Genomic DNA, 62,121 nt, shown 5'->3' with positions numbered 1-62,121 from the left:
ACTGCCTCCCCTACCCTGTAACTCCCAGTCCCCACTCCACCTCAAGAATCTAGCAGCCCCATGCCACCCAAGGGAGAGCCCTCTGTATCCCCAGCTATGATTGGCTCCAGGGAGGACCTGAGTCATCCCGGGGCTGGAGGTCAAGCTGGAGGATGGGGGTGGGAGGCCTTGGCGAGGCCTTGGGGGACGGCTTGTTCCTGCCAGAGAGCTAGTCACGGGAGTTTCCAAAGCTGCGAGGCCATCAAAGCAGGAAAACACCGGACACCTTGGACATGGGCTGGACCCACCACCCCCACCCCTCTAGAGTCACCCCCCCCATCCCAGAGTCCCCGTCCCGCGCAGCTGCTGTAGGGGTATTTATAGCCTGAGCGTGAGGGAGCAAGGACACGCGCTTTATTTCGGAAGCGATAATTCCAGTTCCAGGTGGACGAACCCGGGAGAACCCAGTGTCCCTTCACCCACTCCACTCTCCCCGCCAGGGCGCTCGGGACAGCCCCTGCTGCCACCCAGCCCACCTAGAAATGGCCCCTTCTTAGGCCTCGGTGTGTGGGCTAGAGGCGTGGGGCTATTCTTTCAGATCCCTCCCTCCAGTTTTCAGACCTCGGGCTGCACACCACCAACCCTCCACGTCCACGGGCCCGCTCTCCGACCCGACGGGTGTTTAAAACTTCAATGCCTTTCGGGGAGGAGAGAGCACGGTGCGGCGCTGACCTCTAGTGATCCAGGCAGGTAATGCAGAGCGACGGTCGTGCCTGAACCGAGGGTCCCAGGCCAGGCAGGGGCGGACCACCTGAATTCCCATCCCCTCTTTGCCCTCCCTATCCTGTTCCGCCGGGGTGGGAAGGAAGCCCCGAAACTGGCTTCTCGGCGCCTTTTTGCTCCATCGCTGGGGCGCGAGGATTGCGCCTGGCAACCCAGGCGTCTGAGGGTAGCTGCCTTCCCACCGGACTAGGAACCCAAGGAGGTGGGAGACAGAGTCTTGTCTCTCACTCCGCACACCGTGTCCACACTCCCGCCACCATAGGCACAGGGCCAAGCATGCAGTTGATGTCTCTTCCACCGATCTGTTCGTCAAATATTTGTGGCGCACCTGCCAGGCCAGAGATAAGAGGACACGACCCTGCCCTCCCGGGGCTCCCAGGCCAGTCCTGGCGCCTGACGGTGTACCTTGCAAGGCAGCGTGAACTGTGTCGGGACTGCAGGAAACACTGGGCCGTGAAAGCGCAGAGAAGACCAAACCCATCCGGGGCGGGGATGGGGGTCGGGCAAGTCCGTGGAGGAGGCGAGGATCTGAAAGACAAGTAGAAGTCAGCTCGGCAAAGAAGCCGAGAAAGGCATTTCAGGCAAGGGGTCAGCGCTGGCACCGCACAGCGTTAGAACTGGCGCCGTGGACCTGGGAACGAATGGCGGATAGCTGCGGGACGGGAGAGTGGGGCGAGGCCCCGCCCCCTCGGGGCGCTAGGGCTGTGATTGGCCAATAGAGATGTGTTGGCTAGCTGGCGCCTTGATTGGCCAGTCCCAAGGGAGGGGGCTGAGCCTCCCTTCCTCCTCCCCCCGCCCCCCCCCCCCGGCAGGTGCAGAGTCCCCTGGGAGCAGGGCTGGGGTCTCAGCTGGTCCCTCCTAGGGCTTCTCCAGGCTGCGATACTTCTTGCGCAGCACGGACACCGAGTCCTTGAAGAGCACTGGGTCCAGACGGAGGCGAGAGGACACCAAGGGCATGCGGCCGAACCCTGCCGCCAGCTGGTTGATGCAGTCGCGGACTGGGGGCTGCGGCTCCAGCCTGGGCCCCCGGCCCTCAGGCGCCTCAGAGAGAGAGGAGAAAGGCGTTGGAGGGTTCTCTGTCCTTGCGACACTCCTCTGTCCCCGCGGCAAAAAGGATTGGAGTAGACGGTGAGAGGGAATCCTCCCTCTCTTCCCCACCCAGTGCCCTCCCAGTGCCGATCTGTCTCCCTGGATCCTCACCAGTGGAGGTCTGGCCTCCTGGTTCTGCTTCCTATACGGCACCTTGATAGGGGGCAGCTTGGTGACAGTCGCTACTAGGAAGTTCATCAGGACGTCCACACAGGTGGGTGCTTCATCTGCCAGGGTCCTCAGAGCCTTGGGCAGGGAGTGAGTGAAGAGTGTGTGGTAATACCTGGGAGAGGGAAGAGGACAGGGAGAGGCTGCAGCCGAGTTCACCCCCCCCCCCAGGCCCCCTTCTCTTCCCTCTCCCTTTCAGCCCAATCCCTAAGCTTTCGAAAGCCCTGCCCCCCTCTCTGAGCCCTGGCCACCCCAGAGAGCTCCCGCTCCAAGTACAAACTGCCCTCCACTGTTCCATGCTCGGTGGCTTATCTGCAGCCAATGGTGTACTCCCTGCCCCTCTCTCACAGCTCCTTGGGGCCCCCACCCCTGGGCTCTGAGGTCTGAACTCAGACAGAGCCACATTGAGGGGAGGATCAGCTGGTTCCAAGGCCATCAAACATGGCAGTCCCAAGACCAGTTTCAGGAAGGCTGTGGGTTCACCAGGCTGCTGCTGCTCCACGTGAGCCTTGCTTCTCACAGCCCACCCTGCAGACATTAGGGGCATTCTTCACTCTACTGAGAATTTCCTGCAGAGCTCCTAGGTAAATCTACAAGAGGTTCCAGGTTACACACATTTGGTTTAAACATGTTTAAGGAACTCCTCTAAAGAGGCCCTCCAGAATTCAATCCCTGTCCCAAAACCAGGGCGCATCAGGCAGCTTCTAGAAGGCCTGGAACAGTCCCCAGTCCATCACACACACATTTATAAAGCATCAGTTCCATTCTCTTGTCACTCCCTGCCCCACCAAACCCAGACCCTGTCCATACCCTCTGCATGGCTCTACTTAACACCAGCTACCATTTGTTGACCATCTGTGTGCCAAGGACTTCTTTTGGTTTTCTCATTTGATTATCACACCAGCCGTGTGAGGTGAATACATTTTACAGAAGAGGAAACTGAACCTCAAGAGAGATGAAGAGACTTGTCCATCACACAACTGGGAAGTGGCACATCTGGGCCTTGACCCCAGATCTCTGGGCTCTAGGCTGATTGCCGTGTTCACTCCCATGCCACCCTGCTCCTGGGTCAAAGAGGGGGACTCTGGCCCTCTGATCCCAGTGCCAGGGCCATCATCTGTACCTATGGTAGAAGGCAGCCGAGGTGAGAACCATGGAGAATTCGTTGGCCCTCTCAGCAGTGTAGCCCCAGCCACCTCGGGCTTCATCCCAGAAGTGGCTCCACGTCAGAAAGCCCACCATCCGCTCCGGAAAGCTCTGCCACACCACAAAAGCAAAGTCCACCTGGGGAGATATTTAAGTGAGCTGTGAGGAAGGACTTCCCAACCAGCCAGGAACATCCAGAGATATGGAGACAAGGCCAGTCTGGCCAAGGGGACTCAGGGGAGAAGAGATGGGAGCATGAAAATTTCCAGGGGATTCTTAGGGGGACTTTGCTAACTGGGAGCTAGAAACAATGCTTTTTCAGTTGGGAGCTGAAAATAATGTTTTCAAAAGAGTCTGTGGAAAGCTCCTATTAGATTTCTAAGGAAGAGGCTGATTGGCTCGCTGGAATGTTTTCAAAAGCAGGAGGCTGGACCTCTTGGCCTCTGGTCCTCCCAGCTGTGGGAGTTTAAGGGGCTGCCAGGGCCCTCAGCTCTGTCCCTATCCATACTGGGCTCCTCCCAGGCCCCGTCCTCACCTCACTTGTGGAAAGACTGCTGTGGGCATCAAGGCTGAGGATGGCGTCGCTGCTGATGGCACTGTACGGGAAGAAGCGGTCACTGACCTGCAATGGGAGGGAGGTGAGGGCAGCTCAGCTGTGGGAACCCTCCCCAGGCTCCCACAGTGAATATCTAAGTATCTGTTAAGCAGGAGCCCTTGCAGCCATGGTGTAGAAGGACGGGCGGAGAAAACAGCAAGGCTGCCCAGAACTTGGACCTGAGGGACTCATTTGACCTCTCTGGACTTCAGTTGCTCCTTTGGAATGGGGCAGTTGGTGTCTAGAGGCCCTTCCAGTTTTGACACCTCAGGATTCCTCTGTTGTCACATGAGATGCTCACCTCAACCCTGGCAGGGGTTGTCAAACATCCTTCGTTTGAAAGAAACAGGTCCAGAGAGATGAAGGGACTTGCCCAGAACCATACAGCAAGCAGATGGCTCACACCATCCCAGGTTCCCAGAAGCCACCCTCCTCTGGCCCAGTTTGCTGCCGTTTGTCCATATTTCCTCTAGATCCCAGGTTTCTCTTCCATCCCTCATCCGAGACATCCAACCTACTCCCTCTCCCTTCTAGCATCACAGAAAACCCCAGTTCTCTGGAAGCACAATTCACCAAGGCCAGGGATGAAAGAGAATCATCTCTGTTAGGCCTGCAGCCGGAACCCACTGTCTGATTTCTTCAGGCCCAACTTGAAGTCCAGCTTTGGCTCAGGCTCACCTAAAGCACCCTGTGTGTGCCCTCCCCAGTTCCCAGCATTCAGGGGCCGAGCAGCCCCCCACACACCCGGTCCCCATCCCTCACCTTCCTGTGCCCCTCACTGACTGTCAAGGGCACTGTTGTCTCCGGCCACCTGGGTGGGGGCGGCTTCTCGCTGCTCCAGAGAACCAAGATCTAGGAGGAAAGGGGTGTGTTCCTGAAGGCTGGGGCAGAAAACGGGGGTCCCAGGAGTGATCTTTCTCAAGGTGGAAGAGGTATGGGAGATGCTGTCTATGTGATTTTGGGAGGAGAGTTTAGTTGAAGTTGAGCTCCTTTCATTGCTGCCTTGTTTTTGCCTCTGGGCTTCTGGAAGGCAGGAATTCCTGTGACATGAAGGTAGCTACCTGTGGCATTAGAAAGCAAGAGAGCCAGTTGTGGTAGCCCCAAGCCTGGGCCCTGACTCTGTGCCCCATCCCCATCTTCTCTCAAAGGTTCTCATTCTCTTCCTCCTGCTCCTTTATCAGTCCCAGCCCAGCTCAAATGTCCGTCTCTGGAGCTGCTCTATCTGTGCCCTGGCTGATCTAACTGCTTGCTCTTATTCTCAAGCATCTATCTGGCTTCTCTGGAAGTGAGATTTAACAGTCTGCATGCTAGGAAATGCTAACTGAATCCGGGTCTGGGGCAGAATCCTTTCCTGCTTTTTCTCTGCATCCTCAGCATCTAGTCCAGGGCCTGGCGCTCACAAAAATGACTGCTGGATTAATAAATGAATGAATGCCTGTATATTTACTTCTCCAGCCTCCTCAAGAGGGAGGGAGGGATGGGGGTGGAGGAAAGGAACAGGAACCTTGGGGCTTAAAGAAGAAGTCAGCAATGACACTTGAAAATCCTTCCCGTGCCTTCCCCCAAAATGTGTGGTTATCCTTGGGGCCTAGATGTCTTGGAAGGCCCTACTCTGTCCCTTGCCCCCACCCTGGATCTCGGGACCCCAGCTGGCAAGGGGGCAGACCTGGGCACAGTGCTGGGAGCCGGCCACCGCCTGGATGAGCTTCAGTGGGGGCTTGCCTGGGGCCCCCACCCAGATCAGGGCGCTGAACCTGCCCACAGGGCGAGAGCCTAGGGGAATGAGACACAGACTATTAGGGTGGGAGGGGACAGAACCCCCTGGAGGTTCTGACCTGAGCTGGGGACTTGGGAGCCAGGAGAGATGTTGGGGATTTGGGGAGGGGCTAGGTGGAGCTCTCTGGTTGAGGCTGCGGCAGACTTGGGGGGAGTTGACTAGGAGAATTCAGGTTGTCCCATCCCCAGGGCATACCCTGTTGTATGTGGTAGAAGGGGAAATCCGAGAGGCTTGTGGAAAAAGTAGGCAGGGCCAAGAGTGCCCCTGGGGGACTATTCCACTGTAGCGAGGGGTGAGCAGATACTCCCAAGATCCGGTCCTGAATAATCTATGAAATGAGAGAGGGCTGTGCAGAGGGAGTGGCCAGTGGGCCGTGGGCAGGCTCTGAGGCTGTGAGGACGTGGTGTAGCCCCCCCCCCCCTTCAGGCTCTGAGGAGGGCAGCAGCTGCATCACCAGATCACTGGGGACAGAAGGATTCAGATGCAGAAGTCCAGAGGAGGGGGCACTCGGTGATGGTGTCCAGAGGTGGCAGATGGTGGCAACCTGCTGCCTCCTTTTCCTTCCTCACTCATGGCAACATCACTAACAGGTCATGACATTCTTTCCAGACCCAGAATCTCTCCCAACATAGTGCCCCAGGCAGCCACTACCCATCAACTAGAATTGAGACATGCTTTGAAATCTATTTGCCACAGCTGTCCCTCTACAGATGGGGAAACCGAGGTCAATATTGGAGAAGGAACTTCTCCAAGAGCTCAGAGCCAAGTCTCAGATTCAACCCAGGAGCATCTTCAAGGGGGAAGCCCAAACACGGGGGCAGAGGAGGTAAGTGGAGAGGGGTGGGGATGAGGCAGGAGCCAAGCGCCAGGGCCCCCATCAGGTGAGTCCCCCTCACCTCCAGAGTGGTGTGGATGACCTTCTCCACTGAGGAGAAGTAGGCATCCCATAGAAACTGGGTCTGCTGGCGCAGGGCGAGGACCCGCGTGAGGGGCATCTCCTGGAGGGCAGCCAAGACCTGGGGCAGAGAGGGAGAAAAGGAGAGGGCATGGGGCCGTATCAGGCCCCGACTGACCCTGGGGTGGGGACAGCCTAGGTTGGAGGTCTGGGAACCAGAAACCCTCTCCCACAGTTCTCCAGGTGGCTCAGCAGCAGCCACCATTGGCCAAGTCCCAACTAATTTAGCAATCTAGAGTTCAAGGGTCACACAGAGCTGAGTATAAATGCCACTTAGTAACCGTGTGACTGTGGACAAGGTACTTAACCTCTGTGAGTCTGTTTCCTCATCTGTAAAGTGGGGATAATAATAGTACCTGCCTCAGAGGGTGGTTGTGAGAATTAAATTAGATGATACATATTAATTGCTTAGCACAGTGTAGAGGCTTTAGGCATATGGTAGCTATTGTTATGAACTCCCCACAACACTCTCGCTTCTCAGGGGATTCAAGGCTCACATATATGTTTTTCAGAGCAGGCAAAATGAGTTTCATCAGATGGAAAAGTCACTGTGCATTTTGCTTTCCCACCCCAAGCTCCAAGAGCGCACTCAGATTTTGGATTTTTTGTGGCCTTCCCTTAAATTGGATATTTAAGCAGTCATGGACCACTAAGACTGGGTCCATGGAGATCATCAGGTCTAACTTATCCCATTGTACAGATGGGGAAACTGAGGCTGGGAGAGGCTCGGGACTTGCTCTCAGAACCCCCTGGAGTCTCTGCCTCCGTCTGATCCTATAGGAGCTCCAGAGGCTTGGGGCTGGGGGCAAAATCATCAGTATACACAGATGGGGGATAGGAATGAGGACTGAGGCCAGCCTGGTGGCCGGGATCCCGGGGTCCTCCCATGTCCTGGGTTCAGTCCCACCCCATGGGCAGGGCCCTGAGCTACCTGAAGTGGGAGCCTCTCGTCAGCTATAATGGCTGCCTTGGTCCAATCGATGACCTCAGAGAAGGGCAGCTCCCAGTGAGGGCTGAGAAGCACAGGGATGCAGCCAGCCTGGGGGGTAGGGGGGTCAGTGGGGAACCCAGTCCCACCCTGCGCATACTCACCCCCCTCCCAGTTCCAAGTCAGCAGCTGCTGCTCTTGGGGGCAAGCAGCAAAGAGGAGAGGAAAGTGGGTTTTTTAGGGGGACGGTTGTTCTGCAGAAGGTGCAATGAATGTGGCCTCAGGCACACTTGAGTCTCAGAGTAAAGGAGGGAGCAGCTTACTGCCCCTGCCCACTGGCCGGGGCCCAGAGTACCCTGCCAGCTCAGGACTGTGGGGGGACAGGGACAGGGGGTGCCCAAGTTGGGGTTGTACCTGCAGGGCTTGGAGGAAGTGCAGGGCATCAGGATGGCGGCCAGGGATGAGGCAGAAGGTGGCATTGGGTAGCGTTGCCCCAGGGTGGGTCCTAAGAAGGCACAGGAGGAGGTCCTGCATATATGAGGCCTGAGACAGCTGCCCCTCTCCCCACCTGGCTCCCTTGATGGCCCCCCAGCCCCCCACACCAACACTCCCAAATTCACAATGTGCAAACCCACCATCGGTGGGTGTTCTTATAAGTTAACAAACACTCATGCACTCACACACCACTCACTCACACACTAACACAAACACAAGCCTCACCCAGGGTTGGGCGAGGAGGCAGGAGCCTGGGTTCCAGCTCTGCCTCTGCCCTTGGTGGCTTACACACCTCCCTTCCCTTCTCTGGACCTCGGTTTCCTCATTTGCAAAATGGGAGGTGGCAGGACCTGCTGTTTCCAAGGCCTTCTCTGACTTGGTCTTGCACATGTTTGCCTTCCCATGGCTCTGCCTCACGCAGACTCTCGGGCAGCCCTCACCTGCATGGCCTCCATGCCCTGCCCTCCTCCCATCCCCAGAGCCCAGGCCCATGAAAGGCTCCTCTGTCATGAGGTGGGCTGGGCCCCCAGCCTGGAACCACACAGGAAGCTGCTGCCCGAGGCCCCCTTGCCCAGAGGACAGGCCTTCTCTGTTCCTCCCACCTCCTCCCCCCAGCCCGAGGGCCATATTCAGGCTATGTGTGCCCGTGGAGGGAGGGGCAGGAGCCACAGCCACCTCCCTGGGACTGCCCACCAGGGAAGCAGCGCCCATGGGGGCAGGACTCCGGGCTCACAGGCCTGCTCAGAGTGGGACTGATGAATAGGACCCAGAGGGTCCCAGGACCCTCCTCAGCTACAACCTATCTGGTTCTGAGTCTGAACCTTCAAGAAGCAGTCCTGCTTCTGGAGTACTTAGCCTCTGGACCAACCCCCATTGAACAGATGAGGAGGGGGTTGAGATTAGTCTCAAAAAGACCCAAGGACTGGCTCAGGGTCTCAGAAAGGGTTGGGGCAGAGCTGGGTTATTTGAACTACCCTAGAGCTGCTGCTTCGGGGTCTCCCAGAGGATCCCTGCCTTCTTTCTCCAATGCTCAAGTGTCCACCAGGTGTCTCCTGTAAGAAGCCACAAGTTAAACAACAGGACACACTCCACCTCATTAAAAGCCACAGCACCAGCAAGCTACAGCCCTCTCCCCCTCCCCCAAAAAAGCCCTAAGAGATGGGAAGCCCCTAAGTTTAAGGCTTCAGAGAACCCAGAGCAAAGAGCGTGCTGAATAAACTGCACCCCTCAGTCGTCATTAACCTCCACCTCCTCTGTGTCTTTGCATATCCATCTTCCTCAGCCTGGAGCCCCCCTCCCTGCCTTGCAATTCCTCCTACTCAGTCTTACTGTTTGAGCTCAAACATCACCTCCTCTGGGAAGCCCTCTTTGATCTCTCCAGAGAAGGCTCCCTCCTCTCTGCTCCCACAGCCAGTGTATGCACTGTAGTAGTAAAGAGCCAAGCTAACCTCTATTGAGCACGTGCTTTCTTCCAGGCACTGTTCTAAGTGCTTTATATGCATTAACTCACTTCATTCTCACAGCAACCCTATGAGACATGCGCTCTTAGTATCCCATTTTATAGATGAGGAAACTGAGGCCTAAAGAAGTCACACAGCTCTGAAGTAGAGGAGCCAGGCAGGCAGCTTGCACAGCCTCTCTCTGCTTAACTATGTGGGTCATAACCAGTGACTTGTCTGTCTCTGCTACGAGATGGAGCTACTTGAGGGCAGGGGCTGTGCCTCCCTCCTCTCCGTATCCCCAGGGCTTAGCAGAGCATCTGGCAGAGAATGGACGCTTAATGGGTGCTTAATGAATGCTCAGTGTGCAATAAAGGATAGACCCAGGACCAATGGATCAAATGTCTGAAAGGTTAGTTTCAGCACAAATTCTAGTAATGGAGCTGGCTGGGAGTAGCCAGTGAGTGGCATTGGGAGGTGGTGAGTTCCCCATCAGTAGAAGTAACTAAGGTAACTAAGGTGTTTGCCAGGGGGCCTCAGTGCCCAACGCTGGAGTTAACGTGGCTCCACTCATGGCCCCAGGGCTCAACTGGGGCCTGGCCACAGTCAGGGCTACATTGTGACTTCCATCTGCCCTAGGCACTTTGGTCTCTGCGCCCCCTCTGCCATAAAAAAAATTATATGCGATAACTGTGTTGGTATAAAAATGAATATATTAATATTAGATATTAAAACATTTTCTTCTCCTTAAAAGTTGTTTTTCTTCTGATTTTCAAAGAAACAAAAATATTTTCATGGACCCCTAAAAATATGGGTCCTGGGCACTGTGCCTTCTGTGCCCCTTGGAGACGGGCCAGGGGCCTTTAAAACATGCAGTGAATTTATGTAAAAAAACAAAAAAAACCCAAAAAACAGGGAAGAGCATATATACATGTTTGTACCCACACAATACCTCAGAAAAGAGAAACTAGAAACAGTATTTTGGCTCCAGGAAGGAAAACTGGGTGGCCAGAGACGGGAGGGAGGGCGTTTTTACTGTATACGCTTTTGTGCCTTTGGAATTTTGTACCATGTGAATGAATTCCCTATTCATAAAAATAAATAAATAACAATTTAAATGGGTGGAGGCTTATTCCAGAGCAGCAGGAGACTGTTCAACAAAGGTGGAAAAACACGGGCTTTGGAGCCAGAAGTGCAGGGTTTAATTCCAAGTCCGCTGCTGCCGATCAGAAACGTGAGGGAGGCCATGGTGAATCAAGGAGCTTGTCACCAAGGGCCCTTGACACCCCTCCCCCTCTCTGAGCCTCAGTTTCCTGTTCTCTGAAATGGGGATAATAATGCCTCCCTTGAAGTGTGCTTGAGAGGGTAGCCATGACTTATGGAGAGGGGCTGCCACAGCACATGGCCCAGGGCAAGCTCTCCCCAAATGTTGGCTCCCTCCTCTTCCCCCTCCCACCAGCAGAGTGAATGTGGGACAGTGGCGGGGATTCTGAATCGCCTCTTTCTCTAGCCAGCACTTGTTTATTCAGGCCACCTTCAAGGGGCTGGCCCTGTGGCTGTAGGCTTTCCTCTCTCGCTCTGTCCCTATACTGTCTGGCTGGCTCAGGCCGCTGTCTGGCACTTCAGGGTAACTGAGGCTCAAGCTACCCTAGAGATGACAAGCCCTTTTGCTTGCAGGTGGGCTGAGGCCAAAGACAGAACTTCTTGAAGTTCAGAGGACAGTTAGAGGCTGCCAGGCCTCACACCTTGGAAACAGACTTATCAAAGAGGCTCTCAGAGGGTGACCCACGCTGATTAGAAAACCTTGGCCAGGGCTGGCCCCATGGCTTAGCGGTTAAGTGTGCACACTCCACTACTGGCGGCCCAGGTTCAGATCCTGGGCGCGCACCGACACACTGCTTCTCCAGCCATGCTGAGGCCGCGTCCCACATACAGCAACTAGAAGGATGTGCAACTATGACATACGACTATCTACTGGGGCTTTGGGGAAAAAAAAAAGGAGGAGCATTGGCAATAGATGTTAGCTCAGAGCCAGTCTTCCTCAGCAAAAAGAGGAGGATTAGCATGGATGTTAGCTCAGAGCTGATCTTCCTCACAAAAAAAAAAAAACAAAAAACAAACAAACAAAAAAACCTTGGCCAGTTCTGGCCAATTCTGGATCAATCAGTAAACATTTAGTGAGCACCTGCCTACTGTGTGCAGTTCCCTAACTTTCAGTTTCTCAAAGAAATTCAGGCTGAAACAGCTTTTAGATTGACCAGTAACCAGTTGCATTTAGGAGTAACTGAAGTCAGCTGAAGGAAGAACTTCTTGTAAGCAGGAAGAGCTAAGTGCCTGCTCGGAAAAGTGGGGTGGGACAGACAGCCTTGTCACGAAAGGTGAGCTCTGTCTGAGCTCTGAGCTTCAGGTGCCTGGGGCGATCCCCGACTTTACTGGTTACTGCCGAGGATGTCCACTAGGGTGGGTCCTGGCAGAAGGGCCGTGAGGGCAGACGGGGGCAATTCTGTTCTTTCCCCTGGCTTCGAGGCTCCCTGGAGGCCATGTGCCTTCAGGAGGCAGAGGGATTCCATTCTCACAAGAGCCCTTTGGCTGAGAGAAGCCCCAGAAGCCCCAAGCAGAGGCAAAAATGGAGCTTGGCCACATGAAGAATTCCTGGGAGGGAAGTGGAGCTCGGAATGGCCTGTGTTGTTCTAGCAGAGGGAGGGAGCAGGGAAGGATTCTAGAACGACAGGTTCCGACTCAGGTCTGCCTCTGGAGATAGGGAGGGAACTCTCTGCTGCAGGGGCCCTGGACAACCTCAAAAGGCTTTCTTTCTTGCTTTCCCAGCCAGCCTTTGGATCCTGCTGGCCTCCTCGGGGTGCAGAGGGATTAGGGTGCTAAGAGGTTAACTACTTTATCACCTGAGTTGTGTCACTGCAACTAGCCCAGGTGGAGAGAAGTTTCTGAATGAGCTCTCCACGTCCCATAGGCCCCCATGCCCCTTATATGTATTCATGCACTCTCACTGGCAGGAAGTTCTTCTGTACGTCTGATCTAATTCATGTTTGCTGTAACCAAAGGCTGTTTCCTTGAAAATTAATCCCCAAAATTAGACATAGGAGCAGCTTCCATCTGTGACCAGTTACTAATCTCCATGGCTCTGAGGCATTTGACGGGGTTGATCATAAACTCTTGCTTAAAACACAGAATTCTAATTCTGAAGGCTACCAAGACAGGCAATTCTGGATTAAAATACTGGCTGTGCTGTTTCTGGCTGGGTGGCCTCAGACAAGTTACTTAACCTCTCTGAGCTTCAGCATCTGGTACACAAACACTTAAATGATAGCAATTAGTATATTTTATTATAATCATTATTTATAAAAGTACTTAGCACAGAGTAAGCACTATAGAAGTATATATTAAATAAAATATTAGGGAAGGAGGGATTGGAACAAGAGAAAAAGAGTAAGTAGGAGTGAGACATGTTTTATGTTTTTAAAAATCCCCAAGGGAGAACTGCAAAACTTGCCTTGGACACCCGTTGTGGCAAATCACCATCTTGGTGCTAGTGTTCTCTGTTCTCTGCTGTCTAACCTGACTCCCTCCTGCTGCAGCTGAGGCCTAAATTTACCAGGACTAGCTGGTTCTCCCATCTCAATCCTGCCCTCCACTGGGCCTCTGGGCTTGCTCCCATCACAGACCCCTCCCATCCAGCCCCCAAGGGGAAAAGTCCACTTACAGCTTGGGTCCATGGTTCTGCTCACAGCGCCCATCCCAGGGGCAGGCAGAGAAGTTGGTGCCTGCCGTGTGCCACCCACCCCTCTCCTCTGCCAGGGCTAGCTGGGCCACCCTGGGTTGGGGGCTGTGCTGCTGCAGCTGGCCAGGCGGCCCACCTCGCAGTGGGTGGGCTTCAGGGAGAAGCGGGAGGGCCACGTCAAAGCCGTGACGGAAGGTGTCCACTGTGGGGCTGGCCTTGGCCACCATCGCCTGTCCCAGCTGGAAGGTCCTGGGGCAGGGGGCTGGGTGGAGACTGAGGACCAGATGGTTCCTGCCCCCATTCCATTGCGGGGGCACCGGGCTGCACTCTCCAGCTGGGGTGTCGGGGCTGAGGAGGAGGAGGAGGCAGGCCTCGGCAGGGCTGGATGTGTGGTAGCGGGAGCCCTCAATGGAAGCCAGGATCCTGCGGCGAGTCTCCGAGATCAGTCCAGCTGCCGGGTACACGAATACCTTGAGGCCGCCACCCTTGCACTTCGAGGTGTCAAAGCAAGCTCCCCAGTCGCAGCTGCCACCACGGGGGGCTTGAGGAGGTTGAGGGACATCTTCCAGGAGCTCCCTAGGCTGGGAGAAACTCTGCAGGAACTCTGCATCCAGCCAGTGGGGCCAGCCTTGGGGGGTCCCTGCCCAAGGTCTAGAGGGCACTGCCAGGCGGAGAAGGGGGAAGAATCCCAGGAGGATGAGGAGCCAAGAGGCCGACAGTGCCAGCCAGAGGGACTTTCTTCTCCATGACTGCATGTGGCCACCCACAGCCAGGGCTGGCGGAAGCAGGAGGAACAGGGGCCTGAGGATGGGCCGCTGGAGCTGGAATCACCCTTCTAGTTCAGCGCCCTCATTGTACAGATGGGAAGACTGAGGCTCAGGGAGAGCAGGCTGTCGGCGTAGGGTCAACAGTAAGTCACCGGCCGGCCAGGCACCAGGAGGCCAGGTAGGACCCAGCTTTCTAGCTTTGCCTTCCTGCTGTCAGGACTCTGCTTCCTCGGCCTTTGGACAACCAAGCCAGCCTTTGCCCTCCCAGCAGGGCCCCCTGCTCCTGGATACTGCTCAGGCTGTTGCAACCCCTGTCCAGACTGCAAGGCTGTGTCCTTCTGCCCTCCTGGCTGCACCCCCTGACCTTGGCCTCAGCGGAGAGGAGGCCCGTCTGCCAGGCCATGGGGGACCCGTCAGGGCTCCCACAGGAGGCGGCTTGGCCAGAGTGCAAGGCTGGATGGAACCAGGGATGGCCTCCCCAATCCTCCCCCTGCCTGAGCAGCCCCTGAACAGCCCTGGCCGTCCCTGTGCCCAGAGGCGGGCACTCCTGGGCTGCGGGCCCTGCGGCTGGAGCTAAAATTAGACCCTGCGCCCCATGTGGGCTATCAGGGTCAGCTGAGGTCAAGGCCTGGGTGCAGCCAGTGCCCCTGCCTTAGGGACCGGGAGGGCTGTGGGTGCTGGTCCTCTCCCACTCTGTTGCTGTCCCCAGCTCAGGCAGCTCTGTCCCTCCTCCCCCAACTAGCAACTGGTCCTGCACCATCTGATTGGAGCTATTACGGTACACAGGCCAGGGACCCTGGGCCAAACCTCTGTCCCATGGCCCCCAAGCCCTGCTGGTTTCTTCTCCCGGTCCCCCTCGGGGCAGCAGTCTGACCAATCTGACCAATCTAGATCTCTTTCCTAGTGGCGGCCTGGCTCCTCCCCTGCCAGCCCTGATTTGCTCCTGGCTGGGAGGCAGGGTCTCCACTTAACCCCTTCCAACCCAGATTCCTCAATTGCTAATAATAATAACCAGCAGGGTCCACAGCTCACCGTTTGCCTTGAGCTGTCATAGCCTCTGTCTCTGAATGATCACATCAACCTTCCAAGGCCGAGGTTTATCACTGTTATTTTCTACAGATGAGAAAAGTGAAGGTCTGAGAGGGAGTGGTATCTTTCTAAGGCGACTCAGCTAAGAAGTGGCAGTGTGGGGATTTGGACCCTGAGCTCCTGACCCTAAGCCATAGAGTTTCACACTGGTCACCCCAGCTGGGTCTGAGTGTGGGGAGTCTGCAGATCAACAGATGAGGTAAGTGAGGTGTTTAGCGGCTGAGGCGGGGGGAGGCAGGGTATCGGGTAAATTGTTCCCCACTATTCCCAGGATTGGTCCCTCCTCCTTCAGCACCCCTTACCCGCGATCTCATCCAGCTCCAGCCTTTTCAGGACCCCTCCTGGCATCTTTCACTCAGGTGCATAGGTCTGCCATTGCCTGGAGTTCTGTAGGGAAGATCTTGATGCTTATTCCAGCCCATATGGGAAGTTCTTCCTGAGGTTGAACTTGATTTTTCATCAGTCCACACCACTTTGAGGGTTTCCCCTGCTCCGTGCCTTGGTCTGTGCTCTGTGAGGGGAGTGGGAATGGGTGACGTTGCCCATTTAGGAAGCGCCGAAGTGATGGGGGAGACGCAGACGTGGCTGCCAGGAGACCCAATCTAATGAGGGAGGCCACAGGGAACCAGGCAGACCTGGAATGGATGCTCCTTCTACCCCTTACTAGCTGGATGATGTTGGGCCTCTGTCCCCTCATCGCTAGACTGGGGATAATGATATCCATCATGAGATGGTTGCCAGGTTAAATCCAGGCCCATCTCATGGGGGTCTTCAACAAGTGGCAGCCTCCTTTCTTTGCTGGCCTTCCCCTGATCTCAGGGGGCCGCTACTCTGACGAGGGGGCCACCATGGGAATGTTATGCCCTTGGTGGGCAGCCAGTCCAGGGGTGGGGCACAGTTCATTCACTCAATAATGTCCTCAAAATGGCCAACAAAGAGGGAATCTGGCCTCTTCACACGACAGGGTCAGTCTCTCCCTGCACGCATCAGGTTCTCCCCTGCGAAGGGAGGACTTTGCACATGCTGTTCGCTGCTCCTGCCGTTCACCTTCCTCTGCTAACCCTTCCTCATCCTGCAGGAATCAACCGAAGGCTCCCTCCCTACAGGCAGTTTCCCTGACTCTCCTCAGGCTGGGTTAGGGCCCTCTTCTAGGGTCTCATGCCATTTCTTCATCCCTCTATCCCTGTACTCATTCATTCATTCATCCAACAAGCACTTGTAGAGTACTAAATGTGGACCAGGTTTTGTGCTAGGCATGGGGATAAACACTGAATAGCACTAACAGCTGGCGTTCGTATTACACTTGCTGTGTGCCACACTCAGCTCTAAGTGCTAGTGTATTTGCTCATTTAATCCTCTCCTCTGGGGACTTGGAGGAAGATATTATTATTGTCCCCATTTTATAGATGGGGAAACAGAGGCCAAGGGAGCTTAAGTAACTTGCCTAAATTCCCATACCTTAGCCAGGATTTGGACCCCAGCAGTCCATTCCTTTAACCGCTGCACCATTCTACCTCCTGAGGGAGACAGACACGGCCTCACCGAGTTCACTGTCCTGGAGAGAGACCATTAATCAGGCAATGACAGAATGAGGGAAGGGGGACTGCCTACCCCAGGGGCCAGAGAAGGCATCTGAGGCAGTGGCACCTCCCCTGAGACCTGAAGGACAACAATATGTTTTTTAGAAAAATCACTGTGGCTTGCTCGGTGGGAACAGACAGAAAATGGCAGGAGTGGAGGCAGGGACAGCTTTTTTTAGGGGTCTGTCACCCCACAAGTCATGCATTTGCTCATTCCACAACTATTTAATGAGCCCTTACTGGGGGCCAGGCAGGTTCCAAGGGCAGTGGACAGGCGGACAAAATCTTGTCTTCCCAGAGCTTACATTCCAGGGAGGGGAAATCAGCAATAAACAAACCAAATAAATAAAAGATCTCGTATGTTATTTGGCAATAAATGCTGCGGAGAAGGGGAGGGGCTGCAATGTGAAACCGGAGGATCAGGGCAGGCTGCACTGAAAGCTGACATTTGAGGTCAGGGAATGAGTGGGGTGTTTTTCTAGGGGAAGTTCATTCCAGGTGGGGAAGCAGTGCCTGCCACGTGCCAGGCATGATCTGACCTTGTTTTCACAGCACCCTCGGACTGCAGGGGCCAGGCTGACGTTGGGGCAGAGACAGAAGCAGGGAGCCCTTTGGGGTCAGGTGAGCCATGATGATGGCTTGGACTGGGGTGGCAGGAGTGAAGGGGGTGAGAAGTAGTTGAATTCTGAATATATTCTGAGCCAGGGCACAACGACAGACGTGCTGATAGACTGGATGTGAGGTTTGGCCTGAGCCACAGGTGGGATGGAGTTGCCATCATCCAAGATGGGGAAGACTGAGGGGGGAGCCGACTTGGAGGCTAGGAATCATGGCTCATTCATCCTTCCCACCCACAGCACTAGTATAATAAATGTCCAACAAATGCTTGTCGAATGAGTGAATGGATGGATGGATGGACAAAGTTGGGAGGACTAGGAGGCCAAGGCCAGCTGGTGAGGGGCTTGAGGGGGACACCTGATCCTGCCCCAGCTCCCCCACCCCCAGCCCTGGGCACTCTGGCTGGCTCATGCCCATGCCCACACTTGTGTACATACACAAGCCCTCTCCTACCTTCATCCCTGCAGGCGAGGCTCTCAGGGCAGCTGGGGCCTGGGCTTGTCTGGACTGCGAGTCACACGGTTGCCGTGGGGCTTGGATAGAGGAGGAGAAGGCAGGGCGTCCTGGCAGGCAGGACTGAGCTGGGCTCACCCTAAAAATACAGCTCTGGGGTCTGCCAAGGGCTTTGGGGCCTCCATCGGGCTCTTCAGGGCTCATCAAAGCCCCCAGGAGTTCCTGTCCTATACCTGGTCTCTGATCAGTGGGATAGAAGGCAACACTTTGGGGAGAGGAAAGTGGGACAGGGCAGGAAGGAGAGGACAGCAGTGAGGGGGAGGAGGGGAGGAGGAGGGGAGGGCCTGAGCTCTGGTTCAGTGTGGGGAGGCTTCTGAGAGGAGGCAGTAGACGGGTTTCTGCAGGGCAGGGATGACGCAGACCTTCATGTGGATTTGAGGATGAGGAGGTGCTCTGGGTGGCATCCTGGAGCTCTGAGCACTGCAGTGTTTGTTTCATGGCCCTGGTGGTATCATGCTGTCTGGAGGCTGCCTGAGCATGGGGTTGCTTCCTGCCTGAGGTGCCAGGTGTCATATTGGCCAAGGTGCCCAGGCAGAAAATGGAACTAAGATCACTGCATTTGATCTGAAGTGTTCCCTCTTTGCACCCTGATTCTGTCTTCCTCCCACCCTTCCTTCTCTAGGTTGGGCCTGAAATCTCCAGAAGGAATATATCTAGTCTTCCAAGAAGAAGGGGCCTGGAGCACTATATAGTGCTGTGGTTGAGAGCACAGCTCAGGTGCTCTTAACAAGCTGTGTGTTCCTGGGCAAGTTGCCCCACCTCTGTGTGCCTTTTTTTCCTCATCTGTAAAATGCTGATAATAGCTCCTTCCTCAAAGGCTTCCTGGGAAGAAAATTAAATGAGATAATGAACGTACAACATTCAGCCCACCATGCCTGGCACAGAGCAGGCACCTAACAAAAGGTAGACTCTGTCCCTCCTCAAACCCAGGGGGCGGTGAGATGACTTGCCCAGGGGGCACCGAGCGGTCCGTCTGGGGTAGATCAGGACCAGGACTTGGTTTCTCCCTCCGGCACCCATGTTTTGCCTGCTGCACCTCCATCTCTGTTCAGGAGGAAGGAAGATGCTTGGAGCTCCAGGAGACGATCACCGTGGAAACCCATCTGCTGCTTCTTGTCTGCTGCTGTTTGTTCCCCAGCTCTGAGCTGCCTGGGTGTCTCACGCAGAACTAACAAGTGCAGGGGGCTGGAGGCTGTGGCAGCCTCTGGGGTCTCAGCTCTCACTTGGTTGAGCACAGATAACCCCAACCAGTGGTGAATCCCCAAGGGACCCCACGACATGAATCCAGCTGCAGCTAAAGTGAGTTTGACCCGCTTGGCTCCACCAGGATGCAGAGCAGTTCCTGCCCATAATGGATAACCCACACCTAGACCCCACCTGGGGGAGTGCCAGGGGAGCAGCCCAGGGGACCCGGAGATGGGAGTTGGGGAGAGCAGGTCTGGCCTCTTCTCGTCCCCCCAGCACTGCTGCGTGACCTTGGACAAGTCACATCCTTTTTTCTGGGCCTTCAATTTCTCATCAGCAGCCTAACATAGTAGCAGGATAAGGCTTTCCAGAGCAAAAAGATCTGGAATTCTTACTTAGAAGTAATTCTGACACAAGTTGGTAGGTCAACCCTTCTTTTTCGCATCCTATCAACACTTGACTTGGTTAAGGAAATACAAAACTTGGAAGTGAGACAATGAGGAGACTGTGTGACCTTCATCGGTCCACTGAGCATCATCTAACAAGCCCCCAGGGGTCATTTGACTCCCCATGTGTTTGGGCCTAGACATTTTGTGTCTGAGAACTAAGGTGCTAGTTTGTAGAAAACAGATAAGATACAAATGATTTGTGTATGACAGTGATACAAATCATTTCTGACCATTAGAGATCACCCCAAAGGTTATAGCTTGTGCACTGTAGGGCATCTGCAGTTTGGAATCTGACCAGCAATCTTATTCCAGCATTCTCTGTGCTTCATTGACGATCATCAATGAGTCCTCTGAACCAGCTTTGTCATCCTGAGAGTTTCCTCATGGATGAGTGAAATACAACTTTGACACACGCTCACTATGCATTTGTATGATAATTTTTTTAATGAATTATTATTTTTTTAATTTTTATTTATTTATTTTTTTTCCCCCAAAGCCCCAGTAGATAGTTGTATGTCATAGCTGCACATCCTTCTAGTTGCTGTATGTGGGATGTGGCCTCAGCATGGCCGGAGAAGCGGTGCGTCGGTGCGCGCCCAGGATCCGAACCCGGGCTGCCAGCAGCAGAGCGTGCGCACTTAACCGCTAAGCCCCGGGGCCGGCCCCGAGAATTTTTTTTAACATTTAGAACATTGTGATCTGATAGCTCACTGAACCTCATTTTCCTCTTCTGTAAAATGGGGAATTTGAGGGAGGGGCTGACACATGTGTGACCATGTGACAGGCACTGTTGAGCTCTTCAGATCCATGACTTCATTTAAGCCTCACAGCAAAACTGCCAGGGCTGGCGGCTATCCTCCACATTGTACAGGTGAGGTTAGTGAGGTTCAGAGAGGTGAAGTGATTGCCCCAAGGCTACACAGGTAGTGAGAAACAGCGTGGATTTGAACCACTGCATCGCAGGGGGCTGATTCCTGCTTCACAGGTATACTGCAGGGCTCCTTGAGTGAGATGACACAGGGAAGGTGCTTGGTAAGCTGGACAGGTGTGCACACATGTGAATAATTACAGTCAGCCCAAGGCTGCATTCCAACCAGCCACACCTAGACATGTCCCCAGGTCTGGGTTCCCCTCCCCTGGGAGGTGGGTCTCTGCTTCCTGTAGGGTGGGTTTCTGTTACCTGGAGAAAGCCAGAGGAGGACTGAGATGAGCAGTCATCGCTGGGCCAGCCTCTCGCACACAGGACACCGTCCCTGCCTGAAACTGCAGGCTGAGCTTTCAGCCCTGGCTGCTCCTTTGGGGCCTGTATTCCTGGGACAGGGGTCTGGGGAACAGCAGGACTGGACAGGCCAAGAATGCCTGGTCTTGAAGTCATTCTGTTCCATCCTCCTGAGTGTTTGCCCTGATTTAGACCCTCTCTGAAGGCTCCAGAAGCCATGCCCAGCCTCCCCCAAGTTCCTAACCCCTCCCAGAGCAGCCCACACCCAGACACCTCCACCTCAGCCCTGGGTGCCAAGGGGTTAATCAGTGGAGGCAGTTTGGCAAATGTTTACCTAGCAGGCAGGCTGCTTCAAACCTCAGGTAATTAACAGCCTGCTTTCCAAAGCCAAGGCAGGAAGATTTATTTCTCCTCTCCTCCCTCCCCAGGGATGCCGCTTGGCAGAGTAAACACAGCTTTGTGTTGGCTCTTTGAGGAGATGCCTAGCGGAGGGGGTGGGGAGTGGTGCTGGGGGCAGGGTTCAGGCCTAGGGGAAGCAGGCCCAGAGGTGGGCTCCAAGGAGATGCAAGGGGCTCAGTCCCATTTCACTGGGACCCTCTCGACCCTGGTGCTTCTCCATGTGGCCCCTGTGACATGGCATGCCCCCTCCTCTTGGATCTGTGAGTATAACAACTGTCTTTTCAATGGCAAACATCTCCTGATCTGCTGGCCTTGCCATACCTAAATAATAATAAAACCTATATTTTAAAACAAACTCCCTCAGTGGCTTCTATCACAAAGAATAAAATCCAGGCTTCTTTCCGTGCCTTAGAAGGCCCTCCGTGGTCTGGTCCTGCCTGCCCTCCATGACCTCGTCTCCTGCCCCCTCCCTGGCTCACAGTACTCCAGCCCCACTGCCTTCTTTCTACTCCTTAGACCCAGCAAAGCCATTTCTACCTTAGGACTTGTCCTCTGGCTGTTCCCTCTGCCTAGAACGTTCTCCCAGAGCTCAGCATGGGTGGCTCCTTATCGACATCCCAGGCTCAGTTTACATGTCACCTTCTCAGGCGTTCTCTGAACACCCACCTTCAAGGAATAATAATAGCTAGCACTTCTTGGTTGTTTTCCATTTGCCAGGCACCATTTTATTCACTACCCATGTATTCACTCTTAGAATCCTCCCAACAACCCTATAAGGTAGGTTATTATTATTTCCATTTTGCAAGTGAGGAAACTGAGGCTCAGAGAGGTAAAGTGACATGACCAAAGTCTTACAGCTAACAGGCGGGGGAGCTGGGACTCAAACCCAGCAGCCCATTTCCAGAGTCCACACTCTGAACCACTGCGCCTTATTTCCTGGTGCAGAGTAAGTTCATAATAACTATCAGCTATTATTATTATTATTCCTCTTGACAGAGGCTGAATTTCACCCACCCATTTTCTTTAATTGAATTCGAACTCCTTTAGGCAAGTCACTCACTGTCCGGTTTGCCACAGTCCCTCCTGCTCCCTATTGTCTTACACCAATTTACCTGACTTGCTTGGACCCTGAAGGCATTCGTGTTTGCAACCCCTGCTCTGGGTGCCTCTTACCCATTCACTCATTCTTTTTACCAACACCCACTGTGCCACGCGCTGTACTAGGCTCACAGAGACAAATAAGATGGCAACCTTGCCCTCAAGGAGCCCATGGCTGTGTGGGGAGGCAGATCTGCACACAGGTCCCTTCACTGCATTGTTATGTGTGCTGTCACAGGGATGTCAGTGAGAGTTAGGGAAGCACCAAAGAGCACAGGGGGATTCAGCCAGGAAGGACTTCCCAGAGAAAGTGACATCTCTGCTGGGCTTAAAAACTGGACAGGAAGCAGATGGGAAAGATGCCCCACAAGCAAATGAACACAGCACCAACAAATGCACGGAGGTGGCTGGGTACATGCATGTCTAGGGAGCAGCCGGTCACTTTGCATGAGAAGGAGGAGTGAATCTGACTGGCTGAAGGAAGTTGATCCAGATCTTGAAGGGCTTCTGGGCTTCTGGTAAGGACTGCACCCTTTGTCATGGAGGCCGAAAGCAGTCCTAGAAGGATTTTAAGCAGGGACTGACACGGTATCGTTGGTAAGGGTTCCACCCCCTCCCCACCTGCATTTTCCCAAATGCTGAGAACTTGGTACCCGCCAGGCCAGCTCATGTTCTGCAGGCTGGCAAGCCTTTACCAGGCATATGAGGAGCTTGATGATAACAAGGCTGGGGGCCAGGAACTCAGGCCTTCCTCAGCCTCTGGGTGTCCCTGAACTGGCCTAGCCTCCAAGAATCATTTTTGATGGGAGATTCTGGGAAGCAGGATGTAGCTAAGGCCAAGTAAACTCCTGAAGGCATGGAAGGAGCCAGAAAGTAGGAAAGGTAATGCCCTCACCAGTTTTCCCCTCCAGGTAGGGGTGGGCAGGCTGCCCGGTCCCTCCCTTTGCAGGAAGCCCCCTCAGACTGGCCTCCTTCTTCTGGGTTCCATGGTCCCTCCTCATCTCAGCTGGGGCTCCGGCAACTGCCTTGGGGGATATCTCCCCAGCTGTCAACTGTAGGCCTGACAGAGGGGGAATGTTGGAGCAGCCTCAGAGACCCCAGTTCCTCCCCTTTCTCTCCAGCCAGGCATCAAGGTATGGTAGCAGAACAGGGAGATCTGCATTTCCATCCTGGCTTTGCCAGTCATTAACTATAAGACCTCAGGTAAGTCACCTGGGCTCTGTGAACCTGTTTCCTGACGTGCAAACTGGGAATGGCACTACTGACAACTTGGAATTATTGTGCCAACCGAACAAGATGGAGTATGCGAAGAACTTGGCACAAACACGATTCTCACCAGTGCTGGCTGCTGGCCGCCGGAGTTCATCAGGTGGAGGGTGGCAGCGATGGAGTGAAGGTGGACGTTGGATGGACCATGATGGATTCAACACATGTTTCGGCAGAGGAGACAGCAGTTGCAAAGGCATGGAGGGTGACAGGGCGTGGCAGGATTGGAGAATGTTATGTTCCCAAGCTCCAGCTATGCCTGGAGCAAGGGGTGGCTGAGAATGAGGAGATTGGAGATGAGACAGGAAAGATCAGCTAGGGTCAGGATGGGAAGGGCCTAGAGCGGGGCTAAAGGGCTTGGGCTCCACCTGCGGGCTCCTTGTCCTGTGGCGTGGCAGTTAGGACTGTGGACTGTGATCCGTGTGGACCTGGACGCAAATTCCAGTTCTGTCACTTGGTTTGGTGGCCTTGAGCAAGTCATTTAACCTTCTGTCTTAGCTTGAGTTCACCCAAAAGCAGACTCTGGGACTTGGGGGCTGGCATTCTGCTTGGGAGGTGATTTCAAGAAGCAGAAGTGAGGGCGTGGGGAAAGCATTAATGTGCGAGTTCCTGCTGCGAGCAGCTGGGTTTAGTTCCCCTGGGGACTCTTTGAGAGACAGTATGAAATGCACTTCAAAATCAACCTATCTGAGGATGGGGAGGCATCAAGTCTCTTGATGGAAGAAGGTTGCCCTTGGGGTGGGTAACACCCTCCCCCTCCTTCCTGGTTCATAGATGCCTAAGAAAGCCCTTGGGCAAGGAAGCAGAAAGAAGCAAGACCTTGAGTGGAGGGGCTCTCAGCTTGCTGGAAACCACCACACTGGCAAGGGAGCTCGTAGAAGGGATTGGCGATGTGAGGCAGGTAGCAACACCATCTACTATTACGTCTCGAAGACTGCTTGCTTCTCTGAAAAATAGAAAGAATATGACATACTTTCCAGGAGGACTAAATGAAGAATTTGCAAGTGCCTAACGACATGTCTGACACATAGTAGATAATCAAGAAATGGTGGGTATGGTTGGGCTCATGCCAGCTCCTCAGAGAAGCCTTCCCTAACCATCCTATTGAGAGAAGCTCACTCCTTTTATTCTCCGCCAAAGCATCCTGTCTATTTCCTCCAGAGCATTTAACATAGTATGGAATCTTCTCGGTTATATGTTTGCTTATCATCTGTCTCCCCTGACTAGAACGAAAGCACCATGTGGACAGGGAATTAATCTCTCTATTCACTGCTTGAGCTCCAGCACTGAGCACAGTGCCTGGGACACACTAGGTGCTCAATAAATATTTTTTGAAGGGAAGAATTATTATGGTAACAATAAGAGAAGGACAGTTCCTGTTCTCGACCTTTATTAAGCAGATATTCTGCCTGTTAACAGGATGTTAAAAGAGGATTCATCCAGACTCCTGCTGGGTCCCAATGCTGAAAACAATAGGTGCAGCTATATTCAAATCAGGACCCAAGTCAATTCCTCCATCACTAGGCCATTGCCTACTAACTTCCAGGCTGTGATACAAGAAAGAGCTAAGAGTATTCTAGCAGGTTTCCACTAAAGGGCAAGGGTATTTGGGGAGAGCTTGTTTGAAGACAGTGATTTGAAAAGAATAAAGCCATCACATAATTTTGCTCCTTCCCAGAGTCAGAGTTATAGAGAGAGAAGCTAATGAAGTCTAAACTTCAGAGTCCCTTCTGAGGCCCTGGGACTGTGTTTACGCAGTCATTTGTTTTGTGAAACCTGAAAAAGTAAGTTATTTTAAAATTCTTTTTCTTAAAGAAGGTCCCTCCGAATTGTATAAGCTTCAAGCCCCAAAATACCTGGATCCTATCAAAACACCTCTGCCCGCTATCAAATCCAAGCAGTTTAAGTAACCAGTGATCCACGGGTTAGCTCCTTTAATCCTTGTATCAACTCTATAATGTAGATACTATTGTTATTCCCATTTACAGATGAGGAAACCGAGGCTTGGGGAACAGTCGTTGCCCGAGATCTCACAATTAGGAAGTAGTAGATCTGGGGTTTAAAGTCTGTAGCCTGTCTCCAGAGCCCAGACCCTTAACTATAATGCTTTCCAATGGTATATATTTGTTTTCTTGTCTACTTTTCCCACCAACCATGAGGTCCCCGAGGACACGAAGACAAGGCATTTCCACACACCCAGCACCTAGCCCAGAAGAGACATCAACACATATTGGTATGTAAGAAAAAGAAAAGCAGGCCCTGACCTCCAGGATCTGGCCTGGCACTCACAGCTGGGCCTTGGTGTTTCTGGCTGAACATAATTTCACAGAACATAACATCAGACAAGGCCACTCTGTGACTATGATGGATCAAGACACAAACAGGACCACTCCATAATCATGTCTGAACACAGACAAAACATGAACATGGTCCAAACCACAAAAAGGACCACCCATCCCCCTATCCTGGCTAATACTGACTATTGCTTCTTACTAATGACACCTTTAACTTTTGTCTGGTCTTCCCTCCTTCTGGATAAAATTTATTAAGATCCCCAGTCACAGAATTACCCCGACTTCTTACAGCATCTACAGAGCAAAGCCCTGCCTCCGTAAGCCCTCCCTGAAATCATCTAACAAAAGCCCAAATTCTATAAGTTCCTTCTGACACCCTCTGTCTGAGATACCCCCAAATTTCCCCATCGTGTGCATTCTCTCTCACTGCAACGAGTATCTAAATTCTTCAATTACAGGTGTGTTTCTGGTGGTCTTTGACTGGAACAGCATTGATACAGGAATCATCCATTGATGGATCATTGAGCATAAAATATCATTGTCAAAATTTACAAAATGTTACTCCTCCAAGACTGGTTGATGATGATAGAAAAAAAAATAGTGGTTCCCTCTGAGGGATTGGGATGAGTGGTTATAAACTGAGAAGGGACACAAGGCAACCTTTTTGGGTGTAAGAAGTATTCTACATTTTGAACCAGTTGATGGTTACACCAAATATTAAAAAAAAAAAAAAAAGAAGGTTAATCTGTTCACTTAACATTAGTGTACGTTACATACTTTATTGTATACATATTATACTTTGATTAAAAAAAGTGTTGTCCACCAACTTCAGCAGGTAGCGGGGAGAACAAGAAATCCAAAACTGGTCACTCAAATACCAACTTAAAGTAACTTAGCAACAAGATAAAGGCCAGAGTGGGATGGTAGCCAACTGGAAGGGAACCTTGGGCCGTTGGAAAAGATCTATGATGAAAAGGCTGGAAATTCAACTGCTTGCTGAAAACTTAAAACATTTGGGTTGTTTATCCCAGGAAAGACTAGATTGGAAGGAAATGCAATTGAACGCAAGTATTTTATTTTACAATAGGAAAGAGTTTGGGCCCAAGGGCAGATCTTCCTAACAGTGACAAAGGTAAAGGAGGCTGTGACGTCCCTGTCCCTGGGAAACTTAAAACTCCATTGGCCAGCATATGTCCCCAGTGTAGCCTGGTCTGGGAGTAGGAGACAGAGAAACCACCGCCAGTTGCCCCTTTCATGACTAGGGACTCTGGTTAGTCATAGTGCTCTGGGCCAGCTGCAGAGCACCAATCAACTAGCCAAAGGGAGCCACTCTCTGATCTGCCCTGAGCTTTTTATGTTCTGCCGCCACTGCCACCAACTGCAGCTTTAATTAAATCCAGGGCTTAATTACCACAGTGTGGTGCTGCCATCACTCTCTCCTGATGATTTATCTTGGCTCCTGGAAGGATGGTGGTGGTGACAGTGTGTCAGGAGGAGAGGTAAGCCTAAAGAAGTCTAAAGCCCGGACTCTGGACGCTGGTGATTTGAGGGTATGTGGGGTGGGTGGGTGGAGGGATCAGCTGTAGGACTCAGCGCCTGACCTCAAAGAGCTCACGGTTTATTGGAGAGTTAAGACCTCCCACCTAGGAGATGGCACAAGGTGGTGTAAGCCCTGAAATGAAAAGTGTACACAAATACTGATGGGGCAGATGTCCCTTGGGACTGGAGGGATCAAGGAAGCTGCACAGAGAGGGAGGGCCTAGAGGAATTTTAAATGAAGAACAGGATTAGACAGGCCACCAGGCAGGGCAGAGCACCTAGTGGAGGGAAGAGCATGAGTAAAAGTGTGGAGGTAACAGTGAGAACTTGTTACATCTGGAGAATGGTGAGGAGGTAAACTGGGGGCGGTGCAGAAGAGAGGAGATCTCTGTCGGAGAACAGCATAAGCAACACTTCTGAGGAAGTAGGTGGGCAGCCACGTTGGGGAGAACCTTGAATGCCAAACCTAGCTGGGACTTCATTCAGTAGGTAGTAGGAAGCCGCTGAAAGTTTCTGAGCTGCCTGAATGATCCAAATTTGTTATGGAAGTTTACAAGATTCTCGAGGATGAGGCCCTGCCTACCTCCTCAGGTGTCTTCTCTGTCCATTCCATCTCTCACACGCTGTGCTCCACCCAGAGTGTAAAACATTCTTCACATTCTCTGTACTCCTGGCTAAGTCTTATTCCTTCAGTTCTCAATTTTAACAATTCTCTAAGATCTCTAAGATGCTTTGATGACACCATCCCATGTCCCCGAAGCCTGGGCAGATGCCCCCTTTCTAGGCTCCCACAACCTCCTGCGTTTCCCCCATTAGAGCACATATCACCGAGTTGTAATTATTCATTTGTCGGAATCCTCCGCTAGATTGTGAATTCTTTTGAGGCTAGGGACAGTATGTTGTTCACCAATGTGTCCTAAGAACCAGCATAGGGATGGAGGAGGGATGGAGGGGCTTGGGGAGGATCAGTGATTGCTCAGGCTCCTCCCTGTTCTCAGCCAGTGAGTCTCTGGAGAAGGACAATGGAAAATTGCAAGCGTCAACAGGTACAGGTTGGTAGGCAGTGTGCCCTTATTGTAAATTATCAGTCTCATATTAAATTATCCCTCTCTAATTATGAGTACTGATAACGGAAGCAAAGTACTGGTGGAACAGTGGAACACAAAACAGCCTCCATCCTCCTCTTCACCTCCCTAAGGATAAAGCAGCGTGCGGACATTTCTAGGCACGCCTGGGAACTATTTGAGGGAGGGTGAGGCGGAGGGTTATCAACCGGGACTACAAGAAGTAACCCTCCGCTCGAGCCCTGTAATCGTGGCAGCGGCTCCTCGACCACCAGGGGGAGGAATCGCACCGCATCCTGGGCCTTGGGCGGTTTCACCCAACGACGAGGGCCGCCTAGAACTCTGGAAATTGTAGTCCCAAGGTCGTAATACGCAACTTACGCGGTGAACCTCGGAAGCGATGGTTCCGGACAGAGAGGCGGGAAATACTTTCAAGCGCCAACGTTGAGTTCTGGAAACTACAACTACCAAAAGGCTACGGGCTCCTGGGCAATTTCTCGTTTCCGTCGAGCTGTCCGTCTGGGCTGCTTCTGAGAGGTCAACTTGACTGGGTAAGTTTGATTGGAGAACGCTCCAATTCTGAACTGAGGTGTCTGCAGACTCTTTCCTATTCCAGCCTGTTTGGGGGCTTCTCAATCCCAGGAACTCCACATTAATCTTTCGTCTACTCCGTTTCCTATTCAGACGCCTGCAGTATCCACTCGCACCCTTAACGTTGCCACTATCACCTCGTGCCTTCACTCGTGGCGCCCCTGGAATCCCACCCTGAGCTCTCGTTTTAGGACCCAGCCCCCACAGCCCCACCCTGAGTCCACAGCCCCACTTTAGACTCTTATAGCCCCACGCTGAGCCTACAGAATCACTTCTCTGAAACCTGGGCTTCTTTATGGCCCGCACCTTCTCTGTGCTTCACTCTTACCCTCACTTTCCTGTTTTTCGTGCTGGTACAGAAGGGTTACCATGCCTTCTTCCCAATCCGCGGAAGAGCCCGGGTTCTAATCTAGCTCTGCAGCTCTCTGGCTATATGACCTTGGGCGAATCATACAACCTCTCTGGTACTCACTCTCTTCATCTACATAATAGAGACGGCACTTGCTCTATCCATTTTAGGGTGAGGCTGTGTTGTGGAGCCGATAAGCTAATATGTGTGAAAGTGCTTTATAAACTGTAAAGCCTCCGCAAACGAGAGAGGTTGTTTTTATTATAGTTATTAATGCCCTGGCACACTCTTATCTTGGCTCCTTTTCTAGCTCTGTCCCCTTGTTGCTCAAGCCTACCCCTTGGGCGCTTGGTGTCTCCATTCTCCCAGAGCAGGATGGTGTTTCCTCACTTCCTCCAGAGACCCAAGGTCAGACTAAAGAGCTTTAAGTCCCCGGAGAGCTTTGTCTGAAAGGAAGCCCCAGAGAAGTGCTTATCTTGGACTCGGTCCTGAAATAGCCGGTGATGAAAAGTCCACACAGCTGGCAGAGGGGCGGTGCCTGCTTACTGGAAACAGGGCCCCAGCAGGAGATGGACAGCTGCAGTGTAAGCCCTCTCTGTTCCCTCTCGGCTCTTTTGGGCCTGTTTAGTAGACTCTGGTTTTGGTAAGGGTGTCTCAGACCTGAAAAGGCTGAGAGGAAAGAATCCATTTTGCCATTTTGGTTTAATCCAGAAAGAAATGAGAGACCTTGGCTGGGTGTGATGAAAGAGACATAGCATTGTTAACTAATTCCAGACATTTTACGAGTACTTCAAATGTACCAGGCTCTAGGCAAAATCAATTTTCTTATTTAAATTTCATTTATGAAATGTCCCCATTTTACATATAAGGAACTTAGGCTCAGAGAGGTCATGTAGTTAGTTATGCAGTAGTCCCTCCTTATGTGTGGTTTTGCTTTCTTCGGTTTCAGTTACCCACGGTCAACCACAGTCCAAAAATATTAAGTGGAAAATTCCAGAAATAAACAATTCCTAAGTTTTAAATTGCATGCTGTTCTGAGTAGTGTGATGAAACCTTGCACGTTCCTGCTCTGTCCTGCCTGGGTCGTGAATCATCCCTTTGTCCAGCGTATCCACGCTGTATTTGCTACCCACTCATTAGTCACTTAGTAGCTGTCTGGGTTATCAGATCAACTGTTGCCATATTGCAGTGCTTGTGTTTAAGTAACCCTTATTTTTGCTTAATAATGGCCCCAAAGTGCAGAAGTAGTGATGCTGGCAATTCCGATAGGCCAAAGAGAAGCCGTAAAGTGCTTCCTTTATGTGAAAGTTCTCGACTTAATAAGAAAAGAAAAATTGTATGCTGAGGTTGCTAAGATGTTTGGTAACTTTTATTATAATATATTGTTATAATTGTTCTATTTTAGTTATTGTTGTTAATCTCTTACTGTGCCTAATTTATAAATTAAACTTTATCGTAGGTATATATGAATAGGAAAAAACATAATATATCTGTATAGGGTTCAGTACTATCCGTGGTTTCAGGCATCCACTGAGGGTCTTGGAACTTATCCCCTGTGGATAAGGGGGGACTATTGTAATAATAGTTATAATTGGATCTACCGTCTATGGTTATAGTGCCTTCTATATGTCAGCTTTACATACATTATTTCATTTAATCCTTTATTTCACCAGCAACTTCATGAGTGAGTGTTATTATTTCTATCTATAATTTATGGATAAATTATGAGAGGCTTAGAATTTGAGGAACTTGCTCAAGATTCCACAGCCAATTAAGTGGCAGAGGTGAAATTCAGACTGTGACCAAAGTCTTTCTTTTCCCACTATATCTTATTTTTAGATCAAAAAGGCAGAGATTAAAGAATTGAGAGGATTTAAATCAAAGCCAAATAAAGGAGCATTTATTGGGTCCCTTCTATGTGGGTAAAGCATGAGGAGAGATGGTTTGGTCTACAAAGAAATATAAAAGTCTTTACCTCTGTAGTATATCTGAAGAGATAAGGCATAAGTGTGTAAAAAATTAAATAGCATTCATTGAATAAGTTGATTGTGGAGACCAGTTATATGCAGGGCACTACGTTAAGCCTAGTGACTGGCAGGAACATGCTTCTGGGTGGCCATAGGGATTAAACCAATGAAATCATGGTCATTATCATTTCATTAATATGAAAGTGGTGGACTGGAACACCATATACACTCAGTACATGTTTGTTGCATGCACGCGTATCTGAATAAAAGTCTTGTGTACCATCTGGACCAGAGGGTCTCAAACCTTGCTGATCAGAAACACCTGGGAAGCTTTTAAAAACCAACTGACCTCTGGGAATGGGGCCCCTAAAATCTATATTTTTGAAAAGCTTTTTAGGTGATTGTGATGTTAGGTTCAGGAACCTCTGATCTAGATTCTACTTGGACCACTTATAGGCAAGCCACTGATTGAAAACTGCTAGAATAGGTACCAATCCAAGAGCTGTCCTAAGGCAGCCTGTGAATGGGTACCGGATGGGGGATGTGGACAGTGGTTAGAGAGGAAGGAAGGTTGGAAGGACTTGGGAAAGCTTCACAGAGGACCAGAGATTTCCCTGGGCCTTGATGAATGGGGCAGGTTTGAATGGGTGGAAAGGCTTTTGGACAGGTACCACCACCACAATTGGCACCACCAATTGTTAAGATAAGGCAAGTAAAAGAAGGTAGAGACACCTGGGCTGATTTTCTTGGAAAATTCCATGGCATTTATTGGAAATGACTCTGGATGCTCTGTGTGGATGTTTCTTAGGCAAAATTTGCAAGTCAGATTGGATTTTCCCATCTCCCCATTCTACTTGGGCATCAGTGGATGCGAGCCCAGGGAATGCAGATTCAGTTTCATGTTAGCCTCACTCTGGCCAATTCTCTTCTTTAGTTTTTATTTATTTCCAAACTTAATTTAGTTGATGACCTTCCCAGAAACTTTCCAGGACTACCAGAGTTCTACTCCCCTTCTGTTTGGCTATTTTCAAGTCCACTCATCGTGATACCCGTCCCAAGCACTGTTCTCTATGCAAGGTAAGACCAAAATCTCTTCCCGTAAGAAGCTACTATTGTTCTGGTCACCCATTTCTGAAACCTGGCTCATCTTTGGCTCTTCCCTCTGCCTGGACTCCCCAAATCCACTCAGTTGCCAAATCCTATTGTTTCTACTTTTCACTCAATCAACAAATTTCCTGGATACTGCACTAGGAGCTTTAAATGCATGATTTCATTTTATCTCCATAGCAGCCCTGTGAAGATGGATACTATTCTCGTTGTACAGATGGGGAATCAGGCTTAGAGAGATCAGATAACTTGCCCAAGGTAAGAAAGCTAGGCAGCAAAGGAGCTGGGGCTCAAACTTGGGTCTTGCAGACTTCATCTCTCTCATATCCATGACCTCATTTCCAGAATAGATTCCAACTCCTTGGCCTAGCACTTGAGGGACTGCTTCCCTCCATATCTGGACACGAATTCCTTCTCTCACCTCTATCCATCACTGACTACTCGCTGTTTCTCACGTGTGCTTTCTCACCTCGGTGCGTTTGTTCACGCACTTTCTTCTACTTGAAAGTCAACTTTTCGCAGCTTCCCCTGCCCTCCACCCCCAAGCTAAAGGAGCTCGCTTTCTTGTCAGTGCTCCTGCGGTATTTTATCTGACCCTCTTTTATGGCAGTTAGAACTTGCAGCTGCTTCACTGTCATGTGGGTGACATGTGTCTTGTGCCCCCCCATAGGTCTTCCGTGTGTGTGCCCTCAAGGACGGGGGGAAAAGGTCAGGGTCTGGCACGAAGCAGCACGTGTTCAGCTTCCCTCTGGCTAATCAGTCCTCTGACTGCATCAGGAGCTTAGCTTCTTTTTAAAAAGCACTGGTTTATTTTTAAGTTTGCTTCAGAAAAACAAAATGAAGCAGTCTGTAGTAGAAAGAAAATCATTTATTATCTTCCAAAGTTAAATAGAACAACGTTAAAATTACCGGTTAGTTGGGGATTTCCATTGGAAGTTGGCAATCAGGAGGTCTATGTGTAACAATAGTTCTGCTGGTGACCTTGAGCAGCTCACTTAACCTCTTAGGACCTTGATTTCTTCATCAGTAAAGTGCATGTAGGTACTAGGGGGGTGAGTCGGGGTGGGGGTGATTGTGGGGAGGATTGACGGAAATGATCTCTAAGGTCTCTTCTTGCCCATACATGCTTTGACTTGAACTCTCTGATCCATCCCAGAGCATCTTAAAGAAAGCAGAATAATGTAATGATTAAAAACGTGGGCCCAGGACTCTGTGTATCAGTTTAGAAGCTTTTGGTTCAAGCAGTACCAATCTGAACTCAGTTGGTTTAAACAAAAAAGGGGATTTATTGACTCATGTAACTAGAAAGTCTAGGAATTTCTAGATTTCAGGTTTCAGGTATAGTCTAATCCAGAGATTCTTAATGTCTTCACAAATATGACTCCATTTCTCTGTAATTCTTTCAGCTCTGCCATCCTCCATGGCTGCGACAGTTCAAGTGGCTACATCAGTTCAAGGCTTCCTATCTGCACATCACTCTAGTTCAAAACAAGAAAGATCTTTTCCAATCTCAACCATCAAACCAGAGTCCTGGGCTTTACTCTGATGGGACCAACTTATGTCATGTGTCAACTCTTCATCCACATACTGACCAGGGGATACCAAGGTCTGATTGGCTAAGGTCAATTAAGCCCATCTCTAGAGGTTAGGGAGTGGTCAGCCCTGCCTAAATCACAAGGCTTCCGTGTAGGAGGGCAGGATAGAACGGGTATGGAGAAGTTTGACCACGTTCTCTGTTATAGCTACATTGCCCATGATCAAATTCTGGCTCTGCTAGCTATATGTTCTTGGGTAGATTACCTAACTTTGTCAAGCATCAGTTTCCTCATCTGTAAGATGAGATAACAATACATATCTCAGAGGATTGTTGTAAGGATTCAGTTAAATAATATACGTAAAGTGCTTAGTGTAGTTGCTGGCACAGAGTAAGTGTGATGATGATGATGGTGCTGGTGATGATGAGATTGAAGAGAGAGCAATGTTATTAGCCCCAATTTAGGAAGCAGCCAAGTTACAGGAATGTTATCGAGTCAGAAGTGTGCACACATGCAATGTTGAAGGCTCCTGTTTGATCTACTGCCAACATCATACTCTTCCCTATCTCTGCTCTTTTTTGCTAGAAATGCTTTCCTTCTTCTCCCCTGCCTTTCAGTCTTCCTCATATTTCGAGGCCTGGCATAAGTGCCACATTTATGGTCAGCAGGTTAGGTCAGTGATTTTGTATGTGTATAACTGAGTCTGCCCATGAACAGGATCCGTAAGAGTTAGGAGCTCAGGTCTGCATTTGACAGCCCTGGCTTTGCCTCTTGTAAGCGGTGTGACTTGGGGAAGTTATCCAGCCTCTCTGTGCGTTAGTTTCCTCAGCTGTAAAACAGGGTCTTAATAGTACCTTCCTCAGAGAGTTGTTGAGAGAATGAAATGATGTAATGTATATAACGAGCTTAGTTCAATGGTGACACAGTAAATAGTAGCTCTTAGTAGTTACTGTTATTTGTAGCCTGAGGACAAGGTCTGTGCTGTAGTCTCTGCAGCAGTTACTGCCGTGCTGGGCACTAGTAGGTGCTGAGTAAACACTTGTTAGTGGGTTTTGAGGAGTGTGGAAGCTCTCTCTGCTTTTCACAACTGTCTCCTTGCCACCTCCCCCGACATCAAAAATAGCAGCTCCTAGACCTTTGCAAAGTCCGTGTAGGAAAGTAGATGATGTGGAAGATTGAGTTGCAAGCAGTGAAGAAGGGGTGATAAGGAGGGTGGACGGGCGGCACATGACACGTGTAAGCAACAGGAAACTAAGAGGGAACCAGCAAGTGGCTGTTCTGTGTTCCACCCTCTAGCCATCAAGTTCAGCGCTGCCCAAGTCATTGTTTGATTCAACTGGTGGTGAAATGGGGGTCAACCAGTCCGTGGGCTTTCCACCTGTCACAGGACCTCACCTGGTGGGCTGCGGGGATGTGATGGAGGGTCGGGGCCTCCAGGTAAGTGTCTCAGCTCCGTCCCTGCACATCTTCGCTGCTTCTGCCTGCACTGTGACTTATTGATAGCCATCTGATGGTGCAATTCTGGGTGGGGGAACTGAGTTAGAGCTGGTCTGGATTTGGTTATACAGCCCCCCGATCTGTCCTCCCTGATCTTTTTCTTCCTCTTTCCAATTAGAGACATCTCAATAGAGGTGATGGGTTCTTTTTTCAGCTAGGAGGAAAGGGGGGTTCTAGCTTCAAAGGCAGCTCTCAGATCCTCTCACTTGTCTTGAGAGCAGATGCCTGATCCTGGGAAGGTTTTTGATCTCATCCTAATCTGAGTATATGAGAGGAAGAGCAGGGGACCATGTGCCGTTAGCCTTGAACTCCCTGACCTGGGTAGGAAAACAGTCTCCTTTTTCTCCTCTCCTGCCTTCCTCTGTTTTCCCCTCCTGCTTTGGTTCTGGACTTTCCCTCCATCAGTTGCTAGGTCCTTCTCTGCTGGCCCATGGACTCCCCCTCTCCCTTGTGAGAGGTGCATACTTCTTGGTAACCTCTCATCTACTCCCATGTAAAATGAATGTGCTGTGTTCCCAAGGGCCAGCCTGGATGACTAGCCTGGGGGACCCACTGATGCCACCCCGTTCAGCACGAGGGCTAATCTCTCACTCTGGGGACTCCTCCAGGCCTGGGCTCAGGGCAAGATTTAAATCTTTCAGTGTCCTAAGCACTGAAAATATTTTGGTGTCCCCCAGCTGTAATTCAAATACAGTCAGCTCTTGTAAGCCTTACATGTAGGCTAAAAATAAAATTCCTTCTTTCTGGATTTTCTGAATGCAAAATTCAGGTGTATGAATGGAAGCTTAAGTTTCTTGCTTTGGTGCCTGCTTTGCTGGTGCCCCAAACACCTGCTGAGAGTGTCTGCTGGGAAATCTAGCCGTGCTTGGGCTTCTTGCTCTGAGCAGCTGCCCTCTTCTTTCCTATAGGGGAGCTTCTTTCGACTCTTCTATCCTTGCCAAGAGGCAGAGGTGACCACGGAGCTGCCCCTGTGGATTCCCCGCTATGAATATTGCACTGGCCTGGCCAATTACCTGCAGTTTAATAAGCGCTGGGGAGGATTGCTGTTCAACCTGGCTGTGGGTAAGGGCTGGCCTCACCCCCAGATGCTTTCCCAGCTTCTTGGTTATGTTCCTAGGAGGTCCCCAGGCAGACACAGTACCTTATAGCTTACATTGTCCAGCCCTTTTTTGTGGGGCATCCATCAGCCAGTGTGGTGTAGAGAGTTGGGAGAGAATTATATGCATAAGAGCTTTGGTTGTAGAGTTAGACTGTCCTGGATTGGAATGCAGACTTGATCATTTACTAGCTGTGGGGCTTGGGCAAGTTACTTAAGCTGTCTGAATATCTACCTTTGCAGGATGGTAGTGTGGGGTGTGTGTAAAGTGTCTAGCACAGTGCTTGGGACATAGAATGTGTTCCAAAAATGGTGGCTGTTACTCGTTTGTTCAGCGTGTATTAATTCCACTCTGTGCCAGCTATAGTGTAGATCAAAGAAACATTCTTAACTGTGAAGGAGCGTACCGTCTCCTGCAATTCCCACCCCCAGCTCTCCCTTCTTCTGGGTAGGATCACACTGAATCATCCACTTCCCCCAAAGACCCCACCATTAGGAACTCTGCCCACTGCCTTGGCATCTCTGGGATTCACCCCGTAGTTGTTAGGTGCTTCCCCTCTGGATTTATCATCCCATTTTCTATTGTGTTCATGCTCCCTGGGGAAGAAAAGGGGAAAGAATAGGTGATTGATTGCCTTGGGCTGCTCAGGGGCGAAACATGGTTCACTAGAGAGGAGGGACACATGTCCTCACCCATGCCTGTGCCCAGGCTGCCCTTGGGATTACAGCTCTGGGGCAGCCAGAGATTCTATAGCCCATGTCTTTGCTAGGATCTTGTCGCCTGCCTGTTAGCTGGAATGGCCCCTTTAAGACAAAGGACTCTGGATACCCCTTGATCATCTTCTCCCATGGCCTGGGAGCCTTCAGGTAAGAGCTTCTCTTCCCCAGACCTTGTCATATTCCTTGCCTGGTGACAGCTGCTGAGTCTTGACTTATTCTCAAAGGGTGGAGAAACAGATATTTCCATCTGCCAGCTGTCTTTTCTACCATCTGCTTCATTCCAGAGCATTGGGTCCATCTTCTCTCGAAGGCCTTTCCCAAGCCCCTTTCACCTGCTTCACGTCCTTTTAGCAGGCTTCACGTCCTTTGCTTCGCATGTTCCAGCCTTTATATAAATAAACACTTTTAGCTTTCTTCCTGTAGAACAGCCCAGTGGCACTGTGGCGCTGGCGCAGTGGTGAATAAGATAGACGACTCCCTGTACTCGCCTCCCCTGGACAGCTCAGCCACACCGCCTGTGCTCTGGGTGAGCTGGGACAGCTATAGAACTCTCTGAGCCTGGACTTCATCATCTGTCAAATGGGAGTGCCGCTCCCACGGGTGGTTGTGAGGATTCAGTTAGTCTGGCACCTAGTAGGTGTACGTGCACGCCAGGTCTCCTGTCCTTTTCTCTACATGGAGGAACATGGGAGGGTGGACTGTAAGATCTCTTCTACCAGACTTCAGGAAACGCTGGCCTGTGTTATAAGTCATAGCCATTCAGGATTCTTCCCATGAATTCTGATTTCTACCCCTTGGTGTGCTGGATAGCTTAATAACCATAGTACATATGTTCCTATTTAAGCTTGTGAATGTTCTCTCTATAGGTTCATTCATCAACGTGTAAGTCTAGTTTCTGTCCCAGAGTGTTGCACATCTCGATACACCTATTTTTGCCTCCCCATCCCCCAAACCATTGTCCACACTGTAGCCAGGGAGATCTATTTTAAAACCAAATGTAAGGGGCCGCCCCATGGCTTAGCGGTTAAGTGCTTGCGCTCCGCTGGTGGCAGCCTGGGTTCGGATCCCGGGCGCACACCGACACACTGCTTGTCCGGCCATGCTGAGGCCATGTCCCACATACAGCAACTAGAAGGATGTGCAGCTATGACATACAACTATCTACTGGGGCTTTGGGGGAAAAATAAAAAAAAAAACAACCAAGTGTGATCTTGTCATTCCAGCACCTAGAACAGTGCCCAGCATACAGTAGGTGCTCAATAAATGTTTCTTGAATGAATGAATGGATGGATGGATGGATGGATGGATGTCACTTCCCAACTTAAATATTTTTTTTTTTTTTAATTTTATTTATTTATTTCCCCCAAAGCCCCAGTAGATAGTTGTATGTCATAGTTGCACATCCTTCTAGTTGCTGCACGTGGGACGCGGCCCCAGCATGGCTGGAGAAGCGGTGCGTCAGTGCGCGCCCGGGATCCGAACCCTGGCCTCCAGCATCGGAGTGCGCGCACCTAACCGCTAAGCCACGGGGCCGGCCCCAACTTAAATATTTTTAATAGCCCTTTGGACTTAATTCAGTTCTTGTCATAGTCTTACCTGGATGCAGGCCCAAGAGAAAGTTCCCAGCCTCGTGTCTTGCTACTCACCCCCCTCCAGCACACTGACCTTCTTTCACTTCCGGAAAGGCACTCTGTCATTTTCTGCCTCAGGGTTTTCCTCTGTGCTGTGCTTTGTGGCTGTTCCCTTTGCCGGAATATTTGCTCTTCCGCTCCTCTCTTCCTTTTTTCCCTCTCCGTCTTTTGCCTGGCTAGTTCCAAATTACCTTCAGGGTCTTGGTTTGGATGTCACTTCCTTAGAGACACCCATCCTGACCCCTATATTATATCGGGTTTTCCAATAACGTGCTTTCATGAGACAATCTGTACTTCTCAGTACTTAACATAATTGTAATGAATTAATTATTTTGTGTGATTATTCTTTAATGTCTGTCTTTCCAACTAGATTGTAAGCTCCATGAAGGCAGAGACCATGAGTGTCTTCTGTCTCTCCCAGTGCCTAGGACAGTACCTGGAAAGTAGTAGTTTCCTAATAAATATTTATAAGTGAAGACAAGGGCTTTGTTTTGCTAGGTTCTCATTCATTCAGCAAATGTCTGTTGAGCACCTGCTCTGGGCCAGCCCCTTAGCATGAGAAGAAAGTGGGACATATTGAGATAAACAAATCAAGGAATCTGCTTCCACTGGAGGAGCTGGAATATGGACTCCCATGACTATAGCCCGTGGCAGGAAGTGGAGAGTAGATGTGGAGACGGGGCTAGAAAGGCAAGCAGGTGGTTTTCAATGTTGCTTTCTTATTCAATAAACTTAGTATCTGCCTTGTGCCAGGGCCTGTGCTGGGATGGGGTATTCAGTAGTGAATAAGATAGAGTCCCTGCCTTCAGAAGGATTGTAGTCTAGTGGGGAAAAGAAGCTAAGAAACATTTCTAAGCTCACAGGTATTTTATATAAAGAGCAGGTGAGCACATGACTGGGTGAGCCAGTTATAAATACTCTTCATTAACAGGAGTGAAATTTCTAGAAAAAGGGCAGGGATGGAAAGGGACATGGTTTCCTCTCGTGGTTAAATCGGGATCTGAACTCCTTCCCATGGGTCACAGACCTATGACTTCCCACCCCAGGGAAGAGTATGTGCATTTAAATACTCCCTAACAGGTTTGCAGTGTGCCGTTGTCTCCTTTGGTTCCCACACAGTCCTGTGAGGTAGGCGAGGGGGATGCATATTTTACAGATGAGCACACAGGCTCTGAAAGGCAGACTTGCTCAAGGTTGCACAGTTTGAACTGGTTAGGGATCAGAAATTTCTCTGGCTCTTTAAGTTCAGTTCACGGCCTCCCCCAGAGAAGTGGGAGAAGGTGAAAAGAAGCTTAAGAAACTGACTTTCCTGAATCAATTAGGATCCAGGCAATTTGTATTTAACAGAAAAACCCCAAACAATAGTTACCTAAGTAATATAAAACTTGTATCTTGCTCAGATAAAAGAAAGCTGGAGGTAGACAGAGCTGATATAGTAGTTCCACAAAGTTATCAGAGAACCAGACTTGTTTTATAATCTTGCTCTGTCACGTGTGGCTTCCATTTCTAAAGCTATCTAATGACCCAAGGTGGTTGCTTTAGCTCCAGCCATTACATCCACATTCCAGGCAGGAGGAAGCGAGAACTCTCCTGAAAGTTCTATATAAAACAGCACAACTGCTTACATCCCATTGACTAGAGCTGCTCTCTCCATTATAATAACTTCTAGCCACTTGTGGCTGTTGAACATTTGAAATATGGCTGGTCCAAACTGAGATGTGCTGTAAGTATAAAATACACATTAGATTCAAAGACCTCATATGAAAAAGAAGAAAGTATTTCATTAATTTTTAAATTTTGGTTATATGTTGAAATGATAATGTTTTGGCTGTATTGGGTTAAATAAAATATATTATTAAAATTAATTCTGTTTCTTTTTACTTTTTAAGATATATCTATTAGAAAATTTTAAATTACTTATGAGAGTGGCATTATATTTCTGTTGCTGGGCTAGAACTTAATCATGCAGACAAACCTGGCTGCAGGGGAGGCTGGGAAATGTCATACTTTGGTGGTATGACAGTGTGTCTTCAGCTGAAAATCAGATTCTGTTATTAAGGAGGAAGGCAAAAATACATGTTTGTAGTAGACAGTAATGTCTGCCATATTCCTTTTTTTCTGGAAAGTTGGAGGACAGACAAAAAAATCCACATGCTAAATCACAGGTACGTATTTGCATATTTAAAGAAATATTTGCATATTTAAAGAAATAGCCAGAGCGGCCAGCCCTGTGGCAGAGCAGTTAGGTTCGCACGCTCCGCCTAGGTGGCCTGGGGTTCACAGGTTCGGATCCCAGGCACAGACTGATGCACCGCTTATCAAGCCATGATGTGGCGGCATCCCATATAAAGAGGAGGAAAATGGGCATAGATCTTGGACCAGGGCCAACCTTCCTCAGCAAAAAGAGGAAGATTGGCAATGGATGTTGGCTCAGTGCTAGTCGTCCTCACAAAAAAAAAAAAAAAAAGAAATAGCCGGAGTCCCTGTCTTCAAGGAGCTTACCAACTAACTTGGGAGACATGCAATATATAGACAATAAAAATGCAATTGTTGGAAGTAGCCAAACTATATGGGGATGGGGGGGTGGGGGGTGGAGGAGATGAGTCAGTGTATGGGGTGGGAAAACACCATGGATTGATTGCATGTGCTTCCTGGAGGAGGACACTTGGAGCCTTGGTGAGAAAAGAGGTACGCTGGCTGAAGAAACACCTTGAGAAGGCTGCTACAAATGCAACTTCCTCTATTCAATCTTCTGAGATGGCCGCTAGCAGAGCATGATTGGAGTGAGGGCTAAGGGTGAGCCATTTTGATCACTTCTGTGTTCCCTCCTGAATCTCTAGGACACTGTATTCAGCGTTCTGCATGGAGCTGGCCTCCCATGGCTTTGTGGTTGCTGTACCAGAGCACAGGTGAGGGATGACAGTGATAATGAACTGTCATGGCTGAGTGCTTGCGGTGGGCTAGGATATAGGCTAGTCCCCTATCAATACATTGTTTCCAATCCTCACAACAGCCAAGCAAGGTGGCTATTATACCCATTTTAAAGGTGTGGAAACTAAAGTTCAAAGACGTTAAATAACTTGCTGAATGTGCCATAGCTGAGTTGGGGTTCAAACCCAGGTGAGTCTCCAAAATCCCTGTTTTTCCTACTCTCCTATGCATGCCCTCAGATCTTTTTCCCTGCTAGCCAAAGGATGATCTAGAGTGTCTTGGCTGAAAAGGAGGATTTGGTAAAGGGGAGAAGCTATTTCTAAGCTCAAGAGTGTCTTCTGGTTTCTCTCTGGTGGCATGTGTATTTCAGGGACGGGTCAGCTGCGGCCACCTGTTTCTGCAAGCAGGCCCCCGAGGAGAACCAGCCCACTACTGAGTCGCTGGAGGAGGAATGGATCCCCTACCGTCCAATTGAGGAAGGGGAGAAGGAATTCCACGTTCGGAATGGCCAGGTAGGCTTGTGCCAGCTGGGGAGGGACAGTTCGTAAGCCTGTCCTCCCTATTCTGTACTCGCTAAGAAAACTTTTAACTAACCTGCTCTCTGGAAATCTCCATCACAGCGGATCTGAGCTTGCCACATCAGGGAAAGGGGGTGTTAATCAAAGCTCTTACACTTGCAAGTGACAGAAACCAACTTAAGCTTGTTAGGCAAAAAGGAGAATTGATTGGGCTTATATAAGCAGACTGTAGGGAGGGCAGGACCCCAGACTCAAATACGTCAGGACTTGTTTTTCATTCTCATCTGTCTCTTCTAGGTCAGAACCACCACGCTTGACAGCCTGAGCTTGCGTATGTCTGACCTCACCATCTGAGAGAACAGGGCTGTTTTGGGGTTGTTCCCCCCAACACCTGCCCCAAGCTGCAATATGAAAAATCCTGGAGAGAGACTCCTAGGCTGGGGAGAAGTACCAAAATGAGAAGTTCCCATCAGAAATACATTGATAGATTTTTTTAGGGGGGAGAGCAATCCTCAAAAGTCAGGGTTAACAGGAGAAGTGGGGGCAAGTAAGTGCTAGGCAGATAAAAACAATAGATGTGTGCTATAAAGGGGCAAATAGGATCCAGTACTGGGTTGATAACATGAATATTCTTATTTCCAACTGTTTTTAAAACACTTTTGTATGCATTGTCTTATTTGTCCTGACAACTCCGTGGGTAGGTGGGTAGAGTCTGAATGGCAGGCCTGACTCCACTGTACTGCTAGGTGATGCTTATGTGAGCCGTGGTGAGGGAGCTGAGCCTTTCTCAGAATGTGGGCCCCACAGTGCTTGCTGAGATGGGGTGGGCACACTATCCTTGCATTCTTCCCTGGCTCTGTAGGGGAGTGAGATTCTCGCTGGATAGTTGTGCAGTGTTCCAGCTCCCACTGGGACTGTCTCTGTTGCAGGTGCATCAGAGGGTGAGCGAGTGTACACGGGTGTTGAAGATCCTGCAAGAAGTCACTGCTGGGCAGACTGTCCTCAATGTCTTGCCTGGTGGGTTTGATCTGATGACCTTGAAGGTATGGCAGTGGTTGGAATGACTTGGAGCGCATGTATTCATCAGGACTTTCTTGGTTACAGATAACAGAAACCTAACTCACTAGCTTAAACCCAGAGAATTTATTGGCTCAAATAACTAGGAAGACCAAAGACGGATTGGCTTTAGGCCAGCGTAGCTAGATCTGGGGTCTCAAACACTGTCATCAAAGCTCTGGCACTCTCTCCCTTCTCCTGGCTCAGTTCCACTCTGTGTATGTGGGCTTCATTCTCCATTAAGCAAGAAAGGTGGTGGCTGACAGCCCAAGCCTGCATTTCAACTCAGCTCCGGATCTAAAAGGGAAAGAGCCTCTGTTAGCTTTCACTGATCTGGGAAGGCTGTGGCCCTGCTTGGGTCACGCACCCCTTCAGGGCCAATCACTGTGCCAGAGGGGTAGGGTATTCTGATTGGCCTGCCTAGATTATACAGTCACTTCTGAGTCAGGGGAACCTGGCACCAGGACTGATGGCCCCACAGGGCCACATGGATAAGGGAGAGATGGTCTCTTCCCCAAAGGAAGGGCTATGGAGCAGTGGACAACCTGTATCTACTGCAGGCTAAGTCCTTCCTTTGAGGGACTCCCAAGAACCCTCCTAGGAGGATAGAAACCATCCTGGCTTTGGAATTTGATGCCTATGAGTGTACACTCCACCATCACCACCACCACCACCAATTTTTCCCCCTAATTCCAAAGTAGCTCAGGATCTACTCAGAGAACCAAGTAATCAAACAAAAGCATGAAGAAAAAAGAAGCAAAGAATTTTTTTTTTGACTTTTTGATGTTTATCCTTCCAGTTCATTAAAATGCATAGCATAAATGTATGTATTTTTTAAAGCAATAATGTTATCATTTAATACAAGCTGTTTTGTGGCCTTTTTCTTCACTTAGCAAACCACTATGAATGTCTTCTTATGCCAGTTAATATTTTTCTGTGGCATGATTTTTAATGTAATCTTCTACCGTGTGAATGAGAATGGTACATATATAAAATAACAATTACTGCTTTGTGAGTACTTTCTATGATAAAGGCTCATCGTACGAACTTATGAAGTAAGCTTTATTATCTCTCTCTTTTTTTTTTTTTTTTTGTGAGGAAGATCAGCCCTGAGCGAACATCCATGCCAATCCTCCTCTTTTTGCTGAGGAAGACCGGCTCTGAGCTAACATCTATTGCCAATCCTCCTCCTTTTTTCCCCCCCAAAGCCCCAGTAGAGAGTTGTATGTAATAGCTGCACATCCTTCTAGTTGCTGTATGTGGCACGCGGCCTCAGCATGGCCGGAGAAGCAGTGCGTGGTGCGCACCCGGGATCTGAACTCGGGCCGCCAGTAGCGGAGCTCGGGCACTTAACAAGGAACCGCTAAGCCACGGGGCCGGCCCTTATTATCTCTTTATATGGAAAGAAACCAAGGATTAAAGAAGCTAGTTATCTACACAAGGTTATACAACTAAGTGGTAGAGTCAAACCTTAAATTGGAGCTTTTTGATCCCAAAGCCTGTGCCTGTAGAAAATATCTTTTAAAGGCTCTGGTGAAGTCTTCCAGGGAGAAGCATCTGCCTGGATGGCCAGTAGTTAAGGCAAAACCTGAAATCTAGACTGCTTTTACGAACTATTTGGTGTGTGTTGTCAGCCCTCACCGGACAAGCAGGTCCCCTAGTCCCTGACGTCCAGGCCTGCCTGCCTGTGAGCCTGAGACAGGTACTGGGGAATGGCAGGCTACACTGTGTTTGGATTAGTGAAGAGGCAGCCTTCTGGAGAAATACAGAATTTAAAACGCTAAGTAAATTTTCACCTATCAGATTAAGATCCAAAAATTAATTACTCACTCTGTTGGCAAAGCTGTGGGGGAGTAGATACCCTCTTCCATTGTCAGGGAGAGTACACACTGCCCCAAGCAGGGCAGTTTTGCAATACTGTCAACAGTACAAATGCACATATTCTTTGACCCAGCAATTTCCAGTTCTGGGAATTTATTCTACAGATACCTGCATACATGCAACATGATGTATGTACAAGGTTAATCATTCCAGTGTTGTTTGTAATAGCAAAAGATTGATAGTATCCTAAATGTTCACCAGCAGGGGAACTGGTTTAATAGATTGTGAAACAATGGATGTGTTTGTTTGGGTGATATAACACATAAGCCCCAAATCTCAGTGGCTTAACACAATAGAAATTTATTTCTCTCCCGCATAAAGTCCAAAATGGGTGTTCCTGTGCAAGGGGTGACTCAGGGATCCAGGCTCCTTTCATGTTATAGCTCTACCCTCTTCACTTGTGAAACCCACCTTCACCGTGTACGTTAAGCCAGGAAAGGGAAAGGGCATGGAGCTTTGTACGCAACGGTTTTTATGGACCAAGCCTGGAAGTGGAGCTATCATTTTCACTCACATTCTATTGGCTAGAACTCAGTCACAAGGCCACATCTGTATGGAGTCTAGCTGTGTGTCCAGGAAGAAGAGAACAGATGTGGTGATCAGCTAGCTACCGTGGTGAAACCAAATCTAGGTGTACAAAGGGATAAGGAAGCTCATTATGTACTAATATTATTGTACAAAAAGGAAAGATACAATATCACATGTAAAAGGGGGGGAAGTATGTATTCACATTCACTTGTATATGCATAAGTAAGCTATGCAAAGACACATAAGAAACCTGTTTGGAGGTGGACAGTGGGCAACTATGTGGAAGGAGAACGTGGTAGTAGGGAGCCTTCTCTGTATACTCCTGATGTTAGAGTTACATGGATATATTGACGTATAAAAAATGCTGAAGAGGCCCCCAACCAAGTTGTAGATCTGAAGGTACTGAGCAAAGGGGGAGAATTTAGATACAAGGCCTTGGGGTAGAAATTGAGGAGCGCACAAGTTCAGGGCAAAGGCTGGGCAGCCAAGCCTAGAGAGATTTCCTGAGCCCTTTAGCAGGCAGCTGCAGTGGCTTTTTATATAACTAGGCCCTGAAGGCTTCTGGGGACAAACAGAAATAGGTACTTGCGGGGCATGTTGGAGCGAGCAGACTCACTCTGCTGGATAAAAGTCAGGACAGATATCCAGAGGAAGTAGAACCTGAGTTGGTTTCTGTGCAAGCAGGCCTTGCTTCAGAGTGACGTGGACGGGCAGCAGGAGCTCCCTCGTTCTACCCTCGACGTGGTGCCTATGTCGTCCTGTAGGCCAGTTATAAAGCAGGGATCTAGAGGATGGAGAGAGTTCTTATTCTTAACATGCTCTTACACTGATGGGTCCGTGTGGAATCACATCATTTCTGTCCATTCATTTATTCATAGATATTGGAACATCTACGCTAGTCCAGGTATTGTAGGTGGTAAGATTACAAAAATAAAGATGAAAAACATTATGTTCAGAATTCCTGCGTGCAGAAGGCCGTTCAGTCCAGAGATTGCCTGCCTGGCTGTTCTCCGGCAGGCAAGAGGTTCCTAATGTATAGAGGGGAGCTCACTCGCTGGATTGGGCTTCTGCAGCATCGTCTCACTGTTCCTTTCTCTTGCCCCTGAAGAATTCCTTAAAAAGCAGCCCTGCATTTCAGGTTTGGCTAAGTTCTCCGCTTTCCTCAGGGCGGCATCGACATGAGCCGTGTGGCTGTGATGGGACATTCGTTTGGAGGGGCCACAGCTATTCTGGCTTTGGCCAAGGAGACCCAATTTCGGTGAGTTTCCCAGTGATGCTGCTGTTAGCTCCACGCACCATTCATTCATTCAGCAAATATTTGTTACACAAGTATTATGTGCCTGGCACTGTTTTGGGGCCTGAGGATTCAGTGGTGAGCCGGAGAACAAGGTCTCTGCTTTCATGGAATTATGTCATTGTGGGAGGAGATAGACTAGTAAACAAGCTAACCCATCAAATCCCCAGCACCCAGGTGCAATGAAGAAAATAAAACAGGCTGATACGCGAGAGTATCTGAAGGCTTCTTTGAGAAAGTGCTGTAAGCCAAGACTGGAAACGTAAAGAAGTCAGCCATATAGAGGTGTAGGGGAAAATCATTCTAGGCAGAGGGAACAGCTAACACGAAAGCCCTGAGGTGGAAAGAAGCTTGCTGTCAGGGTGGGAGGAGCAGAGTGGGTGAGGGGGAAGGAATTCAAGATGTGATCAGAGAGATCAACAGGGGCCAGATCATGGGGCCTTTGGCCAGAATAAGGAAGTTAGGTTTTATTCTAAGTCTGATGAGAAACCATTGAAAGATTTTAAGCAGAGAAAAATCTTACTTACACTTTAAAAGATCCCTCTGGTTACTGTGTGAAGAGTAGATTGAGCAGGAGGAGACTGAAAACAAGGAGGCTACTCAGAGGGAGGCAATTTCAGAGTCAAGGTGAGCGATGAGGGATTTGCTTTAGGATGGAGGTAATGGGATGGACAGAAGGGAAGGGAGTCAGGCTATGTTTTAGAATTTTCAAGACATAATGATGTATGAGGTGAAAGAAAGAAGGGAATCAAAGTTTTTCATTTTTGTATCTATCATTTGAGTGGAAGATAATTATCCATTATTGAGATGGAGAAGATTGGAGGAACATTGGTGGAGAGAGGGGCACTAATTTTAGGGCCTTTGTTTTGCCCCTGGTGACAGAGATTACTGCTTGACAAACTGGCCAGGTCTTTGCCTTGTGGCCCCAAGGAGGCTTTTCCTGACCTCCCCCACCACGTACACTGTGGACTCACATAGCACCTTATGCACTCAGGGCGCTAGGCTCTATTTTGTTACCTTATCTGTTCTGTCTCCCCTTCTAGACTGGGAGCCCCTTGAGAGCAAAAACTGTGTCATTTATCTCTGTATCCACAGCATAGGGCTAGGCACGTAGTAGGTACTCAATGAATGTTGAGTGAATGAATGATTAAATGAATGAAGTGCCATTTTGTGTAACTCAAGTCAGCTGCCTGAGAGTAGATCCAGGAGAATGAGAAGGTCTGATCCTTGCTCTCAACGAGTTTAAAATCTAGCAGGATGTTTGGCGACAGATAAAAGCTATCTCTATCCAAGGTCCTAACCAAAGGGTGTGGGCCCTGCTACCTCCTTCCTGGCTTCCAGAGCCTTCACCCCACTGGAGGGAGGAACTCCACCCCTCCCCCACCGCCCTCACTGTTCTTGCCTGGGCTTCTGCATGGCGGTTCCAAATGTCTGGTCCTATTCCAGGTGTGCTGTGGCTCTGGATGCTTGGATGTTTCCTCTGGAACATGACTTTTACCCCAAGGCCCGAGGCCCTCTGTTCTTCATCAATGCTGAGAAATTCCAGACAATGGAGAGTGTCAACTTGATGAAGAAGATATGTGCACAGCATGAACAATCCAGGATCGTAACTGTCCTGTGAGTAACACCAAGGTCATGATCCCTGGTGTCCTCTCCATTCTCTCTCAGCTATGTTGGCTACCTTAATTTCTTCTGAATTATCCAGAAGTTCTGCCCATTACTAGAATATATAAATACTGCCTGAATTTCAACATCTTAATTTCTTTAGAATTTCATTCTGTCCTTCTCCACTTTGCTGTACCAACAGTGATTTCCTCACTAGTTTATATGACTTTATGACCAGATTTGCCTGTTGCTTCTGGGAAAAGGGTGCTGTGGGATTGTGTGTTGGAGAGGAAGAGGTGTGGGTCTGAGTGGAGTCCAGAGATCTCTAACCTCATTTGGGAATTTTACTGGGTCTTTTGAAGAATGTGGATATAGTAGACCTTTGACATTGACGAGATAGATTTTCAGAGACCTTCATGAATACCTAAATTCAGATATCTTCCATAAACCACCTATATTTTGCCTAAGAGAAACCACATTCTCTTCACTTCCATCACCAGCATTATCAGATGGTTTTCTTTCAGAAGCCATTTTTCACAGAGAGAAAATTTTTGAGTGACTTTAAGAAATGTACTGTACACGGGAAGTGGCTTAGAGCTACAAGTGCAGGGCTGAAGGCTCACTGACCAGCTCTCTGACTTGCACCTGCCCTGCCCTCGAGCCCAACAGCACACATGCTTCCAGGATCCCATGTCCTGGTTCAGCAAGACAACAATTAACTGCATGCCACGGACCTGTGGAATCACTCAGGTAGTTGAAATGCCAGATCCAAAGCCCTGAAATGCTCGGGGTGTGCTGGTAGTCAGTGGCTTCTTCCCTTGCTCGTCTTGGCCAGGCCCTCTTCCTAGGGACCGGCCCCTCTCCTTTCATTTTGATTTCATGGCAGCAGAAGACTGCTTGAAAGTTTCCCAAGCCACTCAGATTCAGGATAATTGTGACCTCTGGAGGGAAGGAAGGTGAGAGCAGTTGGGATGGTGTACACGATGGGGATTTAACTCTCGGCAATGTATTATCTTACACTGAGTGCTGGATACTCAATTATCCATTATATTATTCTTTACACTTTTTCATGTGTCTTAAATAATACCCTTTTTAAGTCAGTTTTTCTGCATGATATCCAAGTTTAGCATTTAGATTTTTCTTCCCTCATTGAATTGACTAGTAAATTTAGTTATGAATAATTTAGCCCAAAATGAACCTAGCGAGAATTTCTCCTTTGAATTAAATGTATTTGATGTCAAAGGACTTAAATTCTAATCCAGAAACCCTCTTTTACGAGTACTAGCCCTCACTCTTCTTTATTTATTTATTTTTTTGTGAGGAAGATCAGCCCTGAGCTAACATCCGTGCTAATCCTCCTCTTTTTGCTGAGGAAGACCGGCTCTGAGCTAACATCTATTGCCAATCCTCCTCCTTTTTTCCCCCAAAGCCCTAGTAGATAGTTGTATGACATAGTTGCACATCCTTCTAGTTGCTGTATGTGGGATGCGGCCTCAGCATGGCCGGAGAAGCGGTGCGTCGGTGCGCGCCTGGGATCCGAACCCCGGCCGCCAGTAGCGGAGCATGTGCACTTAACCGCTAAGCCACGGGGCCAGCCTAGCCCTCACTCTTCTGAGTACTTAAATAAAGGCAAGCGATTCCTTTTTCCTGTTTACTTTGTGGAACAATTCCGAAGAAGGAGTGAATATGTTTTGTGAATGTTCAGGAGCCACCAGGTAAAAGCTACGGTGTAATAGTTGATAATAACATGGGGCTGGCAGGTGCTGCAGGCCTTGTCTCCTGGCCCCTGGCCCCTCTCTAGCTCAGCCTTTTCCCTGCGCTGTCAGGTATTGGGGTCTAGGGGTTGAGGCAGCTTTGAGGCCAGGCACACCTATGTTCAAATCCTGACTCTGTCCCTTACTAGCCATATGACCTTGAGCAGATGATTTCTCTGCTCTGTCAAAGGGCAAAATATTTCCCTTACAGGATTGTTGTGAAAATGTACTGAGATAACGTGCATAAAGCACCTTGCAGGTGGAAGGTGCATCACAAATGTTTGTGTGCCCTAGTCTGCAGATCCCTACCAGTTATTTGTTTTTCTTTTCCTCTAGTGGTTCTGTTCATCGGAGTCAAACTGACTTTGCTTTTGTGGCTGGTAACTGGATTGGTAAATTGTTCCCCACTCAAACCCGTGGGAGCTTGGACCCCTATGAAGGTCAGGAGACTGTGGTGCGGGCCATGTTGGCCTTCCTGCAGAAGCACCTTGGTAAGGAGAGGACTGGGGCTTGTGGGGCAGCCTGGGAGTCCTTAGATTTCCCTGCACAGTGGTCTGTGGCAATCTCACAGGAGATTTATGGCAAAAGGAAAACCCGAGTGAAGGAGAGAGTTACATAGAATTATACAAAGAATGCTTAGCTGAAAGTTTGGAAATCCTGACTCTATTTCTTACTACCTGAATGACTTTGGCCTAGTCATTTAACTTCTCTGAGCCTTGGTTTCCTCACTGTAAAGGGAACAGTCGCTTCTCTACTCCACTACCTCTGTGCTAACTCATTATCACTCACCTTATCTGTATAGTGGAGGAGGTTCTGATGATAAATGGGCTAAATTTGTGGAAGTGCTTTAAAAAAACAAAGCATGGAAGGATTATGACTAATGTCATAAATCACAGACCAGCTAAATGGCAAGGCCTGTCGAGGTCTTCGGTCCAGCCTTCCACCCAGAGGGGATGTCCTCTCCTATCTTCCCTGCCACGCGGTCGAGCAGCATGGAGAGTGCACTGCTATGAAGGTCAGCCCTCTCCACCACTGGAAACTTTAATGGTCTTAAGAGTTGATATTCTAGTTAAGCTTTTTTTGGTTATAAGAGCTAAAGATTCACTAATTTACCTTGAGAAAAAAGGGGAGTTTGTTTATGAAAGTACACCTGGCCAGGTGGGAAGTGAAAAACTACAGGAACCAAGCTAGCTTGCAGGACTGACTTCTCTCTGATGTCGCTCATGGGCTCAGTCTCTCTGTTTCTTCCTCTCCTGACATCTCCGTTTCTTTTCGCTCCAGTCTGCATTTGTCTCCTTTCTGCTCTGTATTTTTTGTCTTGCTGATAGCATCTGTTTTTCAGTTTTTCCTTCCTCATAACTTTGGTTGGCTTGAACCGCTCATGGCTTGTTCTCTCCATCTTGTGGCCTCTTTTTGTCTTCAGCTCCCACCGTTCACTGCCATATTTTCTTGGATTTCTTAGACCAGATTCCCAAGAGAGACAAGTTGATTGTACCAGCTCATCTTTACCTGCCAAAACCCGTTGTAGGCCACTGCCCAACCTAGGCCTGGAGCTCTCCTGATCAGATGGCCCTTTCTGATCCAGTCAGAATGGGGGAGGCTACCATTATCTGCATGAGGCCGACCCCTCAGCAGGTGCTGTGCATAGGGCAGTTTGCTTTAGAAGGGAGCCAGGCTGGCCTAGGTTTCTCAAGTTTGACCCAACTCTAACCTAAGACTAAGATCTGATACTTTGTAACTCCTCCCCACTTGCCCTGGTTATCCCCTCAAGAGCTACCCAGAGAAGCCTCAGACCCCTTGCACATGGCAGCTCTTTAGATATTTGAAGTCACCTATGGTGTCCTCTGTTTTCTGTTCATTAAGCTGAATGTCTTTGGTACCTCCCTCTGTTCCCCTGATGCCATTTATTATCCCCCTTGGATGCACTGTTTGTTGATGTGCCTTTTAATGTGTGGTGCCCTGGCTTGAACACGACATGCTAGCTATGGTCTGCCCAGAGCCTTGTCCAGCTGGACTGCTGCCTCTGTGCTCTGGACACTAGACTTATACTTGGATGGCCTGAGTGCATTAACATTTCCAAGTGCCTGACAGATTTGGTTTGGATTGAGTTTGCTTTTAAAACATATCTGTCCTTTTATAAAATGTATTGGCTTTTTTAACCTAAATTTGCATTTTTGTATTTACACCTGTTCGTTTCATCTTGCTCATCGTGAGTCATTGTTCCAGCCCAGGTTTAGAGACTTTAGGGTTAATAGAGACTTTAGAGTGCCATTCTTATCGCCTGGTGGGAGAGGAGTGGATCCATGTCTCAAGACTTTAAGGGGGCCTGACTACATGGTCCTCAGCCCACTTTCCCTGTTTCCTCTCAGGCACCATGTCATTAGGTAAGAGCTAAAGATGACAAGGGAGCCCACCATGGCATGATTGGGCTCCCTTTAGTGGCGATGCCTGTTGAGCTAAGGTGCTCATTACTGGAGACCAGCAGAAGAAGAGATGGAGGGTAGGAGAGTCTTAGACTGTCGGAGGAGGATTGTTGAGGACTTACTCTATGCCAGGCCTTCCACTAAGTGCTTTAGATGCATTGTCACTTGTAATCCTGAAGACAGCTCTTTCTAGTAGGTACTTTTATTATTAACTCCATTTTACAGACGAGGATATTGCAGCTTAGAAAATTTAAGTAATCTGTCTGAGGTTATCTAGTTATGCAACCCATTCTTCTCTTCCCATTCTCTCTCCAATCAGGCTTTTGTATCCCAGTCCTCCATGAAAACTGCTTTTGTCAAGGTCGCCAGAGACCTTCACAGCACTAAATCCAGTGGTCGGTTCTCATTCCTCATCTCACTGGAATTCTCAGCAGCTTCTGACAGAATGGATGACACCCTCTTCTGTGAAACCCTGTCTTTACTTCCAGGCTACCTCACTATGGATTTTCTCCTAGCTCAATGTCTGCTCCTCCTCGGCCTACTTTGCTGCGTCCAGGGCTCAGCGCTTGGACCTCTTCTCTATATGTATCCCCTAATCTCATTTAGTTTCATGGCTTTAAAGTCATCTCCATGCTGACAATTCCCCTGCTACCTACTTGACATTTCTGCTTGGATATCTGAGACACATCACAAACAAAAACCAGTTTCAATAGTAATAGTCACTCCATCCTTCTAGTTACTGAAGCCAAAGTCCTCAGTCTTGTCTTTGTCTCTTCTCTTATACCTCCCATCCAACCCTCAGAAAATCCTATTGGCTCTGCCTTCAAAATGCATATGGAATGTCATCACTTTGTCACCACCGCCACAGGTGCCACCCTGTCCAAGTCATCTCTCACCTAAATCACTGTACGAGTTTCCTGACTGGTCTCCCAACACAGTCTTTTCTTAATCGAGCAGCCAGAGTGATCCTGTTAGAAAGTAAGTCTGATCTTCTCAATCCTCTGCTAAGAATCCTCCAATGGCTCCCCATTTCTCTGAGAGTCAAGGCCGATATACAGCATCCTGTCTGGCATATATGATGTGGCCCTCCAGTCCTCCTGACCTCCTCTCCTGCTGCCCATCCCCTGGACTACTTCACTCTCACTGCACAAGCCGCCAACACTCCAGGCACACTCCTGCTTCAGGCCTTTGCACTGCTGTTCCTGCTGCCTGGAATGCTCTTCCCATATACTCTCATGGCTCACTCCCACCTCCTTCAAGTTTTTGCTCAAATCTCACCTTCCCAGTGAGGGCCACCCTGACCACGCATTTTAGAAGGTTGTACCTTCCCTTTCTCCCTTCACCCTCATCCCCTGGCCACGACCACTGCTTCTATCTGGCTGTGGGTTTTTTTCTATAGGTTTTATCACCTTTTCATATCCTATGTAATTTATTATGTTTAACGTTATCTCTGCCTACTAGATCGTGAGCTCTCTGAGGATGAGGATTTCTGTTTGTGGATGTATTTTTAGCACCAAGAGCAGACTGTGGCACATAGTGATGTGCTCAGTATTTTTTGAATTAATGAATATGTGGCACTTATTTGTTGAGGACCTATTCCATGCCAGGTTCTTGGCAGGGCACTGGGAATCTAAAGATGAAGGAGAGTGTCCCTGCCTTCTGTCCCAGGCTGTGTTTGTTTTGAACAAGGACACCCTTTGCCTGCTCAGCTGTGCCCCACTCCCTCAACCGGAGGCCTTGGCCCCTTTCTGTCTGTTCTTCCATGCGGTTAGACCCATGTGCCGGTGTTCCCAGGGCCCTCTCTTGAATCATACCTAGTGTTATGCTGCTCCGTGATGTTGCCACCCTGTTCCTTCTGCCCTGCACTGAGGGGCACTGGATTTGCATCCACTGGCTGGGGTGTGGAGGCCCTCTTCTTGTTCAGCAACATCCCTGAGCTTGGAAGTAGGATTTCCATTGTCTTACCCTTTCTGACCAGAGTTTGAATTCTTTCTCTACCACTTACCAGCTGTAATGACCTTGGACAAATCAGGTAGCTTCTCTGAGCCTCAGTTTCCTCAACCGTAAAATAGGGCTAATAGTATTTAGCTCATAGGAATATTATGAAAATTAAATGAAACATGTTTAGCACAGTCCCTAGAATGAATTATCCTTCAATAAATGTCACCTTCTGTTGTTATTATTGTTACTGAATTTTTATGGATTAAACAAGTCATTTATGAAGCACATTTATAAGCACACTCAATGAATAGTAGTTACCATTACTGCTACCACCATCACAGCCACCATAACCAGTCCTTTTAGTATTCTAGGTGCTCCTCTGCTAGGATAACCCACTAAATCCATGGTAGCTACTCTTTGCTCTAACCTTACAACAATTTACCTAACCTCCCTGTTTTTTTTTTCCATTCAGACCTGAAAGAGGACTATGACCAATGGAACAACCTCGTTGAAGGCATTGGACCATCGCTCACCTCAGGGGCCCCACATCATCTGTCCAGCCTGTAGGCACAACTGGCCATTTGTAAAAGGTCGCTGAGCTGAGTTCCCATTTGGGGCCTGCCCAGGGACACCCATAGCCTCCTCAGGAAAGTAGTTGGTATGACCCTTCTTCATAGACTGAGAGGATGTAATCATACTGCTGATTGGATAACTGGGTACTTTGATCTTGGATTTGTTGATCTTAAACTCATGGTGGGACTTGGATGGCTTACTGACTTGCTGGGGCCTGAGCCCTGATGATGTAGGGAACAAGCAGTGGGGTGGGGCTGGGGGGCCCCAAGCCCCAAGCGGAGCGCTAGTAACCCAGCGAGCCTACTCCCTCACCTTGGGCCAGTGTGGCTTCTGCAGTGGAAGAAATGAAGCCAAAGAACGGAGGGAAGATTCCCACCTTCAGGACCTCTAGCCCAGCCTGGCACTGTCTCTTCCTACCTCTCAGCCTTCTCCCTTCCCAGCGCCTTAGTGAGTTACGAGCACTTTAGGTAACGTTCAAGGATATGGACCATCAGATTTTCTGTTTATTTTCAAGCCTTCCCATTGCATGAATCGTAGTACTGGGCACTGAGTCAGGGCTCAGTTACACTTGTGCGCCCACGGAGCGGGGCAGACAGCATTGTCCTCGTAGCATAGAGAGAGAAGCTGAGGTACAGAGGGGTACCTCAGAAGCTCTAGATGTCTTGGAATTTTGCTAAAAACATATATTGACAGGAAACAACACAAGTAGGTTGAGATGAAGAAGGTGGAATGACAGTGTTAAGCAGCCATTTGAACAGGCCCTTGCCACTAGAGGGAGGTAGTTTGGTCAGTTAGAGTTCAGGAGGCCACCCCTAGAGAGGTCTTGCCTCTTATCTCAGATATCATGAGCCTCCAACTCACTCAGAATCAGGGCACTATAGTTGTCTGTTTTCTGGCTCTGAGGCCCTAGCCTCAAATTTAAGTGAAGATATAGACTGAATTTCCATTCTGTTCCATTTATACTATGAATGATATTAATACTCATGTTTGCCTAATGATATGTTGGAATAATCTCCCTATTTAATCTGCATTAGAGCAGGATGGGGAGCCATCTGGCAATAACTTTTCCTTCTGTCTTTCTTTGTTCACTTACCACTTGTGCCCATGTGGAAGAAAAACTTTAAAAGGAAAGGAAGTCTTCCTTGGGACCTAGTTCAAAGCTGTCTGGGAACATCAACATGAAACACCCCTCCCTGCTGCTCTAGACCTCTCACCTCAGCCCAAGTAGGGGAACCCAGAGGAGGCGAGAGCAAAAGGGCAATGCAACTCTACATAGTCAGTCCGAAGTCATTGCCACCAAAGCAAGCTGGGACTAGGGCTCCCACCTCTCAGCTCTTTCTGAGGTGAAACGTCAGATCCATTGAGGCTGTGCACCTTGGGAGGATCTGTGAATTCCTGTGAGACGTGGCGTCCAGGGATATCGTGAAAGCCCTGGGCCCTAGCTGGGTTTTGAGTCCTGGCTCCACCACTACTAACTGGGTAAATTTGAGCAAATTATGTTCTCTTTCCAGTCTCCATTCCTGTGTTTCTAAAATGAGGATTAAGTGAGAGGATGTGTAACCCATGGGTTTCACACTTTCCAAACATAGGAGATTTTTCTAGTTATCCTGTAGCTGTTGTTTTCTAGCTTAATGGCTTTGGGGCAGGTAAAATGACCCGTATGGTTTTCATCCTGAAACTTGCTTGTTGGCCCAGTGTGAGGTCAATTTTATAAATGTTCCATATATGCTTAAAAAGACTGTATATTCTCAAGTTGTTGGCTTGCTGTTTTACTCAACATCACGTTATGGATTTCTTTCTAGAGAGTGCATACAGATCTATGATAGGGGCTTCCCACCCCCAAATGGGGACCGGCGCCCCTCAGCACTCACAGAACCAGTAGGTGCCACCCGTTCTGCCTGGGCCTGGTTCTGCAGATGCTGAGGAGCCAGTTCTGGCAGCATTAGCACGTGAGACCCAACTTACCTTAGACCCATAAGTAATGAGGGTATATTTTGTAAAGACTTGGAGCCTCCCTAGAAAAAGAAATTGTTCAAAAACTGGATCCATCTCCTCCATTCCGTTCATGTTCTGGTAATGACTCGTTTATCCAGCAACATTGGAATAGGTAAATTTTCCATATAATTGAAAATTATCCTTTAAGCCACAAAATATAATATTGACTATTTTGAATGGTAATTTACCAAAAAGATAACACAAACACTTTTTCATGTGAACTGACCTCATTTAACTTTTTTAGGATGTTTCAGTCAGGATAAACTAATTATATGGCAGTAACAGGCAACCTCAAAAAGCAACAAAAGTTTATTTCTTGCCCATGCTACTTGTCCCCTGTGGGTCGGCTGGAGGCTCTGCTCTGCGTCATTTTTATCCTCACTTGGGGACCCAGGCTGGTGAGCTGCCACTATCGGAAGTGCTGCCAGTCACGTGGTGGAGCTCGAAGAGAATATGGTGAAGCACCCGCCCGCTCTTGAATCTTCTGCCCAGAAGTGACACTCGTTATTTCCGTTCACATTTCATTGGCCAAAGCAGGTCATCTGGCCATACCTAACATCCCATGCCATCCCAAGAGAGCAAAAACATCTGTGACCAGGTCTAATGTTGGAGCAGTTGCGCCGCCTGTCTAGGAAGATGTGGGTAGCTGTTTGCACCTACACTGTGTGGCCCCTGGCAGCTGTCCTCCCAGTTCTTTTGATTGCTTGCATAGCTTGTGCCGTCTCCCTTGTGGTCAGGAGGCTAGCCTTTACTCTTCATTGCCTTTAATGTGCCAGCCCCTAGCAGCTCTCCCTTTTCGCTAACTTGGTCATCCACATTGTTTATAACCGTCTAGAGTAAAAAGTAGTCACTGAGAGAGGGCTCTAGGGACTCTCTTGCAACTGAAGTGCACTGCCCTTAGTGCTTGGGCTCTGTAATCCTTCCTGTGACTGCTCAGGAGGGGTATCATAAGGCCTTTGGTCCTTTGTCCTGGTTTTTGGTTAGCTTCTAAGGAATCAAAGAACACTAGATAAATGGCCTTTAGATAAGCAAGGTAGGCCTGCATATTAATTGGCATGTACCGATAAATTGCATTCCAGTGAATGCTTTCCAAAAGCAAAGATGTCTTGGGTTTCTTTTGCATCTTGTTCCCCGTCCCATTATAGGACTGTACTCATGGAGGCCTCCTAGTAGAATGTTGTGAACTTTCTGGGCATGGGATGGTGTATCAGTTAGGAGGAAAAGTAAGTAAATACCAGATGGAATGAGATTCCTTGTCTGTCTCACTTCCTGGACGTGTCAGGGTGAGGCTCGCTGGGTTCTTGCTATGCCCCCAACACAGTCCCCAAGCCCCTTTCCAGTGTGTGTCCTGACACAGCTGTCCCACTTGCCCTTCCTCAGGAAGACTACTGGGGTCTTGAAATGTCAATTGATGGACTCCAGCGCCGTGTCTTAGCCTTTGGGGGCCTTCATCTGCTCCCTTTTCTTCTGGGGTGCTCCTTATCCCTGGGCCTGCAGAGTGACAGAGGGACAGGAGAGGCCATACTCTATACTCAGGACCCATCCTCATTAGGAAGCTCACTTCCTGTCCCATCACAGCCAGAAGCAGATGCCGAGTGTCCCTGGCCATGGCTGCATGGCAAGATGACGATGATGATGATGATAACCATTGTAGTAGCCAGCATTTCTTGGGCGCTTCCTGTGTGTCAGGGGCTGTGCTCGGTGCTTTATATGCATCATCTCATCTGCTTCCCACCCCATGACGTCAGGTGGAATTAGCCTCATTTTATGTACAAGGAAACAGAGCCTTAGAGAAGTGATTTGATCAAGCTCCCACAGCAAGAATTTGGCAAAGCTGGCACGTAGGCATAAAAATCCATGCTCTTAATCGCTGGGCCATACTGCTTAATATACGTACTTGATTTTCCCCTTCCACTGCCTCTTTCAACTGTCAGGGTATGAGGAATGAAATTTCATGATACATTGAATCAAGAATGTGAAACTCTCCAGCAATTTCTATATGACTTGCACTGAGATTCAGTGACATCCTCAGCACTGGTGAGAAGTCGGTTGGGGAGAGGACTCTGCTTCACCGAGGACTGTGGGCCAGGTGCTCTGTTGATTTGATAGATGAGGAAAGCAGTTCAGGGATTAAGAACATGGTCTTTGAAATCAGACAGCTCCAACACTATTAGCCCTGTGACTTTGTGCTAATTTATCTACTTCTGTAAGCTTCAATTTTCTCATTCGTAAAGTGGGAATTCCAATAGTGTTTACCTCTTAGGGCTGTTGTAATAATTAAATGAAATAATGCCTGTAGAGCGCTCGTCACAGTGCCTATACTGAGGGCGTAATAAACATTACCTATTACAGTATTGGTTTCTTCGGTCCTCCTTACAGACCTATTAGGTTAGGTATAATTTGCCCTTGTACTGAATGGCCGCGGATGGTCTTGGTCTAAGTTCTTACGCCAGCTTCTGCGGTTTCAGTTACCTCCCTCACATAAAGCCTGCTAACTGCCCCTCAACTACTGCCATTGTGTGAGGCTGGAACTAGAATAAGAGAGAGTTTTTCCCTTCTCTTTGCTCTGATTTCCCTGCTCCTCACATCAAAAGTCAAAATCCATACCATAGTTCTAGCTTTGCAGGCTCTCTTCACCGCTAGCGAAAATCTACACTTTTAGGTTCTGGTTTGGGTTTTAATTTCATGCCTGATCATCCAAACGCACACATCTGTGCCAGATGTAAAGCGAAGGTCCTAATATGTTGAATGGGAGAATTGGAGAGAAGATGTATTTGGACGGGTTGGCCGAAGGGTAGAGGACCTGGGGATAGGGACTTTGTAGTAGAGGCCAGTTGTGTTAATTTTTGTCTGCAGCCCTTGAGGTGGGAGTGAGGGGGTTGAAATGCCCTGTGACCTCGGGAGAAACTCCCCAGGGCTGAGAATGGCTGCAAATTACCTCTGCGCAGCTCTCTCCCTCGCTGCCATATCCAGTTTTCTACCAGGTCCTCTTGTTTCTTCTCTCCTGGTGGTTCTCACACCCAGCCAGCCCTTTACATTTCGTTTGAGTCTAGTCCCTCCGTCAATTCACCCCTGGAATAATTTTTAGTCTCCTGGACTCTAATCTCTCTTTCCCCTGCATTCTGCCTAAAATACCACTTTTGTATCAGATCTGCCTAAAATACCACTTTTGTATCAAAATACCTACCTGGTAAGGTGATCTAATGGAAAGAGGACCAAACTGATTGTCTGGAGCCCTGTGTTCTTGTCTCAACTCTCACAGTCTCTCTCGCTCTGTGTCCTTGTGTGTATGCTCTTCCTCTCGTGACTTCAGTTTCTCTGTCTATAAATTGAGATGTGGGTGGCTGATCCCTGAGGCCCCTTCAGTACTGGCATTTCGTGTCTGTCACTGAGTTGTCCAGAATCTACAGGACTCCCTTTTTCCTGTGTAATTGCATCTCAGCCCCTAGTTCTGTCTGGCCTTACCCTGCCTCGCCTGTCCTCTGCTTCTTACCCTGCACTCTTCTTTTTCCAGTCTCCTTAATATGCCCACCTACAAGCTAAAGATAACATGTTAGGCTTGTTCTGAGCAGGGTTGTAGTTAATGTCTTATGGGGCCAGGGACCGGGGTAACACACCCATTCCCCAGACAAACATGCCTGCCCTGTCTTGTGATATTTTCTTGCTTTTAGGGCCTTCCCAACCTCCCTTCTGTATACCCAAATACTGCTAATCCTTTAGGCTCGTTTCTAGTTCCACCCCTTCTACGAAAGCCTTCTTGATTAGATTCAACGAACATTTGCTCTCTTGGCCTCCTGCTCCCCAAGAGAAATACATTCTGTGCCATATTTAGTATTGCACTTTATTACATTGTTCCAGGAGCAGGACCCATCTGTTGGACGGGAAAAGCATCCTCCTGTTGACTGACATGGGGAGCGGGGATCACTGTCCCCTCCCTCCAGCCCCTCCTCATCAGCAGGCTTCTTGTTCCCCAGCCAGACTTGGAACAGCTGGTGTTCGCCCAGCCCTCTGATGTCTCCAGCTGCCCCTGCTTCCTTTTCTTTTGGCTTTTCCAGATCCCAGCTGTGGGGCCCAGGGCAGAGCCCGCAACAGTGCAGCCGAGGGCAGCTGGAGCGAACCGAGATACATGGACATGTAGCATTCGAGAGTTAGAAGGAGGGCAGAACTGAGCACAAATCACACTAAGGTTGAAAATGAGGGAAAGCAGTTTGCCAGCTTATTTTTCCCATCTTGCTTTCATCTAAAAAAAGAAGCAGCTCAGAAATACAGTCCTCTTCAGCCTGCTAAGCCAGATGGTCCCTAGATGCTCAGCCTGCCAAGTGTGCATGTATAATTATTCATCTTCGTGGAATCACACCCAGGTCTGAATCCAGACACTGACACATTTTTGCCATTTGATCTGGAGCCAGTGAACCCTCTGAGCCTCTCTTTTTCTGTAAAATGGGGTCACTAATGTCTGCTTTGCCCACCTCAGGAGTTTTTGGGGGGAGAGAGTTTCAACATAAGATGTAAGAGCACTTTGTAATTTACAAAGCACTAGACAAATATGTGTTGCTATTAATAATAAAAGTGCCATATTTTGTTTTTGCCGTAGTGTGCTATGACTTAATGAGCACCTTTCTGTGCCAGAGACTATGCTAAGTGTTTTACATACATTGTAGCCTTTAATCCGAACAACATTCCTGTAAGGTAGTGCATGTTATCCCCACACACAGATGAGGAAAGGGAGGTTCAGGAAGACTTGCTAGCCCAGCCACAGTCAACCAGCATGTAAGTGCTAGAGCCAGGATTTGAACCTAAACTGTTGGGTTCCAAAGTCAGTGCTCTTATTTTCTGTTCGTTCCTGTCTCACAAAAAGAAAGCAGTTCTTTACCCTACATAGGCTAAAGTAACCCACAATTTGATCTCCAGTGCAGGCGCTAAGCAGTTGGGTCATACAAAGAGTCATTTTTGTTGAAG

The 62,121-nt window shown here is 49.2% G+C and overlaps 2 protein-coding genes across 11 annotated transcripts; one reads left to right on the top strand and one right to left on the bottom strand.

The window, feature by feature from the left end:
- Window positions 1-1,575: 1,575 nt before the first annotated feature.
- EXTL1 (exostosin like glycosyltransferase 1) lies at window positions 1,576-14,694 on the bottom strand. The gene is made up of 11 exons (XM_058553296.1): window positions 13,073-14,694; window positions 7,835-7,925; window positions 7,424-7,531; window positions 6,434-6,553; window positions 5,733-5,865; window positions 5,427-5,533; window positions 4,523-4,612; window positions 3,701-3,787; window positions 3,143-3,303; window positions 1,963-2,134; window positions 1,576-1,803 (listed from the first exon to the last, which is right to left on the bottom strand). Exons 1-11 carry the CDS (start codon window positions 13,843-13,845, stop codon window positions 1,621-1,623), a joined length of 2,025 nt encoding a protein of 674 aa, XP_058409279.1. The 5' UTR covers window positions 13,846-14,694; the 3' UTR covers window positions 1,576-1,620.
- Window positions 14,695-28,532: 13,838 nt separating this feature from the next.
- On the top strand, window positions 28,533-60,026 carry PAFAH2 (platelet activating factor acetylhydrolase 2). 10 transcript variants are annotated; one of them, XM_058553285.1, is made up of 14 exons: window positions 28,748-29,694; window positions 32,056-32,154; window positions 32,365-32,442; window positions 35,016-35,156; window positions 36,125-36,278; window positions 37,083-37,179; window positions 40,790-40,828; window positions 41,504-41,572; window positions 41,965-42,106; window positions 43,042-43,155; window positions 46,744-46,835; window positions 48,318-48,488; window positions 50,567-50,721; window positions 55,067-60,026. In XM_058553285.1, exons 1-14 carry the CDS (start codon window positions 29,614-29,616, stop codon window positions 55,159-55,161), a joined length of 1,527 nt encoding a protein of 508 aa, XP_058409268.1. In that variant the 5' UTR covers window positions 28,748-29,613; the 3' UTR covers window positions 55,162-60,026. The 10 variants fall into 10 exon arrangements, with proteins under 10 accessions (XP_058409277.1, XP_058409272.1, XP_058409268.1 ...); XM_058553292.1 differs by lacking the exon at window positions 32,365-32,442 and adding an exon at window positions 33,591-33,790 and having other exon boundaries at window positions 32,040-32,154; XM_058553287.1 differs by lacking the exon at window positions 32,365-32,442.
- The last annotated feature ends 2,095 nt before the right edge of the window (window positions 60,027-62,121 follow it).

The sequence above is a fragment of the Diceros bicornis genome, chromosome 13 (assembly GCF_020826845.1).
Source record: "Diceros bicornis minor isolate mBicDic1 chromosome 13, mDicBic1.mat.cur, whole genome shotgun sequence".
In the NCBI taxonomy this organism is placed as follows: domain Eukaryota; kingdom Metazoa; phylum Chordata; class Mammalia; order Perissodactyla; family Rhinocerotidae; genus Diceros; species Diceros bicornis.
This window is presented reverse-complemented; position numbering and strand designations above follow the sequence as displayed.

Excerpts from the sequence above, each read along its gene's own strand:
- EXTL1 (XM_058553296.1), bottom strand. The coding sequence starts at position 13,845 with ATGCAGTCATGGAGAAGAAAGTCCCTCTGGCTGGCACTGTCGGCCTCT. Across the intron at positions 7,926-13,072 it reads CAGAACCATGGACCCAAGCT|GACCCACCCTGGGGCAACGC; the intron begins GTAAGTGGACTT and ends GTGCCTTCTTAG. Across the intron at positions 3,788-4,522 it reads TCAGTGAGGGGCACAGGAAG|GTCAGTGACCGCTTCTTCCC; the intron begins GTGAGGGATGGG and ends CTCCCATTGCAG.
- PAFAH2 (XM_058553285.1), top strand. The coding sequence starts at position 29,614 with ATGAAAAGTCCACACAGCTGGCAGAGGGGCGGTGCCTGCTTACTGGAA. Across the intron at positions 35,157-36,124 it reads TGGAGGGTCGGGGCCTCCAG|GGGAGCTTCTTTCGACTCTT; the intron begins GTAAGTGTCTCA and ends TCTTTCCTATAG. Across the intron at positions 41,573-41,964 it reads GTTGCTGTACCAGAGCACAG|GGACGGGTCAGCTGCGGCCA; the intron begins GTGAGGGATGAC and ends TGTGTATTTCAG.